The sequence below is a fragment of the Pleurodeles waltl genome, chromosome 9 (genome assembly GCF_031143425.1).
Source record: "Pleurodeles waltl isolate 20211129_DDA chromosome 9, aPleWal1.hap1.20221129, whole genome shotgun sequence".
NCBI lineage: Eukaryota > Metazoa > Chordata > Amphibia > Caudata > Salamandridae > Pleurodeles > Pleurodeles waltl.
The window spans coordinates 160,462,339-160,534,427 of record NC_090448.1 but is presented as its reverse complement, the minus strand read 5'-3'; positions in this window follow the sequence as shown (position 1 = coordinate 160,534,427).

Genomic DNA, 72,089 nt, shown 5'->3' with positions numbered 1-72,089 from the left:
AGGGACTATCCATATCTCTTTCATTCTCACCATATTTGCACAAAGTTGAATTACTATATATTTTAATACCCATAAAAACTTACCTTGCTAGCTTAGGAAATGACATTGAATGAAGCACGCTATGTCACTAACGTTTCCCAAAGTATTGAAGTCAACGTCGTTTAAACCATTTGAATAATTAAGGACAAAATTAGGGGCTTCAGATAAAGATTGTGCCTTATGCCAAGCATTGATGACTTCGCGAGGAAATGCAGATTAAACAAAATAAAACAACAGATGTTTACCAATTGCATTTCACTAGTGTTGAAAATGTAAGCAAAGTGATGTCACACTGATCCACATATTTTTAACTAGTCAAAAATGACTTCTTTTTGATTGAGGTGATAGAGAGACTTGAAGTGGCAGAAATAAAAGAGGTAATAATTGAATTGTTTGACTAGTCTAGGCTTCCCCATTGATTTCATTTAAATCTAAGAAAATGAAGTCTTCAGGTAAGTGTGATTCTGTACTTCTTTGAAGGTGAAGTAGCAAAATATTCACAGATACGTAGATTAAAGATTTTGGTTCATAGCAGCGTTTTTTAGAAAAAGAAGTCAGAATGGGGCATAATGTTTTGCTCAGTTTAACTGAATTTCATAGTAACCTTTAGTAATTTGACTAGATGTAGGTCTATCCCTCCACTGCCTTCTGTATCCTGTGTCTGCTTCCCTACGTGCTAATACAACAGTTTCAACATTTTGCAACAAGTATTTCCAATATTCTCGTATTCTGTTTTTAATGTTATGAATGTTATTACTACCAATGGTTCCCAATCAACAAGACTCATAAAAAGGTTGTTTTGTTACAGAATCTGTGATGAGTATAATTTAACATTCCTTAACATCAGTTTATTCCAAACATTAAAATTAAATAATTCTGTTGCCTTGATTTTTTCACCCACTCACCATAGATTTCTAAAAAGCCATTGGACTAAACTTTACATTTCTAGTGTGAAAATTGTTTGCTGAAGGACATATCCTATGTTTTCAAGGGTACCTCAACACTATTGTAAACTTGGAGATGTTTTTGGTAACTTCTGGGTTTATATTTGTTTACATGCATATTTGTTTCCTGATTCTCATTTGTGTTATTATACTGAGGGCATATTTACAAGCCCCATGCTGGTGTTGGGGGGGCGGGGTTCCATGGGCATTGCAGTGGGTTTTCCCACACAACACCCATGGGTTTTGAGGCATTGCTAGATGTACAAGGCTATTACCTGGGAATGCATCAAAACCTCGTGTGAGAAAGAGCCTCCTTTGACATGGTTAGCCACCCTCCTTTTTGCCTGGTATATGATATGGCTTCAAAGTTGTAAGTGCCCTGGGCCCCTGATAAACAGGTTTCCAGGGACAGATCTCTTTCCCAAAACTGTTGTGATGCATTGGCACAATTAGCAACACCTTTAGTGACCACCATTAGTCCCTAATAAATGGTACTTAGGTGCCCAGGGCATGGGGTACTAAGGGTAGGCCCCTTAAGGTAGCAGCACAGATTGTGCCACCCTCAGGGACATTGCACCCAAGTGCACTCAGCCCTACCATTGCAGGCTGAGTGTTTTGTTGCAATCCTAAAATGCAAACCTGACATGGCACACAACCTGTGTGACCTGCCCACTACACAATGCATGCAATATAGGTAAGCCGCCCTTCTGGCAGTCCTTACAGTTAAAGGCAGGGTGTACTATAATGCACCTGTTAGCTTAGGTGTATGACCAATTTGCCCTACTGTGTCCCTGCCACACCTGGGACATAGAAAGTGTAAATCCAGACTGGTCCCAGCATTGGATTTATTGCAAAATGTACCCAGGGGCTACCTTAGAAGGGATCCTGACAAAGCTAACAAGCCCTGGCATGGTTGCTGGCTGGTCCCAACCAGCCTTCCACTACCAGACAAGATTCTGGATCCCTGGGGTGAAGGCCTTTGCTCTCTGGGACTAGAAAACAAAGCCCTTCTTGGGCAGAGGTATTACAATTCCTCCTCCCAGGAATGTGCCCTGCCCTGCTAGATGAAAAAGGCTTAGTGCCCTTAAAACTCAACCCTCAGCCTGCTGCTAGCAGCAGATGGCCACCTCCTTTGCAAAGCCCCCCTTTTAGTGGCAGCAACTGCAGGAAAATGCACAAAAACTAGGAGTGGCTACCCTCTGACTACACCACCCCTCAGGTATAGCAGGGGAGGTGACCTCTCCATTTCATTCTTCCATCTTGTGCGGTAGGAAAATAGCTAATCAGGGTGAAGGATATGACCTCTCCCCACAGGTGTAGCCACCATAGCCACCGTAAGGTAGATGGCCTGTTGGCCACTACCAGGTACTGTCTAAACACCCCCTAAATGCAGTATTCAGTGGGTATCTCTAGACCTACAGATCAGATTTGACAGACACAGGAAGACCAGTGACAAAAAGACTCAAGGCTCGAGAACCGAAGTCCTGCTGCAAGAAGAAAAAGGCACCAAACCTTGCCTGCTGCACCCAGAACTTTGCAATCACCGCAGTGGGGTCGACTGGATAGTGGACAGACTCTAAGTAATCCCAGAAGACCTCCATCCTTCTATAAATTGACAAGAACCTCCCTCCAGAGTAAAGGCAACCAGCAAGCAAGATCCAGTAAAGTTCAGTTCACTGACCAGCCGCTGAGTAAGGAACGGGACACAGCAACCAGACCAAGTTTCCCCCAATGGACCCAGAGGACAAACCCTGCAAGTGTACCATGTTTATTGGCACTGCAACCTCCAGTGGCTAAACCGTGCAATAGCCATGGGTACTGGACCACCAACGTCGGACCCCCAGAAGAAAAGTCCACTCTGGACTCTCCAAGGACCAAAAGCAAGCACCAGTGGAGAGACTTCAGGACATCAAAGAACCACCCCTTAGAGTGGCCCAACTGACCTGTAATCCACCCTCCAAGTGACCTGCCCCCTGGTTCCAAAGGTTCCTTTTCGCACAACTCTTGGCTGACCTATCTGCTCCGCACCCGGCCTCCATGGGCCTTGCATGGAAGAAGCAGCTGTGCTCTAGGAGACCCCAACCTTTGAACTCCAAGGGAACCTACTGGACTCACCTTTCAACCAACCTGTGCAGAGCATTTCCAAGTGGTCCCCCTCGAGCATCCTGCACCAGCTCCAAAACTTTCAGCTACTGCTCCTGCTTCAACTGGGAACTGCCCAAACTTCTCCGGCTGGCCCACAGGACATCTCAATGACCTCGACCTAAAATCAGAAGGTGACATTTGTAAAAGCATTGCCCGGTGATATATGCATTTTTAAAGTTTTCTCCCATTGATTCCTATGGTGCGTAATTATGCACAAAAAGGCTATATTTGCTAAACATTGAAAAATCATAACTTAAAAAGTACTTAACTGATTTTGATGATCTTGGTCTTAAAAATGCGATACAAATCTGAAGTATTTTTGCAAATTGGTCTCACATTATTCTATTGAGTGTGTGTCCCAAATTATTTATACTTTGAGTACAACAAACTCCTAGCACTTCTCCAAGATTGGCCTAACTGTTCCACCAAGGTACCACAAAAATTAGAGCAGTGGGTGGTCTAGTTTTTATCTCTGTGAACCAATGTGGGGTTGCTCTGACTCTCTGCACAGTGCACATAGTTTGTGTAGAGTATTTAGAAAGCCACCCACCTACACCTGCCCAGGGAGGTGTAACAAGGAGAAATATGTTTATTTCGCCTCATTTATTCCTCTTTGTATGAGGAAAACACCTCCATGGATTGTTTTCATGCAGGAAGGTGTCCCTTCAAGCACAAAAACAATTCTCCATGCAACGCAGGCACCCTGGTGCCAGGGTACCTGCGTAGGCGCTAGTCAGTCAAAAGGCCACCAGTGCAGGGGGAGAGGACAGAAATGCATCGTATTTTGGAAATACAGTGCATTTCTGCCCTTCCCTGTGGTGCAGGGCAGCGCAGCAAGTTCACTTGTGCTGCCCTGCTTCACTTTCTTGTAAATATTCCCCTGAGTTTCTCAGTGGTATGCATACCTTGTGTGCATTTGTAAATGTATTGGTTAAGAGACATGCGATATAAGTCATAATCGTCTCTCAAACATAAAGTGCGATTTTCTGTATCATTTGGTGATTTCAGAATTAATTTTGAACATATCTGTTCATAATGTATGATTCTTGTTATCTTTTGCCGCTAGGTAGTAAAATTTCAATAATGAACGGTAGCATCTTCTAATTTTGTAAATAAGTTTAAGTGAAATTCTGCTGGCATCAACGTTTGATAAGTGCCATATTGCAATGTGGTGCTAATGTCAGCACAGCGCAAAGTACCTTCAAATTCAACTACAAATGTCTTTGGCAGACAGTTTCTCATTCAACTTCGTTAAATTCACATATCTGTAATCAGTGCTTAGATACTTCACGAACAGTGTGAAGTGATGTAACATTATAGTTCACCTGTAAAGTCCTTACAATATTAACTTGACATATTGAGTATTGTGACATTCAACCCATGCAATTGGGAAATTGCCCCTCAAATCCTTAGTGGAGTTCAAATGAGGAATTTACAATAGGAGGCCTGCGCTGAAGTAAAAATGGTCTTGTGACGGACAACTTCCTTTGAAGTGCTGCTAATTCTTAGAAAATGGAGAAGTGTGTTTACCCTACCTTTCTCTTACTGCATACTTAGTTTATTTTTCAGTTTTAACAAGTGTGACTCTGGAGGTGCAGGTGAAAGGAGAATGCCACAGCATTATGGAGATTTAGTAGCACACAGATAATAAAGATGAGGTAGCTTTACAAAGTAAATGTCAGACCTGGCTTGGCTCCCCAACTTGTTTTGCCTTCTGACTTCCTGTGTGCTGATTTCGTTTTTGCTGGCTTCAGGACTCTGGGCACTTTACCACTACTAACCAGTGCTAAAGGGCATGTGCTCTTTCCCTAAAACATGTTACCTTTGGCCTATCCACAATTGGCATATTTAATGTACTTGTAAGTCCCTTGTAAAATGTACCACATGTGCCCAGGGCCTGTAAATTAAATGCTACTAGAGGGCCTGAAGCAGTGATTGTGCCACCCACTTAAGTAGCCACTGCAGAGCCTGCGTGTGCAGTTTTAAACTGCGATGTCGACCTGGCAAGTTAACCCTCTTGGCAGGCCCAAACTCTCCTTTTTAATATGTCGCCTATAGGGTAATCCATGGACAGCCCCTAGGGCATGGTGCAGTGTTAGTAAAAAACTGGACAGGTGCTTTTAAGTTTTACATGTCCAGGTGGTGAAAAACTCTTAAATTCTTTTTTCACTTCTGCGAGGCCTATCTCTCCCATAGGTTGACATTTGGATCGCCTTATTACATTTGTTAAGTGTAATGCTTAATTGGGAAGAGATGGGACCCTTAAGTTTGGTGTCTCTGGAACCACAATTTAAAATCCCAGCTTATGGCGATGTCAGATTTTAAATTGTAATTCTGAAAATGCCACTTTTAGAAAGTTGCCATTTTTTTACTTTAAATCATCTAGGGCCAGATGTAGCAAGCATTTTGCATGGTGCAAATTGCAAAAATCGCAGTTTGCGCCATGCAAAATGCCGATTGCGATGCTCATTCACAATTTGCGAGTCGGTACCAACTCGCAAATTGTGAATGCGACTCGCAAATAGGAAGGGGTGTCCCAATACCAAGCCCTGCATGCAACACCAAAGCATGAATGCCCATCACCAAAGCATGTCCACTACAGATACCGACACAGACCCCAAACCAACTATCACACAAGGACCAAGCCCAGAATGCAAACACTGGAGTACAGGGTCACTCACCCATTGCACACAATGGCACACACAGATACAATAATCATGCCTTTACATCCCTACAGGACCCCTACCCAACGTCACCGGACAGGAGGCGCCAGACATAGCCAGTCCCCCCACAGAAGAGACCCACAGTGATGACAGCAGCTCTGCACAACTGGATCAAGATGACCAGCCCGGCCCATCATGGACCTCGGGACAGTTGGTTCCCCTGACACAGTCCCAAACCACCACTGAACCTCCCCCGCAGGAAACACCAGCACAGCACCCACCCAGTGGGCCCATCCCTCTGTCCCCAGGACACGTCAATCAGCAGTGTGTCCACCACTACAGGGAACCCAGGCAACCCCACTAACACAGGACGATCAGGGACCTGGGGGCAGGGGCAGTGGGCACACGGTTCAGGGGACAGAGGAACAGGGAAGCTGGGAGGACTGCTGTGCGACAGGGGGAGGACAGGCCCAGGGAACCCACTCTCCACGAGGCACTCTCCAACATCATGGGAGCTTACCATCATTCCCAGGAGACGATGGCAACGGTACTGGCCAAGTTTCAGGAGACCCAGCGGCTGCAGGAGGAACACTACCTTGGGATCAGGGAGGACTTGAAGTCCATTAACAACACCCTGGTCACCATTGCAGGGGTACTGGCAGATCTTGTCAACACCAGGAGGGACACAGTGGCACAACAAGGGGACCCTGACACTAGCCTGGATGATGAACAGCCCTCCACCTCCGCCGGCGCTAGTGGACAGGAGGCACCACCACAGGAACACAACACCAGCACCCCACCCCCTGCAGATGGAGAACCACCACGCAAACGGTCCCTGAGATCCAGGAAAAAGACAGAGAACATTGCCAAGACCGCCACCAGGAAATGAGACCCCCCTGAATGTCACCCTTCTGTCCCACTATGTCACCCTGTCCATCCTTCAGCTGCCATTGCTCCACTTCCTATGCCCCTTGGGACAATACACCTGTGAAACAAATAGACTGGACTCTGCCATGGACATTCCTCCACCATCACCCCAGACCATTTTACAACACCCTCCACTTATTAGCACAGAAATAAACACATTTCAATCACAAAACAATCTGGAGTCAGTCTGTGTTTTCACAAAGGTGTAATTGCAATAACCATGGAATATAGCATTGTAATTTACTTGTGCACATACCCATGTAACACAGCTGTAGGCCTGGAGGAACTATAGCAGAGGGCACAGAGTGGGACCCACATCTGTGAAATGGAAAGGCAAAGTGACAAGTCAGGGTCCATACACTGAGTGCAAATGACAGACCTATGCTAGCTCCAGAAATTGTATGAGATGTGGGAGGCAGGGACATCTTCTTACCTGTGTCTCACTGGAAGTATTGCATGATTATGTTGTTTCGGTTGTCGATATCCTCTTCTTCTGCCTCCTCTTCTTCACTGTCCACAGGCTCCACAGCTGCCACAAGACCTCAAGCTGGCCCATCCTCCTGCAGAAAAGGCACCTGCCATCGCAAAGCCAGGTTGTGCAGCATACAGCAGGCCACGATTATCTGGCACACCTTCTTTGGTGAGTAGTAGAGGGAACCACCTGTCATATGGAGGCACCGGAATCTGGCCTTCAGGAGGCCGAAGGTTCGTTAAATCAACCTCCTAGTGCGCCCATGTGCCTCATTGTAGCGTTCCTCTGCCCTTGTCCTGGGATTCCTCACTGGGGTCAGTAGCCATGACAGGTTGGGGTAACCAGAGTCACCAGCAAATATCGAGGGACAACTGTTAGACACACACTAACCCTTAGGGACAGCCCCATACCCAGACACATATTCACACTGTATTGGGTCCTTGGCCTCACCTATTAGACACACACAGTGCCTCTGGAGTTGACCCATCACATAAGGGATGCTGCTATTCCTCAAAATGTAGGCGTCATGCAGTGAGCCAGGAAACTTGGCATTCACATGGGAGATGTACTGGTCTGCCAAACACACCATCTGCATATTCATAGAATGGTAGCTCTTCCTGTTTCTGTACACCTGTTCACTCCTGCGGGGGGGTACCAATGCCACATGTATCCCATCAATGGCACCAATGATGTTGGGGATATGTCCCAGGGCATAGAAGTCACCTTTCACTGTAGGTAAATCCTCCACCTAAGGAAACACAATGTAGCTGCGCATGTGTTTCAGCAGGGCAGACAACACTCTGGACAACACGTTAGAGAACATTGGCTGGGACATCCCTGATGCAATGGCCACTGTTGTTTGAAAGGAACCACTTGCCAGGAAATGGAGTACTGACAGGACCTGCACTAGAGGGGAGTATCCCTGTGGGATGGCGGATAGCTGACATCAGGTCTGGCTCCAACTGGGCACACAGGTTCCTGGATTGTTCCACGATCAAGTCTGTATGTGACTATTATGTGTCTCTCTTCCATTGTCGACAGGTCCACCAGCGGTCTGCACACCGGAGGATGCCGCCATCTCATCACCTGCCCCAGCAGACATGCCCTATGGAGGAGAACAGCCAACACTGAGGTATCCCAAAATGTAATTTGCACAAATGTATTAATCCGCAATGTGCCTGTAACTGTGAGTATTCCAGGCCTACATAGGTGTGACGCAGTTATTATTAATGCCATGTGGCCCCCTGAAATTACGTCTGCCTGACCTGTAAGGTGGGACAAGGTGATATGAGGTAACTGCGCTGGCGTTGTACACCATCGCGGTGTGCGGTCGAAGACCGCGGTGCAATGCTGCATTGGTTAACATTGGGCCCTATGGGTCTGAGGAGCCAATGACGATGTATGCAGGTGGTGATGGTATGTATTGCCAAGGATGTCCGGACCCTGGGGGTCCACCACAAACAGAGGGAGGACCTGTGCCGCTGGAGCAGGAAGACGGCGGAGGCCCAGCTGGGGATGGCCTCCCAACGTGGGAGGGGTGCCCGTCGCACCATGACCCCCCTGATGTTCCCGATCCTGGTGGTGGCGTATCCGGAGTTGGATGGGCGCTTGAGGGCATCACAGAAGCCACAAGGGGTGAGTACACTCTCATTCAGCTGACTTTGCGCGCATTACGAGGTGTCTGAGTGGGGGAGGTGGGCAGTGGGTACCCCTAGGCCAGGGCGATCTTCGTAGGCAAGGTCCCTTGTGAGGCAGGCTATGTGGCACCCCAACCCCACTAGTGGTTCGAGCAATCTACACCTAGTCAGGCTCCTGTGACTTCCAGGTGTGCAGCAATTGGGCATTAAGTGCATTGCGTAGTGCAGAGGGCTGCTCACTGTCTGTTGTGTCTGCCAATGGTAGTGGTGTTGCATGCACTGAACATGTCTTTCTTCTGTATCCCCTCCCCCCTTTTTGTGGTCTCCCTGTTCTTGTGTGCAATAGCATCATCAGGCGGAGGAGCATTGGCACCGGAGCAGGAAGGAGCTGCATCCCACTTGGCCCTGGAGGGTGAAGCAATGGAGTCTGAAGCCACCAGTGGGACAGAGGGCGAGAGGAGCTTCACGGCGGGGACAGGAGCAGAGACCAGCGACAGCGACTCCTCCTCTGATTGGAGCTCCCTTGCGGTGGCGGGCCCCTCTGTGCCCACCGCATCTACAGGTACAGCCGCCACCCCCTACCAGCACCGCCCTCCCAGCAGCCCCTCAGCGTGTGTCCCGTGCCCGCTCAGCCAGGACGGTGGGCATCTCCTTCGCCCCAGGCACCTCAGGCCCTGCCCCAGTCAGCCCTGCTGCCCTCAGTGAGGAGGCTATTGACCTCCTGGGATCCCTGACTGTTGGGCAGTCTACCATTCTGTATGCCTTCCAGGGTGTTGAGAGGCATTTGCAACAAACAAATGCATACCTGGAGGGCATTCATTCTGGGCAGGCAGCCCAACAGAGAGCATTTCAGACTCTGGCCTCAGCACTGATGGCAGCCACTGTCCCTGTGTCCAGCCTCCCCCCTCCAACCTCCTCCACCCAGACCCAATCCCCTGTACCTCAGCCTATCCCAAGCACACCATCAGACCAGCATGCACACACATCAACACACAAGAGTGGCTCAGGCAAACATAAGCATCACACATCCCACAGGCACTCACACAAGCATCATACCCATGCACACATACCAACATCCACTTCCTCCACTGCGTCCCCCTCCTCCACGTCTCCCTCCTCCCTCCCAGTCTCGTCTCCACTCACACCTGCATGTACTACAACCTCAGCCACTAATTCCATCACCAGCACGGCCATCATCACACACCGCTCACGTGCACTCACCACCCCCACTACCATTCACACATCCTCAGTGTCCTCTTCCAGTGTGTCTGTGAGCCCTCCTCCCAAAGTACACAAACGCACCCACCAACAGCCATGCACCTTCACCCAAATTCAGCAGACGTACACCTCCCTCAACCACTGCCTCTTCCTCCACTCCCAAACCCCCTCCATCTACCCGTCCCAGTGTGTCTAAAAAACTTTTCCTGGCTAACATTGACCTCTTCCCTATGTCTCGCCCCCCCGTCCTTCCCCTAGGGCCACGCTTTCCAGGTCCAAGCCCAGCACCTCAGCCACCACATCCCCAGGCACAGTGGTGCCAGCAACTGCGGGGTCATGGAGTGCGCCAACCATCAGGCCTGCCAGTGTGCCACGGAGCGAGGGCAAGGACATTCCGCCACCTGCCAAGGTTAAAAAGGTGCCCACATCACAGAGGGAGAAGCCAAAAACACCTGCCACCAAGGGGTCAGCGAAAACGAAAGGGGATAGTGGCAAGACAACTGCGCCACCATCAAAGGGAGGAGCCTCCATGGCGTATCATGCTACCTGTACCTCGGCAATCTAGTGGCACACACACCCTGGTGAGGGAATTGTACCAGCCACACTGCACGTGGAGCACTCTGGGCACCAAGCCCCCTCCAGAACCAGTGGAGAAAGGCATCCACTACCTCAGTCCTTGGCAGGATGAAGCACTCTGGGCACCAAGCCCCCTCCAGAACCAGTGGAGAAAGGCATCCACTAGAGAGACTGTGGCTTTGCACTCCCCAGGACCCCAGGATAAAGCAATGGGCAACCCACCCACTTGAGAGACTTGAAAGACTGTGGCTTTGCACTCCCCAGGATAAAGCAGTGGGCAAACCACCCACTGGAGAGGCTTGAGAGACTGTGGCTTTGCACTCCCCAGGATAAAGCTGTGGGCAAACCCCCCACTGGAGAGACTTGAGAGACTGTGGCTTTGCACTCCCCAGGATAAAGCAGTGGGCAACCCACCCACTGGAGAGACTTGAGAGACTGTGGCTTTGCACTCCCCAGGATAAAGCAGTGGGCAAACCACCCACTGGAGAGACTTGAGAGACTGTGGCTTTGCACTCCCCAGGATAAAGCAGAGGGCAACCCACCCACTGGAGAGACTTGAGAGTCTGTGGCTTTGCACTCCCCAGGATACATCAATGGGCATGGAGCCCCCTCATGCAGCAGTGGCGTCGTGCGCTCATCTCGCTGAGGTGCCCTCCCTCCCCTCCCCCTGAGGTGCCTGTTTCATTTCGAGCTGATGCCCCTGCAGTGTTCTCTCCGTTTCCAGTCAGGTGTCATGCGTGGGCTTCGCCCATGCATTTTGGGCCCAGTGGTCCACAGACAATGATTGGTGCACTATCCGGACTTGTGTAGTTGGTGTACATAATTGCATTTACTGGATTTTGAACTTTGATAATGAGATTTCACATGATTACACTTGTTCAAATCAATTCCTTTTGTCCTTGCGTTCTTCCAGGGGGTGGGGGGTGTATGTGTACTGTTGCTGCATGTATTTGTGTGTATGGTGTTGTGGGTGGGGGTGGGGGTGTTGCGTGTTAAGTGTGTGTGTCACTCTCTTTTCCCTCCCCCTCCCCTGTGTTGTAGGTACAGTACTCACCGTGGTCGTCGCCGCCGTCATTGGTGCTCCTGATAGAAGAGATGGAAGACCAGCATCGGCAGTATCTGCAATTCGGGCTCCATGGTGTCCTGGTTCCTCGTAGGGTGTGGTAGTACCGCCGCTTTAACACCGACCACCAGGGTTGTAATGAGGGCCATTGTCTCCAAAGTTAAGCACGCCCGCTCTGTGCCTGTACCCCGACTAGGATTGTTTTCCTTACTTGAACAGGGTGCATACCTCTGCCAGCTGGAGACCCAATTTCTAACATTGGCGATCAGTGGTGAAGATAAGACTCGTGTTTGTATAGGGTCTTCCAGTAATTTGGTGTACAGTACCATCCACATAAAAGGCCAATTGTAATCAATTGTCTCTGATCCTTATTGGCATTTGTCCCCTACTCTCTCCAATTGGCATTTTTAATTTTTCTATTCTCTCTGATTGACATTTTTGTTTTTCTCTAAACCCATACCTCTAACTGGATGTCCTATATCTGCATCTGCAAAAATGCACTGTGAACTGGCCCTGCTGGAGAGTAACACTGTGGCCCAGCCCAAGGATTTTTGCAGGGGGTTCCGACTGTCTAGAAAAGGCTTCACCAGGAAGGAAGAGCTGCAAAAGACTCTGAGGGCCTAGTTAATAGCCTAGGATGCACTTGTGCTCACAGAGGAGGAGGATGACATGATGGAGGATGGTGTGAAGCTGGATCAGGATTCCCTTGAACTGCCTGTGGGGGCAGGAAACCAATGGAGTGGAGGTTCACCCCAGGGCAGGGGGCAGCATTTCATTTAGAGACCTGTCCCCAGGAGGGAGGAGAGAAAATTGAAATTGGAGCTGCTAAGCTCAAACTGAAAAGTGAGAAGGTGGAAAAAGCCTTAGAGGAGAGGAATCGCATGTTGGCTCATGAACTGAGTCTGAAGGAGCTGGACATTAAGGCTAGGCAGGCTGAGTCCAGAAGTGATGGTGGCAGCATTCTTCAGTGTCCTCTGACAGGAGGGTCCACATACCCAAGGGTCTGGTGTCTAATGTTGTGGTGGGAAGTGACATAGACAGATGGTTTGAGGCCTATGAGATTGCTTTACAGATGCACAAGCTCCATGAGGAGTATTATGGAGTCAACTGGGGAGACACATTCCTAGTAAGGGGAGAGACACTCTACTGGGCCTAGAAGGGAGTGATAGAATAAGGTATCCTGCTGTGAAGGAGGCTCTAAACAGGAAGTTTGGTCTGACCCCAGAAAAGGACAAGCAAACTTTCAGGGATAGTCAGCGGCTATCCCAACAGACCAGGATTGATTGTGTGGCTTCTTTTTGCAAGGCACTGGATAGTTGAGTGAAGGGCAGTGAGGTAAAGGACTACCAGACCTGTGGCAATACCTTGTTGGCAGTAATCTCTCTGACCCCAGGGAGCTTGCTAAGGAGGTGGACTGCTGCCTCAGCATCAGGGTCCACAAGCAGGTCTGAGGGGATCACCACAAGGGTGGGCAGGGACCTCACCAGATGAAGGAGGGGGTGGACAAAAATAAAAACAAAGAGTTCTCTAAAGGGCCACAAACTAGTACTGCGGGTCAGGGTTCCCACACCCCTACTGAGAAGTAAAATAAATGGTTCCCTAACAGTAAGTCTGCAGGAAAGGCACCCCCTAAGTGTTATGAGTGTCAGCAGGAAGGACACTAAAAAAGGGAATGCCAAGTGTCCCAAGCGTGGGAGAGCCTCCTACCAGCGGGCAGTCACTGGGGTTGGTGAGTGTAGCACTTGGGGAGGAGATTGTGCAGATAGTTTGGGCGACAGTGTAGAAGTTACCCTAGTGTCCCTGGGTCACAGACAGATGGTGCAGAGAAACTACATGTCTGACAATACTAGTAAATACAGTCAGTGGGTCACCATCAATGGGCAGAGGGTGTAGGCTCTGAGAGACACGGGAGCCAGTGTGACAACTGTCAGGTGTCATCTGGTCTCTTCAGAGCAGGTAGGCCCTAATGTGTTCCACCAAGTTGTTTCTGCTGACAACCACAAGGGCCACTACCCAGTGGCTGTTTTCCTTTTGAGTTTGGGGCGGGGGGTCTCAGGTTCTTTGAGGGTAACTATGAGTCCATCTATGCCTGTGCAATGTCTGCTTTTTAACAACCTGGATCATACCGCCTGGTAGGATGTGGAGCCTAGGTCACACTTGGGAATGGTGGGGTTGCTGGAATGGGCGTGCCTGATCACATGACCCATGGCAGCTCGAGAGGGGGATCAGAAGGACCTAGAGCCTGAAAGAACACTCCAGGGTCCTGCCAAGAAGGGGAAGGACATGGGGTGCCGGCGACCCTCCCTGCGACTCCCATGGTCCACGAGGAGGCTGAACCTGAGGGGGACAACCAGGTACCTACAGGATGTGATCAAACTGCGGAACCTGCCTAAGCTGTTCAACCGACAGCAGGAGTTGTATAGTGAGCATAAGGCTCCTGAGCCTTGTGCAACATGTGTGCTGGTAGTTTCCCAGTGCTACAGAACCATCCTATCAGGTCTTTCTCAAAATGTGCCACTGGCAGATCATTTGGGGCAAGACAAGACCTTTGACAGGCTTGTCACTCACTTTACTGGCCTCAATTGAGGAAGGCCTCGGATGCATTCTGTAGGTGCTGTCCTACCCGCCAGGAGATTGGTAAGACAGGAGGGAAGTGCAGTGCCCCCTACAACCTTGTCCTATCATTGGCACCCCCTGTGAGAGGGTGGTCATCCACATCATCGGGCCTCTGTACCCCAATACAGCCATGAGCAACAGATTTGTTCTGGTCTTGGTGGACTATGCCACCCGGTACCCAGAAGCTATCTACCTAAGAACTGTGACTGTGCCCCCGGTGGCCAAAGCACTGATGGGGATCTTTACCCATGTGGAGTTCCCAAGGAGATGGCATCTGACTGGGATACCAACTTCATGTCCAAATACATGAAGATCATGTGGAAGAAGTATGGGGTAACCTACAAATTCCCCACCCCTTGCCACCCCAAAACCAATGGGTTGGTTGAGAGGCTCAACCAAACCCTCAAAGGCATTACTGGTCTACCTGACTCCATGAGGAGTAAGTGGGGTGTCCTACTGCCATGCCTGTTGCTTGCATACAGAGAGGTAGTGCAGAAGAGGGTTGGCTTCAGCCCCTTTGAGTTCTGTTTGGGCACCCTGTGAAAGGGCCTCTCAGTTTGGTAATGGAAGGTTGGGAGGAAGCTCCCGGGAGAGCCCCCCATGATGTGGTCAGACACATGCTGGCCCTCACAACCAAACAATCCACTTCTGGAGACTCACCCAGGAGAATCTGGAAGCTAGCGAGGGGGAAGTGAAGCATTGGCATAACCAGAATGTCACTCTGGCTGTGCTACAGGACCTTCTTATAGGGTCTGGCTCATGATGTGCCATTGGCAGGTCATTTGAGGCAACACAAGACCTTTGACAGGCTTATCACCCACTTTTACTGGCCTCAAATGAGGAAAGCCTCAGATTTCTTACTGGGTCTGGCTCATGATGTGCCATTGGCAGGTCATTTGAGGCAACACAAGACCTTTGACAGGCTTATCACCCACTTTTACTGGCCTCAAATGAGGAAGGCCTCAGATGAGTTTTGCAAATCCTGTCCTACCTGCCTGGTGAGTGTTAAGACAAGGAGAAAAGCAAGACCCCCATACAACCTTTTACTTTCATTGGCACCTCCATGAGAGGGTGGGGAGCAACATCATTGGGCCTCTGGAGCCCAAGACAGCCGTTGGCAACAGATTTGTTCTGATCTTGATAGACCATACAACCAGGTACCAAGAAGCATTTCCCCTAAGGAATGTGACTGCGCCCACAGTGGCCAAGGCACTGATGGGGATCTTTACCAGTGTGGGGTTCCCCAAGGAAGTTATATTGACTGGGGTTCCAATTTCATGTCAAATTACATGAAGGCCATGTGGAAGGAGTGTGGGGCAACCTACAAGTTCTCCACTCCTTACCACCCCTAAACTACTGGGATGGTTCAGAGGTTCAACCAAACCATCAAAGTCATAATTATGGGTCTACCTGAACCCACAAGGCGAAAGTGGGACTCCTCCTGCCATGCCTGTTATTTGGATACAGTGAGGTACCGCAGTAGGGGGTTGGCTTAGGCCCCTTTGAGTTCTGTATGGGCACCCTGTGAGAGGGCCTCTAAGTTTGGTAAAGGATGGTTGATGGGCTAGCTCCCAGGAGAGTCCCTTAGGATCTGGTTAGCTACATGCTGACCCTTCGTAACGTAACAGCCTGCTTCTGGAAACTCGCCCAGGAGAATCTGGAAGAAAGCCACGAGGACATAAAGCACTGGTATGCCCAGGATGTCACTCTGGTTGAGTTTCAGCCTGGTCAAAAAGTGTGGGTGATGAAGCCTGTGGAGCCCCAAGCTCTGCAAGACCACTGGTCTGGGTCCTATGAGGTAAAGGAGCACAAGAGTAATGTAACCTAGCTGGTGGACCTCAAGACTCCTAGCAACCCTTTGAGGGTCCTGCATGTTAATCACCTCAAACCGCACTTTGAGAGGTCCGAGATTAGTCACAAATGATGGGGTCAAAGGGGAGAGCAAGCCTTTCCCAGACCTCCTCTCTTCCAAGGAGCAGGATGGGTCAGGGGAGAGTGTCAGCCTCTCCCCTGACTCTAAAACAACAGAGAGACTGCCACTGGTTGCTTGGGCAATTTGCCTCTTTGCTCTCCCTTACCCCAGGACACACAACATAGTGTACACATGACACTGACACTGGGGATAGCACAGCTATAAAGTATAAACTTTACAGGTTGTCTGATAAAGTAAGAACCAGCATTAAGGAGGAGGACTCTTTGCTTCTGGCATTAGGGTTAATTGAGCACTCTAAGGGCCCTTGGGCCAGCTCAGTGGTTTTGGTCCCCAAGGTTGCCCCCTCCAGGTGTCAATCCTGAACATTGGTTCTGTGTGGACTGCCATGCCCTAAATGCAGTCACCAAGACAGACGTGCACCCCATCCCCACAGCTGATAAGCTCATAGATGAGCTTAGATCTGCCAAGTTCCTCAGCATGGTTGACCTAACGTCTGGGTACTGACAGATTTCCTTGACCGAGTGGGCAAAAGAGAGGTCTGCGTTCTCTACACCAGAAGGGCACTTCTAGTTCAAGGTCATGCCCATTGGGTCAAAAAACACCCCTGACACTTTCCAGAGGTTGGCCAACCCGGTCCTAGCTGGACTGGAGAGCTTTCTAGATGACACTGTGGTCTTCAGTCTTAGCTGGAAGGACCACCTGCTCCACCTAAGGAAACTGATTCAGTCTCTGCAGAGGGCAGGACTGACTATCAAGGCCAGTACGTGCCAGATAAGGCTGGGTTCTGTGGTCTAATTGGGTCACCGAGTGCGAGGTGGCAAAGTGCAGCCCCTCTGGGTGAAGATTGAGACTATTGTGGCTTGGAAACTCCCCAAGACCCACACAGAAGTGAGTGCCTTCTTAGGCCTCTATGGTTACTACAGATTTGTTAAGGGGTATGGCACTATTGTTGCCCCTTGACAGAGCTAACGTCTAAGAAACAGCCATGTCAGGGGATTTGGACGAAGGCATGTCAGAAGCTTTTGACACTCTGAAGGAGGCCATGCGCACGGTGCTTGGGCTCAATGCCCCTGACTTCTCCCAAGAATTTAGCGTACAAACAGACTCTTCAGAGCATGGTGTAGGAGCTGTGCTCTCACAGCTAAATTAAGATGGTCTGGATCAACCTGTAGCTTTTATCAGTAGGAGGCTACTTCCCTGAGAACATAGGTGGAGCACAATAGAAAGGGAAGCCTTTGCTGTGGTATGTGCATTGAAGAAGCTAGGTCCATATCTGTTTGGCAATCACCTACGGGTTCAGACAGACCACAGGACCCTCAGATGGTTAATGCAGATAAGGGGTGAGAATCTTAAACTGTGGGGTGGTCCATCTCCCTACAGGGATAGGACTTTATGGTGAAACACTGTCCTGGAACAGACCATGCCAATGCTGATGGTCTCTCCAGGTTCTTCTACCTTTGGGAAGAGAATTCCCATGGGGTTCGGTAACTCTTTCCACCTTCAGCTGGGGGTGGAGGGGAGCACATGTTAGATCTGCCATCCTTGGTTTTGTGTAGTTTCCCCTAACTCTTTTTGCCTTCTGACCTCCTGTTTGTTGTATTCCTTTTTGCTGGCTTTAGGACTATGGGCACGTTGCCACTGCCCACCCGTGCTAAAATGCATGTGCTCTTTCCCTAAACCATGTGTCCACTGACTTATCCATAATTGAAATATTTAATGGACTTATAAGACCCTAGTAAAGTGCATTACATATGCCCAGGTCCTGTAAATTAAATGCTACTAGTAAGCCTGCAGCACTGATTGTGCCACCCACTTACGTAGCCCTTTAAACGGAGTCCAGCCTTCCATTGCAGAGCCTGTGAGTGCAGTTTTAAACTGCTATGTCAACCTGACAATGTAACCCTCTTGTCAGGCTGAAACCTTCCTTTTTGAAATATATATAGGTCCCCCTAAGGTTGGCCCTGAACAGCCCTAAGAGGAGGGTGCAGTGTATTTAAAAAGTTGGACATGTACTTTTAAGTTTTACATGTCAATGTAGTGAAAAACTCTTAAGTTCATTTTTTAATTACTGAAAGGCCTATCTCTCCCATAGGATAACACTGGTATTGCCTTATAATATTTTTAAGTGTAATTTCCAATTGAGAAGAGCTGAGACCCCTGTGTTTGGTGTTTCGTGAATCGCAATCTAAAATCCCAGCTTATGGTGAAGTTGGATTTTAAATTGTAATGCTGAAAATGCCACTTTCAGAAAGTTGGCGTTTTGTTACTTTAAATTATCTAGTGCCTTCTGCCTGTCTCTGAATACATGCTCATGTGGGTGACAGAATGCATCTTGTGTATTCTCTCCAGCGAGCCACACACAAAGGGAACTTAGGTGTGATTGAGTAGCCATCTGCATGTTTATGGCCCATCCTGGGCAGAATGGGCAGGAGGAGCTGACACGCCTTAATGGGCTGGGTCCGGAGCCCTCACAAAGGGCTGCATAACCCCCTGTAGTGTGTCTGGAGCCAGAGCGCAAAGGACAGGAACTTTGAGTGCTTCAAAGGCCTCTCTTTAAAGTCGCCCCCACTTCAAAGGCACTCCTGGGTATAAGAACTGTACGTGTGACCCTACCAAATCAGTTCACATCTGGACTAGAGGACATTCTGCCAGGAAGGAGTGCTGTGCTGCTGAAGGGACTGTCACTCTGCTGGACTTTTCTGGACTCCTGCATTGCTGTGCCTGCCTTGCTGCCCTCCTTGCCTGGGAGTGAGGACTGGACCTGAATCTGGACTGGACCCCAGGAACAAAGTGACTCCAAGAGCTTGCTGGCTTGCCTCTAGTTCTGAAGTCTCAGGGACATCAAAGACTTCACTCCACTCTGCAACAGCTTCTGGACTCTGCCAACTGTGAGACCCACCCTGCCAAGTGGTGCCAAGCCAGTCCTGGGCCCTTGTAAGTGGGTTCTTCAGCTGTTCTGTACGGACATCCATGCATCACGGTCACTGCACCGATTGGAGCCGCTGCATCTCTCCTCAATGCCAAAATATCAGTGATGCTGCTGAAGACAAAGACATTGCAGCACCAACAGCACAACTCAGAGCTGGTGCATCACCCTCAGCCCGATGCATCACCTTTGCATCGCTGGCTGCGCGGCCTGATGATGACGCATCACCTTCATCTCAGAAGGTTTCATGCCGCACCACTGCTCAAAGACATCATATCGATGACTGCATGGCTCAACGACCACGCATCCCTGACTGCGCAGATCAGAACTGGCACATCATCATGCATCAGATCTTCAACGTCAACACAACCCTCCACACAAGGTGCTGTTACAGCAGGATAAGGTTGGTCCCTGTAGCCAGCTCGTCCTTCTACGCAGTCGACCTGAACTTTTGGATGTACCCTGGGCTAGCGTGATCTGTTAGCCCCAGTTGGCATTTTAAGTTTCTAAGCCCTACATTTGCAGATAAAAATGTATATCTCCACTTCTACTTATTGGATTTTTGTTGTTTAGGTCATGTTTTGTTCATTAAATTAAGCTCTATTTTTCTAACCTGGATTGGACCAATTGTCTGTGCTGTTTTCACTGTTTTACTGTTTAAAGTGCAGCACAAATACTTTACACATTGGCTCCTGAGTTAAACTTGCCTGCTCTGTGCTAAGCTACCAGAGGATGAGCACAGGTTATTTTATGGTGTGTATCTGACTTATTCTGACTAGGACTGTGAGACCCAAAATCTTAAAGTACAAATATCTCAGTATATATGCACATCAGCAGAACGGACAAATCCAACAAGACACTTAGGCAAGAGATGCTGATGGCCAGCGTGACCAATATAAAATTGTTCTAGAACCAGCATAGTGGGTTAATACATCAGCGAAAGAGTATTCAGAGTGCTTGAATCCGTCGAAAATAATATCTGGTTTTAGAAGCAGCATTTACAGTGATATAAAATATAATTATAGTTTTATGCATCTATAATGGTTATCATTTAGATGAGATGCTTCACTATGAATTTCCGTATGACTAGCTATCATTCGGCTGAAACATTGTCATATGACACTTCATTGAACCTGATTATCCATTTGTCAGTGACTCCCACTACAGATCAATGAGCTTATACGAACGTGGGTAATGTTTGATTGATTGCCGGTGTCAACAGCTTTAGATGCCATTGGTCATCATTATTGAAATGTTGCATTTAGGCTTTCTCGTGGGGTTTTAGAAGAGGCAATGCCGTATATAACGTAAAAAGGCCAAAGTAGTGATGGCAAAAACGAAGGTACTCTCTGATGTTTATCATGTAGCTTGATAAAAAAAAGTGTCTGTTTTACTATACACATTTGAGATATATGTTAACTAAATCTATTAAGTATTATGCTATGTCGATATGATATCTTTGTGAACATAATATAGCAATTAATACATATTAAACGATCAGTGTTCGCTGTGTGGAAATCCTTTGGATTAAAGATAAAAGTAATTAGCCTGCCCTACAAGTGGGAAATGATTTATGGGAACAGATCTGCATTTTGTGGAGTCTAGTTTGTTTCGCGAGGCTTTAGTCTTCCAAATACATTCCTGGTCTATAAATCAGCCTCTGTCCCAGTAATGATGCGCTGCATACATCTTTAAATTATCTTCTGCAGAAGAGGAACAGCCTCGTGCGCGTTTCAGGCTCCATGTTAATCATTTGTGGTGGTCGAACAGTTTAATAACATCATAGCGTAATAATCTATTTATTTAGAAAGAACTGAAAACCTTTGCAAAATAGATGTACAGCTTCATTCCCAAATTAGACACAGCTGTCAACCACCGTGAAATGAAGAAGAGAAGACGGAATGGGTTAAGGTGATTAATAGAGATTGCGCTGAGCTGGCAAGAAGCAAGTCAGAAGCATGGCTTTATGCACAGCCCAGTACACTCCTTATGTATTCCTAAGATCTTCTTGGTGCACTCTCTAGGCCCCCTTTCACCTAAGATGATAAGCTCACACTTTGCTGTAAGGACACAGGTTTATCATGTCTCCTTCACACCGTGAAAGATGCATTTCTTGCTCTTAACACTGCTGGATCCAACATGCGAGGGACTCAAAGTCTTGTCATCTCTAGAGTATTAGACAAAACTTCCTTCCAGGCAGTGGACCCCTCGTTTTTCACAAGTAAAGCATTTGATCTGGAATCGAATTAATCCCTTTCCGATGGAACATTTTCTCGATGGCCTGTACAATCATGTAGAAATATGTTCCCATAAAACCTGGCGAGCTAGCAACTAAGCTAAAACCATGAAAATATGAGAAGGAAGAATAAATATTAGGCCAAAAACTACTCAAGCAAACACTACTTAAAAATGTCTTTGAGCAGTGCTTAATTTGTAAATGAAAAGGTGCCGGTGCCCAAAGCCCTCTTCTTAAACACAAGGCTGCTGCAATTAAATGTGTGAACACAGAATACTGAGGCGGCGTAATCCTGAAGCCATTGCGGGCCTCATTAATCCATATAAAGCCACTCCCTGCCCCTTCAGCTCACTCTTGCAGCTTTCTACTTTCTCCCTATGTGATGCTTTTTCGTTTTTCCCTTCCTCCGTCTTTCTCATAGGTGTCTTTTGCTCGCAGCAAATGCCTGATGGAGAAAAATAAGCCCCGGCCCTCAAAAATAAGTGCCGGTGCTCAGCACCGGAAACAACAAGCACTGTCTGTGAGATACAAAACAAGTGTGTGTGAAAGAATTATTCCAAAATTAATCGAAATCAGGAACCATATAGCTTTGTTTTCAGCTTTTCATTTATTTCATAAAAAATGTTCTTTGTTTATCTTTCCGTGATGCAATTGCAGATTGTACAACAACATTTAAAAATCACATCTATTGTACAAAGCATATTCAAATAAACACATGTAGACATCACAATACAAAAACATTCATAATTACAAAACCTCCACTTATGCTGACATATTAAAGTACACAAAAAGTGATGGATTAAATGCTCAAATTATTCTCAGCCACTGGTAATTACTCTGGGCCACATCCCAAGTCCATTGTTATTTTGCACACCATACCACCTCAGTTTGGACCCAGCTATTGGAAAATCAGTCTTGTCCCCACTCCAGTGGGAACAGAATGATGGTGATAAGGTCTCAATACCAAATTTGAAAATTAAGAATCATAACACTAACAATTAGCATGAGAAGGCATTGCTAGGCCTAAAATCTCTTGCTGCTTGAATGTTTAAAAGCATGCTCTGAACTCTGTCTAACCCTTGCTGCATGACTTGCGAAACTTGCAAGGGTGGCACTATATCTTTTTTAGAAATGCTTCTTCTATAACCTTTTCTTGACTTGTGAATTACACATCTTTATTTAAAGCAAGAGAACCAGTATTACACTCTAGGGCCTACCCACCTACTAAACCACTTTTTAGAAAATATTTTTTTGCCTTAGAACTGAAACATTAACATTATATGAATGATGTGAAACAAGTGGGTGTTATACTTATGCATATAAAATTGTTTTCACAGAAGTGAAAGCATATGGGAAAGGAAGCATATGTATCTTCGACATCTAGTAAGACAATGCATTGTCTACTGTTACAACATCTTAAAAGACTATTACATTGTTAACAATTGTATCAATTGAATTAATTATAAAAGGTGTCCTAATGCAAGAGTTGAGGACACACACACATCTGTTGGAGCACAAACATCATTAATAAAAGTGTGCTACTAAAAGGAAATTAAGTAACATGTTTAAAATGTGTAATGCTGAAAACGTGTTTTGGAAAAACGTGTGCTTAAGAAAACAGGAGCACTCTGGTGACAACCATAAATCTAGTTAGACAATAATATAAATAACTGTCTAATGAATTATATTTTGTGTGTGCATTATTAATATATACTAAAAGAATTATTGGTTTGAAAATTATGAAATGTTTTGCTGCATGTTTTAGAATTTGTTTTATAAAGGCTTCATGTTAGAAATGCAGCTGCAATGTTTAAATTGATAACATGAAATTCATTTTCTAAGCTCACTGTGGAAAGTTATGTTCCAGAGCTGTAGTTTTTAGTCTGGCTTCCTGAAGAAAATATGTACTCATGAAACAAAGACTTACTGACTTTATGACTAGGCTTGAGTGTAATCTGCAACATTTGTATTTTGCTGTGGAAACTGGAGACAGCATTGAAAAATGATGAACCAATGGTGAATGCAGAAAATGAAGAAAGTTACAGCTATGAAAACATGGAGAAGGGCTAATTGATTCTAACCTAAACCACCCCGTAGACTGACCAATAGAGTTTTAGCTAGTTGCTTTCTAGGAGTTTAATAAAACAGAATTAGGTGTTGTAAGTGCAGTCTCTTCTGATTCTGTGTGCTTTGCAGCTCTGAGCTGTTTACAGATCTCTTTATTTTGCCTGTGTAATAATGCGCTGTGTTTTAGATTTTTGCCATTGACTGTTCAGATGCATTAAAGCCAAACATTACTGAACTGTTCCCTACTATGTCACTGTCCAATGAAGATGACCGGAAGATGCTCCACTGATGAAGACATCGCTGCCTGCTGATCCATTCAGGAGAGGTACAAACAAAATCTGCATTTATTTTTCTTGCAGCATTTATTTTTCTTGCAGATTTTATGTGCTCTCCTTTAGAAACCCAACCGCTATTTTTGGTTAGCGCTATAGTCAGGTGTTTTCCAAATTATTTTTTGTCTTCTTTTCTTTTTGCATACAGCCCAAACATGCTTATTAAATTAGAGTAATAGCTAAGGATGCAACATTCTAAATTTGACTGTTCTATATAAATTGATAGTAAACATTTCATCTGCTAATAACTAATTGTATACTGTGTCAATCATTCATTTGTTATTGTTGTTATTCTGCATGGTGATTCAATGGTTTGGTCAGCCTATGTTATTCATGTATTTTTATCATTTGGTCTTGAGTTTGGTTCACCTGATCTTAGCATTGTTAACCTAAAGGGCAATACGTTTGAACTTTACTAAACTGGTGTGGTGATTTATGGCCACATTGGTCATGGTGCGTATAAATTACTGACTCCAATATGAAAAGTGATGTTTATTGATTTTATCTCATTGTTGTTGACCATCTCGCTCCTATCTGAGTCCAAAGATCTGTGTCGACCTCTAAGGGTAATTGATGGTTACCATATATGTGTCACCTTATAAATAAATCATCAAAAGAAATATAAGGCTGGACACACCCACACCTCTGAAGGCAGATGAAGACAGAAGAGATAACAGATCTTCTTCAGAGAGCTCAGTGACCGATCAAAAGAGAAATTGAGACAAGCACTGTAACATGCCCACTAATTCTTGCTACTGTTGGAGCTGAGAGTATAGGTAACTAGTGAGTGCTATCTAAATGCTATAGAGGGTATGAGATGAGATGTTAGAGAGACCATGCTGAGTTTACTAATTCAAGGAAATAGGATCAAGTTTAGAAAGATTCGTGAGAACTGTCTTTTTGTCGAGCTGCTATATACAATAGAGTTCATCATTCTGCTGAAGAGATTGTAATAGGTCTTAGAGAGAGTTGATAAACTGTTTCATAATAGTATGATAGCTTTAAGTACATGAGACAGATAACCGTGAGAATCTTGGGTAATGTAACAGACTGAACATTCCTTTCTGACTTTCCCTAAGAGACAGTATCATTCAGAAGTACTGCATTTGTGAGACGAATAGAGTAGAGACTGATTCAGGATGCTCTTCATGTATGTTTCTGTAACTTTAGATTTTAATTAATAAAACTAAATGAATTCTTTTAATAAATATTTTGAAAACTATTAGAACTCTCCTCATAGACTCTAAAAGAACTAAATTGTTTTTTAAATTAGTGCTATTGTGGCTTAAGAATTATTTCAGCCACTCTAAGATAAAGATCTATGCTGATGGCCCAGTTAAAGTAAGTAAGAGGGATGTTGAACTCAGCAATGGGTATGCCCAGAAATGAGTCATGTGCTCACTGTGCCACTGGAATCAAGCTATCCCAGGCTGATGAACCGATACTAAAGTGAAACCAGTCCTGGGTTGCTTGTATTCTGGTCCCGGGAGGACCTGGCCTGTCAGTTCGGGCTGAACTGTTCCCGTAAGGAGCAGGGTCAATGCTGATTTGCATATGTCTAGCTCCAAACTGAGGTGGCGTGCTGGATGAAAAATGATGGAACGGGATGCGGGCCGGAGTGATCACCAGTGGCTAAGATTAATTCAAGCATTCCTTCCATCATTTTATTTTTTGATTACCTACTGGAATCTGAACGCCACCCTGTGACTATCATCAGATGACATACCAGAAGTCATGAAAATTGTAAAGAGCTTACTATTTGTTTTAAATGTGGTGGTTATGTAGAAGCTATAAAAAACAACAGTGTGCTGTGTCATTCTATCAGGTACGAAGCAATAATGGCAAAATGCTTGGAAGGAGGAAAGGAATGCCCCATTTTACAATGTATTGTTTGAAATATGGGGGCCATTGCTCTTGTTAAATATTTGCATATATAGTTTCAAGCATATATTAATACAGTAACTGCATTAGTATTGTTGCTGTTCTCATTTTACTGAGTGTTCCCGGGTTCATGTCAATTGAATGATTTGGAACTTCATATGTTGTTTAAATCACACATATTCTGGACTTTATAATTCTAAAAAACTTCAATAAAAATGACTTACAATAGATTTATATTTTGTTTAGAGCCTGAAGATGTGTTTTGTCATTGTACTGTGTTCATTTATGTTTTTATTTTATATTCAGATTTGTGTGTTTTCTATAATTTGACCTTTGTCATTACTGTTAAGAAACCTATTCAGTATATTTTGAGATATTTACTAGGCATCGTGTTTTACAAAAACTCAAAACTTTGACTGGACATTGACATCTTTTTTTGCAACTATAATAACTATGTTGTCCTCTAGGAAGACTCATCCCTACATCATCTCCTTTGAGCTAGGCATTCATTGCTCATCAACCAGAAGAGTCAATACGATTTATGAGGCCAGGTTGCCTTAACAGCACGAGTACTGTGTGTGTTGGTTAGTTGTGAACACCGGGCCTCTGACCACTGATAATGCTTGTTTGCCCTGAGATTGAAAGGATATTGGGAAAAGCCTGCCAAGCGATTAATAAATGTCTTTCTGTAATATTTCCAAACTATGATTTGATCAGAATTGCTGTGAATAAAAGCATGACAACTGAAATTTAACTTTATACTGTTAGTTAAAATAATGTGACTCAGAACATCAGATCTTGTGCTTAACTTTGTAAAATCAAGTTGTTTCTAGTTATCAACTCTTAACAAAGTCCTATAGCACTCCTTACTCTACATTTTCTGGTTGTATTCTTTTTGTCTGCCCTTATTTGGAGAACCTTGTTTGTAGGGTGAGCAAGCATATTACAGACATGTAGCTGTGAGTGAAAATACTTAATTGATAGGAGCTTTTTGTCCATTGAAAAATACGTTATATTTGAGGTGGAAACAACTTCTATATGTCTGCCGTGGACACTTGTGATCTTGGAATACACTGCTTCCAATAACTACTATAACCACTCATTATACTTGCAGAGCACCCATCAAATGTCACAAATATCATTACAACAACAAAAGAATGTTGATTCCTTTGCGTGCAATAAAACTTTCATGAGGGGGGTTCAAGTAATATACTTTAAAGAATTAAAACGTAAAGGCATTACTTTGTGGGTTTTAATGACTAGTTGCATCTTTTAGTGGGCCCTACGGTTCAATACAAATATTAAAATGCAGTGTGTGAAGAAAACCAGGTCTGCAAATGAACGCACATATATATTCAGAATCAGCCAATGTAAGTTCATTTTCACATAAAATGCAATCTATACTTTAATCAACAGCATAAAGTGGAATAATTTAAATCAGTGTAATTAATCATTTGCAGGTGAAATGTGAAACACTGCCTGCATCAAATTGTTGATGCATATCTCTTAATTCTTTATTGATTTTGTACTCCATCTGCAATTTGATGTTTCTAGTAGAACTGTATCTCTAGCACTTACTTCTCTGGCCTTTTTTTGTAACACATTTTTCAGTAAACAGGTTTTTACCCATGAAACAAAATGTCATATTTACAACTTCCTGCTTTCATATCTGTTATCAGTTACATTACATGTATCTACCGATCTACCCCTAACTACTGATTTCCTTTCTGTCAAGACTGGTTTTCTAAGCAGGAGACCGTAATTCTTCTCAGTGAAGTAAGAACATCTTTATGCCTGGTGTTATCTTATAAATGAACCTGTAATAAACTGGAGTATAGGTTGGGGGGGGATCAACCTCAATTATTAATCACAGTCCGTGTCAGGATACAGCACTAAATTCACTAAATTAACCTGAGCTCAACTTCCAGGTAGCTATGGCACATAGCAGACAGGCGCAGCTTAGATGCAACTTGTGAATCATTTATGCAGCACTCAAACAGTAATACAATGAAAACACAACATAAGAAAACTTAGACAGAACAAGATTATTTAAATAAATAAAACAACACCAAAACAACAGAAATCCAATCAGTAGAACTGCAGTTTTTTTGTTTTTTTAGTAGGATGTCCTCAGCATGACAAGACTGCAGGCTGTAGCTGAAGAGTGCTTGTCATCATCAGACTCAGCTCGACGGTGACCCCGCTGAAATGGATTTGCTGCTGTGGAGAAGAACATAGCGGAAGATGAGGCGAACCCCATTCCCAGTGGCATTGCGCCCTTAGCAGATCAGCTCAGCAGGTTGGTCCCAGTAAAACGTTGGTGTTGGAAAATGGGTTATTGGTAAGGGCAGTTAGGTACCTACACTTAGCAATAGGCTACTAACCTCCACTTAGGTCCAGTTAGGTCTCAGTAAATTAAACCCAGCTCAACCCTTGGTAGCTTGGCAACGAGCGACAAGGCTTAACTTAGGAGACAGAGTGTAAAGCATTCAAATATCACAAAACAGTAATTAAATAAAACACAGGAAACAGTTTAAAATTCCAAAACCAATTTATAAAAATAGATTATATTTTTATCTCTAAAATGACACAAAAACAAATTGAATCAGATAAGGGGAACCGGAGATATGAATTTAAAAAGAATAATTGTTTTTTTAGCGCCTAGAAACAAAAAGCGCCAATCAGGTCATCTGGTTGCACCTCGACTGGGGCAAAGTCAAAGTTTCAGGGCGACCGCGATTGAGCCCAGCTCGGCTACAGGCCGCGGGAGGCCTCGGTCAAAAGTTAACCTTCACACTTAGTCATTTTTCTGAAGATTTTCTTCAGCGGGACGAACTTGACAGTTTAATCCGACCTCCTGGAGCCCTTCTCCAGATACGCATCGCGGGAATCCTCGGTGTAGATTTTTACCTTCAGACTTAGTCGTTTTTTCGAGGTGAAAATCCTTGGAACGGGGTAAACCTGGATCTTAATCGGACATCCCTGGAGCCCTCCTCGGATACGCTGGCTGGGAGGTCCCGGTCAACTTTTTACCTTCAGACTTAGGGGCATATTTATACTCCGTTTGCGCCGAATTTGCGTCGTTTTTTTCGACGCAAATTTGACGCAAAACTAACTCCATATTTATACTTTGGCGTTAGACGCGTCTAGCGCCAAAGTTCATGGAGTTAGCGTCATTTTTTGGCGTGAACACCTTCCTTGCGTTAATGAGATGCAAGGTAGGCGTTCCCGTCTTAAAAAATGACTCCCAGGCATGTGCGTGGTATTTATACTCCCGGGCAAAAATGACGCCCGGGAGTGGGCGGGGCAAAAAACCCTGCATTTGCGCCTCTTTTCAACGCCTGGGTCAGGGCAGGCGTTAAGGGACCTGTGGGCTCAGAATGAGCCCAGAGGTGCCCTCCCCTACCCCCAGGGACACCCCCTGCCACCCTTGCCCACCCCAGGAGGACACCCAAGGATGGAGGGACCCATCCCAGGCAAGAAAAGGTAAGTTGTGGTAAGTATTTTTTTTTAAAAAAAATTGTGGCATAGGGGGGCCTGATTTGTGCCCCCCTACATGCCACTATGCCCAATGACCATGCCCAGGGGACAGAAGTCACCTGGGCATGGCCATTGGGCAAGGGGGCATGACTCCTGTCTTTGCTAAGACAGGAGTCATGTTAATGGCGTCTGGGCGCCCCAAAAAAATGGCGCAAATCGGGTTAAGACGATTTTTTTGCCTCCGCCTGACTTGCCCCATTTTGGGATGCCCAAACGCCATTTTTCCCTACGCCGGCGCTGCCTGGTGTACGTCGTTTTTTTTCACGCACACCTGGCAGCGCCGGTCGGCTAACGCCGGCTAACGCCATTCAATAAATACGGCGCCCGCATGGCGCTTCAGAATGGCGTTAGCCGGCGCTAATTCTTTTGGCGCAAAACTGCGTTAGCGCCGTTTTGCGTCAAAAAGTATAAATCTGGCCCTTAGTCTCTTTTTTGGAGATTTTCTTTACCGGGACGAAGCTGCAAATCAGGCCGGTTCACGGTTGAGGCAAGCCGGCTAGAGTTGCCGTGCCGGGTTGGCCCCTCTATGGAGCTTTTTTTCAAAAGTTCTCCAAACTTCTGGGGCTTCTCCCAGATGTTCTTTTAAGGTTCTTTTGGGGTCTACAGCTCACCCTAAGGGTCCAGAAGCTCTGAGATGATCCTTGGGGGTGCGGACTACAGCTCCCAGAATGCACCTGGCGCAAACTCCTTTTTGGCCACTGGACAGTGGCCAGCTGGTTGATTTCTTCAGGAGTTGGTGCAGGGGACTCTGGTTAGCAGTTTTTCCCCTGTAGCAAACAGGGAGTCCCTCCTTGAACCAGTTGAAGCCAGGCAAAGTCCTTCTTGTGGTGATGCCCAAGTGTGCAGCTGGTGCAGTCCTTCTGAGTGCAGGTTCCAGATGCAGGCCAGGGGTCCAGCAGGGCAGTCCTTCTTCTCCTTTGGTTCTTCCTGGTTGGAATCTGATGGGGATCTGAGGTGTGGGTGCAGGTCTGCCAGTTTTATCTTTAGTCCTGGGTGAAAAACAGGAAGGGTCCTGATTCTCCAATCAGGTGCAGGGTCCTTCCCCCTGTGATGACCACTTCCTGGGAAGTGTGGCAAAAATCAATCCCAGGAGGCAACATTCTTCAAAAATCCATCATGGCTGAATCTGATTTTTGGAGGTTACATCTGGCTGAGCCCACCCACTGGTGTGGCTAAAAATCATAAACACACCCCTCTCCTGCCCTCTCCTAATCTAATCAAGGGGGCACCCAGTTGTCTGGGGTTGCAGGATGCGGGGGTGTTGCTGGGTTGTTCCAGATGTCCTTCTCTGCCTTTGAAGACCAGTTTGGCAGCCCTCCCCCTTCCTGCCTCGCCATCTGCTGAGGGGAAATTCCCTCCCACAGGCACATCTCTTTGTTTGAAGCCAGGCCACTCCACACCTCATCAAGGCAGCCTGGCCAGGCTGCCAGAGGCTGGCCAATCAGAGCACAGCAGCAAAAACAATGCAGGGCTGAAATTGGCAACTTTTCAGGTAAAGTTTAAAACTCTTTACCTGAACAAGTTATATTAAATCCAACAACTGGAAGTTGTGGGACTTATTATAACAATTAATTTGATACCAAACTCTTGGTATCCATTACTTAAGGGGACTTTAAAAATTTAAATAAAGTCTCCCCATTCTAGCCTATGAAGGCCATTCACTACAATGAGGGAAAAATGAATTTGGCTGTTTTTACCTCACCAGGGCTTAAAAAACTCCTTTTATAAGGTCCCTGCTTATAGTTACATGGCACCCAGCCCTAGGGGCACATAGGGCACACCTTAGGGGTGACCTATGTGTAAGAATAAGGCAGTTTAAGACTTTGGAACTACTTTTAATTCCAAAGTCGAATTTGCATATAACTTTAATTTAAAAGTAGCCAGCAAGGCAGGCCTGTCTTTAAAATGACACTGGGCACCTCAGCAGTGCACCTATGGGTGCACTACCAATGCTGTGGTTCCTAAACCTTCATGCCCTACCATATACCAGGGACTTATAGGTAGGTTAACTTGGCCAATTATGATTAGCCTAATTTGCATATCCACTTTACACAGAGCACTGGCCCTGGGACTGGTAAGCAGTACCCAGGGCACAGCCAAGAGTCAGTAACCACCAGTACCTGTCCAAAAAGTGTGGGGATGACCAGTTTAAAAAGGAGGACTTTCCTACAGTTGGAAAAAAGTTTCTAAGTCACAGGTTTTAGGCCGAGGCAAAAGGAGTACACTTTGCCCACAGCCAAGGGCCCCGAACATTGTGAACATCACTTGGAGGCTCAAGATTAACTCCAGCAGAGTCCAGCAGCAGGGCCCAGGGCAGGCCCATTTGCAATTGGTCAGCTGGGATTGCATGAAAAAGGCCTTTGGACTTTTTTGGGTCCCTGTAGGTAAAACAAAAGGTCAGCCAACTAACCATTGGAGACACATATGGGGTCCTGGGTTCAGGGTAAGCAGGTTCTTCAGGTTCTCCAGACAGCAGGGCAATCCTTCTTCTGATTCTTTTCAAGTCCTGAAGTGTACTAAGGAGGGTACTGTTGGTAAAACATTTAGACCTAGTGCCAACCTGTGGGTGGAGGCAGTCCTTGGCCACTACTTAGACAATGGTATTCCCGATTGGCTAAGAAGCAGCCAGGGGTCCCCCTACCCACTTTTGCAGCACTTCCTTGGTGTTTTACTGTAACCTTTCCCACAGTGCCCCAGTCTCTCTAAATCAAGTATGACAGAACTTATCTTCTGCTGGTCACAGCTTCCTATGCTCACCCAGAGGTGGGATTATAGTAGTGGCCAACCGTTCCTGTGGACACTCTGAACAAGTTCTGAGGCATCTCCCCATTCCCACTGGTTTTGCAGCCAATGCGGATGGAGGGACAAAGGAATGAGGCAGGAGTGATTTCAGGTTCATCTGCTTGTAACAGGGTAGGCCTCTTTGAAGCGCAACTAGTCATTGGGTACAGGCTCTGGCCTTCCTATCAAGGGAAGGCCAGCATATACCCACCACAACCCCCTTTATCCTCTGTATGAGTGCAATGCACATCTCAATACTGGGGAGCCAGCAGTAGTCAGATGGCAGATGAATACAGGCAAACTGTTGTAAAGGTTTTAGGCAGAGAAAAGGTAATTTTTCTAAAACCACTTATTTTTAATAGTTAGATAAAATGTTACTTTACAATTTATTTGGATTTTGTCTAACTATTAACCCCTTCGCTGCCAGGCCTTTTCCCCCTCCTGTGCCGAGCCTTTTTTTGGCTATTTGGAGCAGTTCGCGCTTAGGCCCTCATAACTTTTTGTTCACGTAAGCTACCCACGCCAAATTTGCGCCCTTTTTTTCCAACATCCTAGGGATTCTAGAGGTACCCAGACTTTGTGGGTTCCCCAGAAGGAGGCCAAGAAATTAGCCAAAAAACAGTGAAAATTTCGTTTTTTTTTTAAAAAATGGGAAAAATGGGCTGCAGAAGAAGGCTTGTGGTTTTTTCCCTGAAAAGGGCATCAACAAAGGGTTTGCGGTGATAAAATCACCAGCTTCCCAGCTTTCAGGAACAGGCAGACTGGAATCAGAAAACCCAATTTTTCAACACAATTTTGGCATTTTACTGGGACATACCCCATTTTTACGATTTTTTGTGCTTTCAGCCTCCTTCCAGTCAGTGACAGAAATGGGCATGAAACCAACGCTGGATCCCAGAAACCGCAACATTTCTGAAAAGTAGACAAAATTCTGAATTCAGCAAGGGGTAATTTGTGTAGATCCTACAAGGGTTTCCTACAGAAAATAACAACTGAAAAAGAAAAATATTGAAATTGAGGTGAAAAAAACATCAATTTTTCTCTAAGTTTTACTCTGTAACTTTTTCCTGCAATGTCAGATTTTCAAAAGCAATATACCGTTACGTCTGTTGGACACTTCTGGTTGCGGGGATATATAGGGCTTGTAGGTTCATCAAGAACTCTAGGTACCCAGAGCCAATAAATGACCTGCACCCTGCAGTGGGTTTTCATTCTATGCCGGGTATACAGCAATTAATTTGCTGAAATATAAAGAGTAAAAAATAGCTATCAAGAAAACCTTTGCATTTCCAAAATGGGCACAAGATAAGGTGTTGAGAAGCAGTGGTTATTTGCACATCTCTGAATTCCGGGGTGCCCATACTAGCATGTGAATTACAGGGCATTTCTCAAATAGACGTCTTTTTTACACACTGTCTTACATTTGGAAGGGAAAAATGTAGAGAAAGACAAGGGGCAATAACACTTGTTTTGCTATTCTATGTTCCCCCAAGTCTCCCGATAAAAATGATACCTCACTTGTGTGGGTAGGCCTAGCACCCGCGACAGGATATGCCCCAAAACACAACGTGGACACATCACAGAAAACAGAGCTGTTTTTAGCAAAGTGCCTACCTGTAGATTTTGGCCTCTAGCTCAGCCGCCACCTAGGGAAACCTACCAAACCTGTGCATTTCTGAAAACTAGAGACCCAGGGAAATCCAAGATGGGGTGACTTGTGTGGCTGGGACCAGGTTCTGTTACCCAGAATCCTTTGCAAACCTCAAAATTTGGCTGAAAAAACACATGTTCCACACAGTTCTGGAATCTGAGAGGAGCCACAAATTTCCTTCCACCCAGCGTTCCCCCACGTCTCCCGATAAAAATGATACCTCACTTGTGTGGGTAGGCCTAGCGCCCGTGACAGGAAACGCTCCAAAGCGCAACGTGGACACAGCCAAATTTTTGAAGGAAAACAGAGGTGTTTTTTGCAAAGTGCCTACCTGTAGATTTTGGCCTGTAGCTCAGCCGCCACCTAGGGAAACCTACCAAACCTGTGCATTTCTGAAAACTAGATACCTAGGGGAATCCAAGATGGGGTGACTTGTGTGGCTCGGACCAGGTTCTGTTACCCAGAATCCTTTGCAAACCTCAAAATTTGGCTAAAAAAACACATGTTCCTCACATTTCTGTGGCAGAAAGTTCTGGAATCTGAGAGGAGCCACAAATTTCCTTCCACCCAGCGTTCCCCCACGTCTTCCGATAAAAATGATACCTCACTTGTGTGGGTAGGCCTAGCGCCCGCGACAGGAAACGCCCCAAAGCGCAACGTGGACACAGCCAAATTTTTGAAGGAAAACAGAGGTGTTTTTTGCAAAGTGCCTACCTGTAGATTTTGGCCTGTAGCTCAGCCGCCACCTAGGGAAACCTACCAAACCTGTGCATTTCTGAAAACTAGAGACCTAGGGGAATCCAAGATGGGGTGACTTGTGTGGCTCGGACCAGGTTCTGTTACCCAGAATCCTTTGCAAACCTCAAAATTTGGCTAAAAAAACACATGTTCCTCACATTTCTGTGGCAGAGAGTTCTGGAATCTGAGAGGAGCCACAAATTTCCTTCCACCCAGCGTTCCCCCACGTCTCCCGATAAAAATGATACCTCACTTGTGTGGGTAGGCCTAGCGCCCGCGACAGGAAACGCCCCAAAGCGCAACGTGGACACATCCAAATTTTTGAAGGAAAACAGAGGTGTTTTTTGCAAAGTGCCTACCTGTAGATTTTGGCCTGTAGCTCAGCCGCCACCTAGGGAAACCTACCAAACCTGTGCATTTCTGAAAACTAGAGACCTAGGGGAATCCAAGATGGGGTGACTTGTGTGGCTCGGACCAGGTTCTGTTACCCAGAATCCTTTGCAAACCTCAAAATTTGGCTAAAAAAACACATGTTCCTCACATTTCTGTGGCAGAAAGTTCTGGAATCTGAGAGGAGCCACAAATTTCCTTCCACCCAGCGTTCCCCCACGTCTCCCGATAAAAATGATACCTCACTTGTGTGGGTAGGCCTAGCGCCCGCGACAGGAAACGCCCCAAAGCGCAACGTGGACACAGCCAAATTTTTGAAGGAAAACAGAGGTGTTTTTTGCAAAGTGCCTACCTGTAGATTTTGGCCTGTAGCTCAGCCGCCACCTAGGGACACCTACCAAACCTGTGCATTTCTGAAAACTAGAGACCTAGGGGAATCCAAGATGGGGTGACTTGTGTGGCTCGGACCAGGTTCTGTTACCCAGAATCCTTTGCAAACCTCAAAATTTGGCTAAAAAAACACATGTTCCTCACATTTCTGTGGCAGAAAGTTCTGGAATCTCAGAGGAGCCACAAATTTCCTTCCACCCAGCGTTCCCCCACATCTCCTGATAAAAATGATACCTCACTTGTGTGGGTAGGCCTAGCGCCCGCGACAGGAAAAGCCCCAAAGCGCAACGTGGACACAGCCAAATTTTTGAAGGAAAACAGAGGTGTTTTTTGCAAAGTGCCTACCTGTAGATTTTGGCCTGTAGCTCAGCCGCCACCTAGGGAAACCTACCAAACCTGTGCATTTCTGAAAACTAGAGACCTAGGGGAATCCAAGATGGGGTGACTTGTGTGGCTCGGACCAGGTTCTGTTACCCAGAATCCTTTGCAAACCTCAAAATTTGGCTAAAAAAACACATGTTCCTCACATTTCTGTGGCAGAGAGTTCTGGAATCTGAGAGGAGCCACAAATTTCCTTCCACCCAGCGTTCCCCCACGTCTCCCGATAAAAATGATACCTCACTTGTGTGGGTAGGCCTAGCGCCCGCGACAGGAAACGCCCCAAAGCGCAACGTGGACACATCCAAATTTTTGAAGGAAAACAGAGGTGTTTTTTGCAAAGTGCCTACCTGTAGATTTTGGCCTGTAGCTCAGCCGCCACCTAGGGAAACCTACCAAACCTGTGCATTTCTGAAAACTAGAGACCTAGGGGAATCCAAGATGGGGTGACTTGTGTGGCTCGGACCAGGTTCTGTTACCCAGAATCCTTTGCAAACCTCAAAATTTGGCTAAAAAAACACATGTTCCTCACATTTCTGTGGCAGAAAGTTCTGGAATCTGAGAGGAGCCACAAATTTCCTTCCACCCAGCGTTCCCCCACGTCTCCCGATAAAAATGATACCTCACTTGTGTGGGTAGGCCTAGCGCCCGCGACAGGAAACGCCCCAAAGCGCAACGTGGACACAGCCAAATTTTTGAAGGAAAACAGAGGTGTTTTTTGCAAAGTGCCTACCTGTAGATTGTGGCCTGTAGCTCAGCCGCCACCTAGGGAAACCTACCAAACCTGTGCATTTCTGAAAACTAGAGACCCAGGGGAATCCAAGATGGGGTGACTTGTGTGGCTCGGACCAGGTTCTGTTACCCAGAATCCTTTGCAAACCTCAAAATTTGGCTAAAAAAACACATGTTCCTCACATTTCTGTGGCAGAAAGTTCTGGAATCTGGGAGGAGCCACAAATTTCCTTCCACCCAGCGTTCCCCCACGTCTCCCGATAAAAATGATACCTCACTTGTGTGGGTAGGCCTAGCGCCCGCGACAGGAAACGCCCCAAAGCGCAACGTGGACACATCCAAATTTTTGAAGGAAAACAGAGGTGTTTTTTGCAAAGTGCGTACCTGTAGATTTTGGCCTGTAGCTCAGCCGCCACCTAGGGAAACCTACCAAACCTGTGCATTTCTGAAAACTAGAGACCTAGGGGAATCCAAGATGGGGTGACTTGTGTGGCTCGGACCAGGTTCTGTTACCCAGAATCCTTTGCAAACCTCAAAATTTGGCTAAAAAAACACATGTTCCTCACATTTCTGTGGCAGAAAGTTCTGGAATCTGAGAGGAGCCACAAATTTCCTTCCACCCAGCGTTCCCCCACGTCTCCCGATAAAAATGATACCTCACTTGTGTGGGTAGGCCTAGCGCCCGCGACAGGAAACGCCACAAAGCGCAACGTGGACACAGCCAAATTTTTGAAGGAAAACAGAGGTGTTTTTTGCAAAGTGCCTACCTGTAGATTTTGGCCTGTAGCTCAGCCGCCACCTAGGGAAACCTACCAAACCTGTGCATTTCTGAAAACTAGAGACCTAAGGGAATCCAAGATGGGGTGACTTGTGTGGCTCGGACCAGGTTCTGTTACCCAGAATCCTTTGCAAACCTCAAAATTTGGCTAAAAAAACACATGTTCCTCACATTTCTGTGGCAGAAAGTTCTGGAATCTGAGAGGAGCCACAAATTTCCTTCCACCCAGCGTTCCCCCACGTCTCCCGATAAAAATGATACTTCACTTGTGTGGGTAGGCCTAGCGCCCGCGACAGGAAACGCCCCAAAGCGCAACGTGGACACAGCCAAATTTTTGAAGGAAAACAGAGGTGTTTTTTGCAAAGTGCCTACCTGTAGATTTTGGCCTGTAGCTCAGCCGCCACCTAGGGAAACCTACCAAACCTGTGCATTTCTGAAAACTAGAGACCTAGGGGAATCCAAGATGGGGTGACTTGTGTGGCTCGGACCCGGTTCTGTTACCCAGAATCCTTTGCAAACCTCAAAATTTGGCTAAAAAAACACATGTTCCTCACATTTCTGTGGCAGAAAGTTCTGGAATCTGAGAGGAGCCACAAATTTCCTTCCACCCAGCGTTCCCCCACGTCTCCCGATAAAAATGATACCTCACTTGTGTGGGTAGGCCTAGCGCCCGCGACAGGAAACGCCCCAAAGCACTACGTGGACACAGCCAAATTTTTGAAGGAAAACAGAGGTGTTTTTTGCAAAGTGCCTACCTGTAGATTTTGGCCTGTAGCTCAGCCGCCACCTAGGGAAACGTACCAAACCTGTGCATTTCTGAAAACTAGAGACCTAGGGGAATCCAAGATAGGGTGACTTGTGTGGCTCGGACCAGGTTCTGTTACCCAGAATCCTTTGCAAACCTCAAAATTTGGCTAAAAAAACACACGTTCCTCACATTTCTGTGGCAGAAAGTTCTGGAATCTGAGAGGAGCCACAAATTTCCTTACACCCACCCCCCCAAACCCCCCCTGCCCAGGAGCGACCCTTGCCTACGGGGTCACTCCCCCTGCGTGACATTGGCGCCAAAAAACAAATCCCCGGTGCCTAGTGGTTTCTGCCCCCTTGGGGCAGATTGACCTAAAATCGACCAATCTGCCCCCAAGGGGGGCAGAAATGGTCTAAATACAGTTTGCCCCCCAGGGGAGCGACCCTTGCCTGAAAAAAACAAACATACAAAAAAAAAAAACACAAAAAAAATTTGCCCTGGCGCCTAGAGGTTTCTGCCCCCCCCCTGGTGGCAGATCGGCCTAATAATAGGCCGATCTGCCCCCAGGGGGGGCAGAAATGGCCTAAAATAAATTTGCATCCCCAACCCCCACCCCCCCACCAGGAGCGACCCTTGCCTACGGGGTCGCTCCCCCTGCGTGACATTGGCGCCAAAAAACAAATCCCCGGTGCCTAGTGGTTTCTGCCCCCTTGGGGCAGATTGACCTAAAATCGACCAATCTGCCCCCAAGGGGGGCAGAAATGGTCTAAATACAGTTTGCCCCCCAGGGGAGCGACCCTTGCCTGATGGGTCGCTCCCCATCTCTAAAAAAACAAACATACAAAAAAAAAACACACAAAAAAAATTTGCCCTGGCGCCTAGAGGTTTCTGTTCCCCCCTGGTGGCAGATCGGCCTAATAATAGGCCGATCTGCCCCCAGGGGGGGCAGAAATGGCCTAAAATAAATTTGCATCCCCAACCCCCGCCCCCCCACCAGGAGCGACCCTTGCCTACGGGGTCACTCCCCCTGCGTGACATTGGCGCCAAAAAACAAATCCCCGGTGCCTAGTGGTTTCTGCACCCTTGGGGGCAGATTGACCGAAATGGTCTAAACACAGTTTGCCCCCCAGGGGAGCGACCCTTGTCTGATGGGTCGCTCCCCATCTCTAAAAAAACAAACAAACAAAAAAAATACATTTCCTTCCCTTTGAAGCCTCTCGGGTCCTCCCCCATGGGATTGAAAGAGAAATGCAAAAGCATTTCTCTTTCAATCGCGCTGGAAGCTCTGCTTCCAGCGCGATGGGGGAGACCCTGTGACTAATCAGCGCACGCTCGCGCGCTGACGTCACAGGGGGGGTTGGGGGGGTCGGGGGTGGGAGGGGAAGGGCTTCCCCTTCCGTCCCTGACTTTGGGGGTGTGGGGGGAAGCACACAGAGGGAGCGAGAGCGCTCCCTCTGGGCTGTGTGCCGAGGACGTAGTGGTTACGTCCTCGGCACAGCAGCACTGTGCCGCAGGACGTAACCACTACGTCCGCGGCACAGAAGGGGTTAAAAAGAGTACTTGAAATATTGTGCTATCTGTTATGAATGTGAAATTAGCATTAAAAGGTGATAATGTAATCCAGTGTTTCCTTATTGAAGCAGCCAGCCTTACTGCAGTGAAAATAGCCTATAGCCTTTAGGCTTTTTCACAGTCAGGACATGTGAAACATTACATTTTTAAATGTCTTGCTTGTAAATGCACCCTGCATTTATGTGCGCCTAGGCCTACCTTAGCGGTGACCTACTAGTGTTAAAAAGAAAGATTTAGGCCTGTCAAAAGGGTTTATTTTGACACGTCGTATTGGAAGTTTTAAAATTACTCTCCCAAGCTACAGTAGTCAGCCTGGAGTCAGGTTTGTTACATCATTGCAGTGGATGGCACAATATGTGCTGCAGCCCACGGGTGAAATTTAACTTTCAGGCCCTGTTTACCCTTGGTACCAAATATTCAGGACTTCTGGGTACATTACATGTGCCAATCAGGTGTATATCAATTTCATCATGTTAAAAGGAGTAGCACAAGCACTTTACCACTGGTTAGTAAATGTAGAGCTGTATGGGCAGCAAACCAGGTCAGGCAAACATCTAGGGGAGTTCCATGCAAAAGATGGTCCATTCCAACAGTATGTACTCTCCCTGTACCATATAGTTAATTTAGAGGAGGAGTGCAGGGTATACATAAGTCTAGACATATGAACCTAACACTATACCTGCATTAAGACCCTCCAGGATGAAGCCTAGGGGGATATTTAAGAAGTAAACTGTTACCAGTAGCATATTATGTGGTCTTGGGACCCTAAACGTTCACTTTGGCTGCCCCTCTCTTAGATATGATATAGGCCTGGGATAGGAGGGGACCTATAAAGGGTTGGCATCATTCTGGAATGCATTATCTGCATGTATTTAAGGTATGCTTCTGCATGTCACCAGAAGCTCTGAAATGGGCCCACCTAAGAAGAACCTACACATAGTAAGGAAGGGATTTCTTAGCACTTCCCATTTCACAGACTAACAAAGGTCATGCATTCAGTTTCTAGAACCTCTCCTAGTGATTAGATGAGGACCTGTAAAGCCTCTCTAATGAATATTACAGACATTAGGAGATGAAAGCCTTGCTTACAGAGAAATTAGCATATCAGGGTTATAAACTTTTTAACTATTTGGGGTAATGGGCAGTGCTTAATTTGTAAAAGCATGAGTGCCGATGCCCAAAGCTCTGAGGAGAAGCCTGTGGCTGGTGCTGTTAAATGAACAATGAATATCAATGCTCACTAGTCTTGAATCCACCTCACGCCTCTTTAATGCACTATAAGACTCTTCCTCTCCTTTTATCTCACAATTGCAGGTCCCTGCTTTCTCCCTTTGTGATGGTTTCTCCATGTTCCTCTTCCTCCTTCCTTCCCCTTTGTGCATTGTTCCACTCTTATTTTCAGGAAATGTCTGATGTGGAAAGAAATGGTGCTGATCCCCAAAACTGATTACTGGTTACCCCCACTGGCAACCACGGGCTCAAATTAAGCACTAGCTGAGGGCCAGTTTGGGTACTAGAATGGTTCTGAATTTTGACCACAGAGAAGCTTTCTTCTTCTTGAAGCTTCCTGTTCCACTGGAAAAAGTTGCAACTTGTCTGTGAAAGTGTATCTGACAAAAGGTATATTTACCCTTGATGAAAACAATTTTGAGTTTCCTAATTTAACCTCCATAGGTTTAGGGGCATAACTAGGTAGTTCAGTTCCCTAAAGTACCGACACAATCTTGACTTCCACAGACTCCGATGCTCTATAAACAAAGGCTAAGAACAATTAAACTTATAATCACCAAAAATGTTGACCATTGATTTTTCCAGGCAGATATAGCTCCAAATTCCACAGTAATCACACAATGAAAATGAAAATCATTTTTATAAATTAAGGAAGGTGTGTCAATTTCATAGTCTTCACCAACTCAAATGGGAGTCTATGTCCCATGAAGATAAACATGCTTGACAATGCTCATCAAATAAAGAAAAGACTGCAATTAGGCACCCACAGATGCAAGAAAAACACAATCCCCCTTCTTCAAAGGAATACATTTTAATTCACACAGACACTGAAAAAAGTGAAGAAAACATATATTGTCAGGAGTGCCCACATAAAGAGAATTGAATGGCATAAATTAATTTTGCAAACAAGGGGATGTGCAAATCAAGTGAGAAGGACACCGATAAATGTCCCTACCCCCAACATGACAACCACTGTTATCTAAGCCAAAGTCTTATGAACTCCTGCATGCACACATTTGTAGACTGTGTAAAAGTACACTCACCAGAATCATCAAACCCCATCCAAATTCTCCTGTGATGGGGTAATGGTATGAACTAGTCAATGGAAACATGTGAGAAGAGCTCTAGCTCACTGTCATGCAACTCCAGTTGACACATGTTCATTTGAGGCAATCACACTAGAACAAATGTTTACACTCTGTAACTACAACCACCAATTATGGCAACAGAATGTCAAACACACTTAGGACATCATCTGTAACCTGGTACATCTGGTCATGTCCCTTTTCAGCCCCTGAAGAACATGCTGCATTCCTGGCTAGTAGAGCTCTGCACACTATCATTCTACACCAGTAACGTGATATTCAGAAGGTTAAGTAGTGCTGCTTCTTAGGCTTTCATTTCTTTTGGTGGAGGGTGTTTATAGAGCTGGCAAGGGACCTTTAGCATTGATCTGCTGTGGTTTTCTGTTCATCAGAAGCTTCCCTTTACTTCATACCTCAAAACATTCTTTCATCAGCATACTTTTACCAAGTCTGTGTTCTTACAATGTCTAAGAATTCTAGTTTATGAAATCGATTGGCCATTGGTTGAGTCTTTTTCAAGTTAGGTGAGTGTAATTATTAAGAGAGCCTTTCAATTATGCCTCAGCTACAGGATCACTTGAAAACAGGCTGAATTGGCAACCTAGGCGTTTTACGAAAATCTTTCACCTGTACCTAATAGTTTAGCTTTTTTAACCTCTTTTTGACTTTATTTACAAGAGAGAGTTTTGTCTAAGTCGCTGCTATGGGAGAAACAACAGGGGTGGCCCAGTTCTAATCTTATTTGTTCTGGCAGGACATGTGGCAATGTGGCTAGGTCATTCATTCCTTCCTCAATTTTGGGGCTATCCTAGTCTGTGGATCTGTGAAGTTAGTTGTAAGAACAGAAAAGGGTACAAATTTTTCTCATCTAGTAATCCTAAATTTCCCATCCACTGTTTATGTAAATTCTTTATCATCTTTAAGGAGACAGGAATGTGTCATTAGGCAATTCGATGTTTGTTGTATTCAAAAATACATTGTTAACTTTTATCCACAAATTCATCAGCTTTGCAGCCCCTGTGTATCTTTAATCTTTATATATTATTTATGTGCTAACCTCTCCCTATCATGCAAGTTCGCACTTCCCATCTTTAAATGTCGTTCTTCATATCACATGTTACTGACCAACAGTTGCTCTCGACACCCTCTGAACTCTGCCATCAAAAGTACCATAGTTAGCTCTGTTCCAGCCAGTGGGTTTCTCTGGCTTTAATTCCTCAGGCTCCATTGTTGTTGGTGGCCTCTTGGTCTTGAACAATGATGTAGACCTTGGCTGCTGGTCTGAGTATGATGGGACACAGCTAGGATGCCACAATACTATGCCTAAGGCAATGGTGACCAAACATGTGTGGTGGAATATGGTTCAAGCTCCAAGGTGAATCACTGTTGAAATAATAAATATGGCTCCTAGAACATGATGAAACCCAGGGACATAGCAATTTGTTTGGGTCAATGCTAACTATACTGCATAAATATGCCCATGTCTTGCTAAGAAGTACAAAAAAAGAAAAGATGTTTGCTTTTAGGTCATCATTGTAGTATTTGCTGACATAACTCTGTTTGATTTCAATAATGATTATTAACCAGATTAGTAATACTAATAGAAAATGTATTATTATTATCATTATCATTATTATTATTAGTAGTAGTAGTAGTATTAGTAGTAGTATTAGTAGTAGTAGTATTAGTATTACCGATATTGTTAGTGGTGGTCAATAATGTTCGTGTCTCCTTAAATTTACTCACAACCTCACAATAAATACTTATCATCACTGGATAATAACATACTTGTCTGGGGGGAGTTGCTAGCGGGTAACATTGCAACCACATATTTCGGAGATCCCCCACCGGCCCTCTAAGTTCCTGCCTAATCCGATGCTGTGTCCCTCCACAGGAGTGGAGATGCCGGCGTTGGCTCTAGTCTCCTCCCAAGGGGTTACATATGGCTTAATTTTGAGGATTGACAACAGCCGGCTGTGCACTATGCTGAGGAAGAGGTGCCCGACTGGGTCACAAGCCATGCCAGAGAAAGCAGACAAGGTGCATAGCAACTGGTAGAGGCCCCAGGGAGAGCTTGAGCCTGTGGTGGCCTTAGTTTAGCCTGACAGGTGCCACGGGTCTGGTTCCTGCATGCCTTGTGGTGGTGAGTGACGCCCCTCCCAGGAGCATCCCCTGAGGGAACAACTGAGGTGTCCGCATGCCTGGGGTAGTTACTGTGGCCAGGGTGGCCACTGTGGAATGGGAGCCAGTGGAGGGCCCTGGAGCCCTCGGGCCTACATCTAGTCGGCCTCAACAATGAACTGAGAGGCTGGCCGCAAAGGAGACAGTGAGGAACCTGACATTGTGTGGTGCTTGCCGGGGCCTGTCCTGAATTGGGCTTTTGGAGCTGGGCAGAACTGGGGCCCAGTAGACGATGCTGCCTTGAGCCGGGTCCCGGAGGAGGAGCAGGCAATGAAATTACCGATTGATGCGACCTGGTAGCAATACTGAGGTAATCTGGAGTTGAGAAGATTGGACTGTGGAGGCCCCTGTTGCTTTGTGAGTGGGGAGTGAGATCACCTGTGCTCCCGAAGATCAGGTCAGCCTGGTGGCAGCGCTGGAGATCCCTGGCCTGGTGCCTTCCTGAGTGAGCAGGTGGTTGCCTGGAGTGGACTCTGCTACCAGGGCCCAGTGGTTACACACAGTTGAACTAGGTATGGTGGCAAAGATCAATGGGCAAGGACAAAGCTGTGGCCCCTGTCTAGGGGAAGATTGATAAATTTAACAAGCCCACTATGGACAGGAGGGAAGATGGAGGAAAGGGCCCTCCCCCAAATGCGACACAGTCAGAAACTACATCTTCAACACTCCAAGCTGTGCATGACTCCTGCTCTTCCCTGAAGAGTAAGAAAGGGGAACTCAGTGTGAACCTATCCCTGCTCCTCCAAGATGTCTGCAATACTGTAGAGAGGGACACAGAGGTGGAGCAGCGACTAACCGAAGTTGAGGACACTGCCAGGTCTTTCCAGGCCAAATTAACAACCCTCCCGCAGCGTGTGGGCCTCCTGGAAACCAGAGTGGAGGATGCCAAGGGAAGGTCTCGAAGGAACAATTTCCACAAAGTGGGGCTCCCAGAGGGAATGGAGGGGCCTCAGCCCACTGCTTTCATTACCAAATGGCCCCAGTCGTGGGTTCCACATGATTTACTGTCAGTTTGTTTCATGGTGGAGCGGGCGCACACATCCCTGGCTGCGAAGCCACCGCCAGGGGCTCTCCTCATCCGATTATTCCCTTCTCCTTAACTTTGTAGACAGAAATGCCATACTTTGACAGGCCTGAAAGCAGGGCGAACTGCTCTGCGGGTGCAATCAAGGTAATGCACTTCCTCAATTATACCCTGAAGGTACAGCAGCAGAGGAGTGCCTTTCAAGCAGTCAAGGAGAAGTTCCAAGCGATGCAGATCACGTATATGCTACAGTTTCCAGCATGCCTAAACGTTATTTACAATGACCGTGAACTGTTCTTTCATATGCCAGAGAGTGCCTAGGCATGGGTGAAAGAGTGCCCGGTTCTCTGCCGAGGGATCGCGAAAGGTCTCCCACTCCTTGTAAATTTTCAGCGGCTGCTGCTTGGAAACTGCTGCCCCAGTGCCTCGGGAAAAATGGAGAATGACATAGGTTGGAGGACATTACACCATATCACCCATGACAGCTGCGGTCCGCTTCAGCAGAGGGGTCTCCGGGGCCTAGAATAGAGGGTGAGTGTTGTTCACTCTGGGGAAGTAACAGACCCTCAACAGGGTCACTTGGTGGTCACAGCATACCAAATATTTGCCACTGAATGGGGGCTGTAGGAAGTCTGCCCCTCTGGTAATTTGTATTTTGTTGGGGAGTTTGTGTTTTCTAATTTTCAGGATGACAAATGCTTTAAGGGGGTAAGTTTAGTTAGGCAGGTGGGTTGGGTGATTGGCAGCCACTAATTGTGGCATCTTCAGAAGCTGGTTGGTTCTTTTACTTATTTATTGTTCTTTTTTACAAGCTCAGTCTTCACACAAGCATTCTCTGCAGACTTTCACACATATAGTTTAGCACATGAGGTCCGTAGGCAGTGGCAGGTCACATAGGGGAATATAAGACAGTCACCTTGAAGTTAAATGGCCTCAACAACAAAATTAAAGGGGGGGCAACCTTGGCCAATGCCAAGAGACAATGCCCTATGGTCATTTTGCTACATGAGATGCACTTCCTCAGGACCAAGCTTTTTTTCTGGGGAGATTTTGGTGCAGGGGGGCATATTGCTGAAATTAACATTCTCACTGGTGGTCCAGGAGGTACATAATGAGCAGCAGAGATGATTCATAGTGCTGCACAGGACACTGAATGGTATCGCTGGGATGCTGGAGAGTGTGTATGCACCACCTCATCTTTGGGTAGGGACCCTAAAGGCGGTGGCTAAACATTTAACAGCAGCTGCACCTGGGTTCACGTTAATGGGAGGAGATTTCAAATCAGTCATGGACCCAGGAATGCTCACAACCTCCACTCTAGGTGTGGTTTTTACTACACCACTTAGATCCTGGGTGGATTCATTGGGATTAGTGGATGCTTGGCGGTTGTAAGACCATGCCAAGAGAAAATACACCTACTTCTCCTCCCCCACACAACACTTCTTCCCATCTAGATTACTTCTTCCTCCCCTCCTCAGATAGTGGGTTTGTTATGCAGTCCTATGTCCTTTTCTGAGCCCTCTCAGACCACTCCCCCTTGTTGGCGGTGGAGGGAGGCCACCGAGATGAGAGAATCTATGGTTGTTTAATACATGGTGATTACTGGTTGGAGACTTTGCAGAGGAAATCAGGGGCACCATTATGGAACAGTTTGATTTCAATAAGGGTTCAACTGCCTCTTCGGTGTCCCTTTGGGAGGCATTCAAGACGGCCCTTCTTGTTCATAGGTGGTCACACAAGGTGTAGGGAGGAGGAGCTGCTATATCTGGAGGCCACAATCTGGACTTGAAACTCTTGTCCAGGACCTCCTTAACAGAGGCTGTGAAGTGCTACCTTGCCCTGGCACACATGGACCTCCACATAGGCTGTGCAGTGTCATCTGGCCAGGACAGACATGGGCCTTCGCCACAAGCTCTTAGACACAGCAAAATTTACCTGGCTCCACTCCCAAGGCTGGGTATATGAAATGGAGGACAACGCAGGTAAGTTGATCTACTGGCTAGCAACGGCCAACCACCCTTGTCCGAACTGTGGATGGTGGAAGGCAAGATTCTGAAGGGTGCATAGTGTGACGAGGGGCTTTGATTCCCATTTTTGGGACCTATTCACTGCTCGGGAGCCCCCTTCCAGGGAGCAGGAGAGGCCCATAATCCTAGATCTGCCAGTATGGAAACTATTGGCTCTGGAGAGTGGAGACCTTGAAAAGTCTCTCACAGCAGAAGAGATCCAACAGGCGATATCAGCAATGGATTCGGGTAAAGCCCAGGCCCTAATGGGCTTTTGCTGGAAATGTAGAAACTACACAGTCCCCTGTTTATTCCCCTATCTGCTGGTGCTATATAAAATGATATTCACTAGTGGGAGACTCCTGCAAGACTTTAGAGGTGCAACTTTCATGGTTATCCTGAAGTCAAACAAGCCCCCAGAGCAATGTAGTTCATATCGACCTATTTCTCTAATCAATCTGGAGTTGGAACTATTGTGGCTGTCTTGGACTCTGTATCATTAGACCAACTATTATAACAAGAACAGAAACCTCCCTTTTCAAATTTGGTGTGTTTCACTTGGAATGCACATTTTCACTACCTTGGTTTGCTCACCAATTAAACTTTTGTTGCTGCTTGGTAATGATGAATAAAAGTACCTGTTGGATATACATGACAAGTCATGGTACTGGTTGCATTTCAGATTATGGATTTATGCCTGACAGATTGTAAACTGTCTTAATGTTAATACTCTTTTATCCGATTAATTCAATGCAGAACTCCCTGCTCAATTATGTGTTCATGTTAAATGAGTTTCAAATGAATTTCTCTTCCTCCAGAGGCCTCAAAACACCATTCTGAGGTTTATGGCTATCTTAGAGATTTAAAGGGAGGCCTTGGGACTTAAAGTCAATTGGAATAAATCAACCCTGGTTCCCATCAGGGGAGAGTTAGATAGGCAACTGAGTAGATCCTTGACTACAGACTAGTATGGCAGTAGCCTTCTCTAACTTGAGGTACTGGGACCTAAACATAATCCTGCTGGTGGCTAGAGAGAGGAGAGACACTGAAGAGTGGTCCAGGCTACCACTTTTGATTCCAGGCCGTGAGTCACTTTTCAAGATGGTGTCTCTCCCTCACTTCTTAAATTTATTGCAGCACTCTCCCTATATATTACTGCCTACCTTCTTTACCGAACTGCAGGTGCACAGCTCTACTTTCTGTGGGTTGGAAGACTGAGCCCCCTAGAGTGTCCTTCGAAAAGTGCTGTTTCTCTCGGATCAATGCAGGCTTAGAGTGGGCTGACAGTCGGTTATGTTATTGGGCCTCAAAACTGATTAATATTGATTACTGGTTCTGGGTGTACAGGGGAGGACAGGGGAGACCAGGCTTACAGAATAGAACTAACTTTACTCCATCCATGTGGACTGTTTTCTTTACTTTACAGTGGGGCACCCCGCACTCCCTGAGGTCAATTACATAGGTCCTAAACTGCTGTTGGTACGCCGTACTCTGCCATATGAAATGGTAAGGCACCCTGACAGGGGCAACAACTCTATGGCATGGGACGTGGCTGGTGGAAACAGCAGGCCTGGTGGAATTTCGGTTGCAGGATTTGAGTGTCAACTGTACACTGGGAAATATGTGGAGAGATGAGCATGTGCGATCTTTCCAAGACCTAGCGGTGGAGTTCAACCTGCACTCCTCCAAGTTATTTTGATACCTTTAATTGTGTCACTCTTTGGAGCACTATAGGGGTAGGCTGGAGAGTCTCACTGAATTCAATCTGATGGAATGAAAATTGGTCACTAACGAGTTGGGTGGAAGGGGGATGTCTAGACTGTATAAATCTCTGGTCATCAATACACCGACCCCCTGGAGACATTGATGGCAAGGTTGAAGGAGAATGTAGGGACCCTTGAGGACAAAGAGTGGATTGAGGCAAAAATTGCCTTGAGGACACTTGCTAGATCCATGGGCCTCTGCCGGATTTAGTTCAGGTACTTTAATTGTATTTACTATTCTCCCAAATTTCTCTGGTGCATGGGAGGTACTCAAGACCCTGCATGTCTGTGATGTCGTTTTTCTCCAGGCTCCCTTACCACATACTTTGGAACTGCCCAGGGGGTGCAAGAGTAATAGACAGCTATTAACAGTTGAATAGGGTGGGTGGTGGGAATATAATTGGAATATAATTGGCCCTCAATCTCAAGATTATCTTTCTGGGGATTATGGGCTTGGTGGGAGATTCCAGATCCATGTGTTCCTTAATTGCCAAGGCATACATGGTGGACAAGAGAGACTTGGCCAGACATTGGAGAGATATTCAGGTGCCGCCTAACCTCTTCTTGATTGTTCAAGGGCACCCAGTTGAAGAAGTCTTCGTTGAATTATTTTGAAATTTACATTTTTGTTTCTTCTGAGTAATAAAAAGGAGAAAGGTATGTACACATTGTCTTCCTCTAACGCTTCCTATTTTACGTACTCCGAAATTAAATGTATTATTTGGCTTTGTATATCACTTCACTCTGACTCATGAACATACCATTTTGTTAGTGGGCAGACCTTTTGGTGGTAAACCGGGACCATTTGCTGGATCCTATTTTATTTTCTGGTGATTTTACTTAAATTGACACTATCTGTATCAGACCATTTATTCATTTCTTTAAAGGTCATTGATCCTTTTCATCTAATTTCCCGCCTATTAACCTTTTCGAAGTTGGAAAAAGCTGAAGTAGGAGGAGCAATTCAAGCATATACTACTCTCAAATTCCAGAAATCTAGCTATAACAACTCACTAGTACCACTTCCAGATTACTTTTATTCAATGAAATCGTTAGTAAAGTTTTAGATGCCTTGACATTGTCTGCAATGTGTAAGGTCGCAGTTTCTGTGCTGCAGCATAAGTTGAAGCCAGACTGGTAGTCGCACAAGAGATTGCTAAAATTGATGTAATCTTAGAGTTGAACATAGATGGATTTTCAATTATGCTGCCGATGAGTGCTAGGTGAGTGATGGGGTGGTAGTTGGTGAGGTCATCAGGGTCTAGTCTAGGTTTTATAGGAGTGGAAGGATCTGGTCTTTCTTGAGGGCTTCTGGGAAAGTGCTATGAGTGAGGAGGGCATGACATTGGTAAACTGGGGTGAGAGAGCCTCTACAGAGAGAGCTTTGATGCAGTACGAGGATAGGTCAATTATTTTGCGGATGAATGCTAGGTGAGTGATGGGGTGGTAGTTGGTGAGGTCATCAGGGTCTAGTGTAGGTTTTATAGGAGTGGAAGGATCTGATCTTTCTTGATGGGTTCTAGGAAGATGTCTGGAGTGAGAAAGACAAGACATTAGTAAGCAGTGGTGAAAGAGCTTCTACAGAGAAAGCTTTGATGAAGTACGAGGGTAGGTCATTATCTTCATATTAAGTGCATTTGAGGGAGGTAAATAAATTGGTGAGATCTAAAAGAGATAGAACTTTAAAGGCTGATCATTGCAGATTCTGTGGGAATGGATGGGCGTATGAGATGAAGCACACTTAGGGGGTTATTCTAACTTTGGAGGAGGTGTTAATCCGTCCCAAAAGTGACGGATTTACCACCAGCCGTATTATGAGTCCATTATATCCTATGGAACTCGTAATACGGCTGGTGGTATATCCGTCACTTTACCGTCACTTTTGGGACGGATTAACACTCCTCCAAAGTTAGAATAACCCCCTTAGTGCTGTCATAGTGAAATCAAGTCTTCTGTTTTTTGTTTCATTTAAGCCGGGGATTATGGCAATGCATTTTTCAGTGGAATGAGAAATAGGTGGGTCTGGCATTGGATTGATGCAGTGCTTGATTGTATTAACAGCGTTCTGCTGCTGTTAGTTGCTTACTAGATTTTGTTGGTGGGTTCCACAGCACAGAGCAGCTTGACTTTCAGAAAGGACTAATAACTCATCTATTTAGATTCTATCTTGAATGTCATAGCCCATCATCTCCCCAAATAACTCTGGCATGGCTCTTCTCCCACCTATTATAAGAACCATCATAATATTTAATTTGACGTAGGAAATGTTCTAAAGGTGATTAAGTCACATATGTAGGCCTATATTCAAACTCCCCTTGTGTTTATGGTACTTAACAGCATTTTTCACCTCCCTGATTTCTACCCCAGATCTCCCCCTACACCAATAATGCCTGGTAGCGACATATGACCTATTGCACTATTATTACCTGTTGCACTATAACACTCATAAGAGTATCTTTCTTTGTTCTTTTTCTAAAGCCCTAATGTCATTCTAGTAGAAAAAAAGTGCTATATGAAATTATTGAATAAATGAATAGATAAATAAACTAAGACAATAGGTACCTGATATTTAATGGAAGACTGGCCTCCCATGCCTATTTACTTACCTATGTAGCTTGGTTGATCAGTTCAGGAACAGCTTACAGTAGACAGTATGAAGGATGGGAATAGATACAGCATACCACATTTAACAAGCTTGCAACAACTATAGACCAATAAGCAGAGTTTTTAAATTTGTATAAAAAAGGACACTTTAACATCTTAAATATACAGATATATGCACAGGAAAACACTAGTCAAACAAACAAAATCAAACAATTCAAAGAAGCAAAACATTTCACTCATGAAACATTAATAGTAGTAGTGGCCACCTACTTTTCACTTAATGGATAATATTTGTGATCACTAGCTGATGCTGTGCTATTTCTAATTACATGAGAACAATGCGGATTGTGATCCTCCCTCTGAAAAAAGTGCTGTTTTGTACAATGTTTTCGATCAGCAGCTGACAGCGTCCTTGGGAAATTTACATCACTCTTTAAAATTAACGGTACTTTCCTGGAACAGAAACAGTATTCTAGCACATTGCAAACAGGAATAAGTTATTTTGTCATGCTGCCGGCCGTGCCTTTTGGTTTAGGGTATAATGTCGTAGAGTCATGTAAAATTGGAGAATAAAAAAAAGCTTAGCAACACAGAGTCAACGGTTCCATGTCCAGGGGGTAGATATCCTGTTACTGAAGTCCAGGGGGTAGATATCCTGTTACTGAAGTAGGGTTGGTAGTAGTCTGGCCCCTGAGGAAAATTAGGATTTAGGTCCTGAGGCACAAGGGGTTCATGCAGGACCTGTTTGAGCATCAGGTTCAGGATCCAGGTACCACACAAGCCACCAGGATGCTGCAGCTCTGCATAGTAAGGTGTGACACCCTATTATTTCCCTAGCCTCCAAGCAGTCCATGAAATTGAAACGTTTCCGGCCATTCTGAATGGCTATTTAGCAGGCATTCACAATGGATTGAACATATAGGTTAGTTCTGATTGGTTAAAATGTAGCCATGCAGAATTATTTGACATTATTAGATGTTTTGGCTAATTTGATTGATGTCTCGTCTACCAAACAGAATTTAGGATTTTGCCCATTTCAGAGTCCAGCAAGCGTTTTGTCAGTAGGAAAATCTGTAAATCTTACACTAATCAAATTCTACAGGTACTGAGAACAAGTATAGAAAAGGATAGACTACATATGTCAAGAACTACTTTTAAATTTGCTTTTCTGTTCTTTTATTGCATCTGAGAACTAAATGCAACCTACAAGTGGTGGTCAATGAGTTAAGGCATGGGAAAAGTAAATGAGTGCTTATGCAATTGCATGGAGTTTATACATTATTTCAATTTGCTAATTTCTAAAGGTGTTAGTTTTTCTAACCTAAACTATACTTTAAATAAGTTTTGATCTTTAATATAAAAACTGTTCAGTATATTCGAAAGAGGAGCACTTTTTAAGGAAGTACCCATGTAGCCAAAAGTGTCGAACACCTTTGTGTTCAAGTAGGAATCAATACTCCTGTAAAGGATTCAGAGTACTTCAGCAGGTCTGTAAAGACATTACTTCTGAGGAATTCTATATGGGAGTACACTAATACAAAATTGTGCTAGACTTGTGGTTGTGCTTGAATACAGTAGAAGCCCACCACAGCTTATAACGAAATGTGAAATGCTTAGTCAAATGCTAATTACCCTCTGATTATAAAAGTAAAATACATTTAGGTTTGAACAAACCAAACGTGACCATTGATGATTTTGAATGATCAGGTAAGGCCATCAATAATCACATTTGAGGCCACATATTCAATAAACAGTTACATTTTCTTAAAGAAAAGTAAAGGGCTGGGTGAGGTCTACCTTTAATGACATATCTATTGATTAACATCAGGCAAGAAGAGATATTCCAGCCTTTTAGCTTAGGGTTTGATTTAGAGTTTGGCAGATTGGGTTATTCCATCACAAACATGACGGATATCCTGTCTGGCGTATTACGATTCCATTTTGGCGTATGGGCATCGTAATATAGGGTATGGAGCAACCCATCAGGCCATTAGATAACAATCACTAAAATAATATAATTTGTTTCTACACCTGTGTGTAATGTTGATGTGCAAAAAGGTTTATCTGCATATGTAAATCTAGTGGCAGCCGATGAACTTTGAAAGTGTTGACGCATGCCTTTCTGACTATTTTATTCACTCTGGGACTCGTTTCAGGCCAATTAATCTTTTGACCCTGATTGAAGACACCTTAGGACGGGATAACTGATCAACATGTCAATCAATATGTCAATTACGTCATCAATAAGACTTAAGAACCACCATGACCTTGCAGTCATGAATAACCACACCAGTTTAGTACAATTATATGAAATGTATTCCCGATTGATTACAATTCTACTAGCAAGTTTATTAGTCTCAAAATCAAGAAACACATTTGCATAGTCATAATATGGCAACTCGAATAAGATTTCAATAAGGCGAGAATCACAAACATTAAAACATAGCACGACGTCAACATAGGTTAACCTTAGCAGAGTATCATAAGTGCGTTATTCAACAAAACATTGAACCAGTCATTTGTCTGTTGCGTCCATTTAGTGAACCCCTTAACTAACCTTGAATTAGCATTGGCATGTTGGGCTTCATGCAAAACAATTTGGAAACACAAATTTGGAAAACATCTAACTATGGTCCTTGTCAAAAGAAGCAGTTGGTACCTAGAAAGGAAAGGCAATCAGTCAATCACAATTACATCATCATATAGTTACCCTCCGTAATGGGTCGGCATACAGATTCTGTCTTCGTCCTCAGGACATCAGTTGATTCGCCATCAGTCAGGGAAACACAGCAAGACGGGTAAGAGGGACACTTCCCTCATAAGGAGGAAAAGTATATATCGGGCAAGGCAAGGCAAGGATGGTATGAAGAACCAAACAGCAAAGTCTCTATGCAGAGTGACAAAGTGTCTGGGTCAAAAAAGTTTGCAATGGCATCTCTCCTAATGGTTCCTCGTGTCAAAGGGTTTTATCCCTTTTCTGTTGTACAGTCCCCTAATTCTTCATTGGTCAGGGTTGGCACCCCATTATCTCCATCCAATAGGTTTGCAATGATTTTATCAAAATTGTCACCCCATAACAGTTCTCACGTAGTTATTGGTTATTGTTCTTATGATTGACGTCTCCAGGGGGCAGAATGTCCGGTATGATTTCCTAATCTCGTGGTCCTCTCTCATCTTCAGTCAGTAGGTCCATTGTCTGTACCGGTTCAGGCGACCTTCTACCCAATACTAGTCTACAGTGTTGCATTTAGCAAAAATGTTTCTCCTAGCTAGTCGAATTTCATGAGAACGGATCTAATACAGTTACATTCATCCTTTAGCTTTGGAAAAATACGAGTACATGTCCTTCAGCAAGTCAGCACACTGCACGTTAGAAAAACACATTTAATATGAAAAACCGGGCAGCTAGGCCTCGACTAAAGCCTAATGATTTATTAGCGAAACCTTAACATTTAATTTTTAATATTAGTGTAAAATCATACATTAAACATCTCATTTTCATTATTACTAGTCAGTTTCATTAGTCATTGTATACATTGGTGGCCACTCCCCATGGACACATTTCAAGCGCACGTTTAGCAAAAGTACATTAATACACTTTCTATGCAGCATTATTATGCATTAGTTCATAAACATTTTATGTTAATATTGAATATAAATGCTACGCTCTCTCAAAAGTATTGCACTGTCAGTACCTGCTTGAATCTAGACCTTAGATGATATTTGGTTTCTCCCAAGAAGTTAAAAAAACTGGGGTGTAGTGGAGGAAAAAAGGTGATGCTCCCACCCAAAGCGATTTGAAATCAAATTAGACAAAAATTGTGCATTTTACAGCAGAAATTCCTCATGAATTAGATAATAATTGGACAATAATGAAGAGGTTCAAGAGTTTCTGAAAGGGCACTATTGAAATATTCTAGTACATTCAGAATGTAGCAGGTTAGCCTGAACTTCACCAAGAAAGTTTTGTAAAATGATATCAAAATAAAGTATTGTTCAGAACAATCTCCCAGAATTTGCTAATTGTAATACAGGCAGTTCAGAAAACCAACACCTGCAATTTTGCATGAAACTAAATTACATGGAACTTATTTGCAACAATTAACTATTTTTGTGCACAAACCACTGATCCAATATGACACTGTGCTATCTAATAACAGTGTTTATTGTGTTGTTTGCACTACAAATATACTGTGTATTGATTATGCACTACCTCACTTTCTCTGCTGGATATGGTTTTCATACGCTTGAGGTCACTACCCACTTTGACTGATTGAGATTATACTGTGATTTTTTCGTGCAATAAATCTTCTTTGCTTTATAACTGAAATTCTACAGGTATATATTTTGTGGCTATTGTGTGACATTTGACGTTGACAGTGATTTAGCTGTACTATTGTTTTTCGTTACAAATGAGTTCCATGTAAATTAGTCTATGTGTTTGGTCTGAATAATCAAGTTATTATGGACATTGGGGTTTCTCTTGTTTCATAGAGATAGATATGCAATTTCACATGGCTTAAAAATTTTCAATGTGTAGCGCATATTTTTTTACATCTCCACTATTCTTCCTTTCATGTTTCTATCTTGCCCCTTGTTGGTAAATTCTGTTGTGTCATGGCTGAGAATTTACTTGGAAGCCATAAGTGGCTAAAATAAATCAAAAGTTAATCAAATCTCACAATCACAGATCTTAGATGGCAACACTAGTCAAATGTTATAGGTGTTACTACTTGATTTATCATGACCTTTCAGAATGGAAGAGTAGATAGGTTACACCAACCTTGAATGCTAAAACCTTAGACAATAATAATGACAATATAATTGAAAGCTTATGAAAACAGATAATAAAATCAAACCACTCTGCCTTCTGTTACCAAAGAACCGCAATCAACACTACACCTCTCACACACAATGTGGATTATTTTTCAAACATCAGCTTCAAAACTTTTTGAGAAACCAATGCTGTTGTCCCCAAACATCAGCCTACCACTTTATCATCACATATAAAATGGCTTTTCCCCACATTATGTTTTCGATATTCAGAATTATGGGCCTCATTACTAGTCTGGCAGTTCGAAACCCGGACCACTAGACCTGTGGGGAGGAGACCGCTGTGAGGCTGGCATCCCTACCCCAGCCCTTTTACAAGTTTTCCACTGGGCTGACTGCCCAAAACCTCTGAAATCTTAGGTTTCCGCCAGTCAGTCTAGTGGAAACCGTACAGCGGCATTGGGCGCGCTCCTCATGGAGCCGAGGCCAATGCCGCCAGGAGTGCAGCAATTGGACCACCACCATGAGTCTGGCAGTCGTAAGACCACCAGCCTGGTAATGAGGCCCTAAGTCAAGAATACCCACACTACTAAGAAATGATACACTTTTGCCAAAGCCATCATTATGTCTATGCCATGGAGAGTCACAATTATGTCACAAACACCCACAATGTGTCAAGTATGGACAGCATTTTGTTAGGACCACAGGTAATCACAATTAGTTCTGGAATTATCACAGTATATCATAGATGGGAACCTACATGCCAGAGCCACTGTTATAATCTGAAAAGCCCACAGTATGGTAGACATGGGCAGTATCATGCCAGAACCATTATTTTGCAACCACACCTATGTCCTGAAAGCCCAACACATGAAAACAATGGGTACCTGTATGAAATGATTAGGGCAGTTATTACTACAATATGTCAAGGGTGTGCAGGTCTATGGCTGGGCCACCATTATGCCATGGATAGCCACTCCTATATGAAGAAAACCAACACTATGTTAAGGATAGGCACTGTAGGGCCATGCCTACCATTTTGCCAGGGATCACCAAATGCTTTTCAAAGGTGGCACAGTTATGCCAGCCATGCCCCAAATATTTAAAGACTGCTCAGACTGTAGTAAGCATGGGACCCCTAGCAGCAGAAATATTATTATGATTATGACAATAATACCCACATTATCTTAAGAATGGACACAATTATCCTGAGATACCATTATGTCATTTATGTCTTGGGGGTCGAGTGAAAACTTATGTGACAGTCCCAATTCTGCCAGGCTTCAGGTTCCAGGATCCATATAACATCTTCACCCCCAAAAAATACATCCACACTTCTATGTTACTTTTCTGAAAACACACATTGACACTTGCATACACTCACAGATATTCTCACAGCCCCTTAAGCAGTAGTGGCTCCCGGGCTCGGAAAGGGCAGGGGGGATCGGGAGGAAATAAATATCACATTTAAAAAAAACACTTACCTTCTCTGACGCCACGCTCAGCTGCTTCCTCACTGGCACTGAAGGCACAGTCTCCCAGCCTGCCCTGCGTCAATCCTGATGCTGCTCAGAGCAGAGTCAGGATTCGCTGGGAGCACCCAGGGTGGACGCTCCCAGGCAGACTGGGAGCCTGTGCAGGCTCTCTCCAGCCCAGCAACCGGGTTGCTGGGCTAGGGAGAGCCCACTGCGCTTGTGTGTTTTGCCAGCCTGAGATGGCCGGCCAAGCACACATGCGCTCACTCCCCCTCAGTGCAGTTCACCCCCATGGCCCGCCACTTTACCAGAAAAACATCATAAACTGAGTTTCTGGTGTTTTTCTGGTAAAGGTTTTGCAGCTGCTGCTGCTGGCGAGGGGTAGGCAACACTTCTCCACACAAACGGAGGAGCCGTCACTGCCCTTAAGTAAGATGGTGTGAAGCGCACTACTTTAGACCCTCAGACTAACAATAGGAAAACTATACAGACTGGGCATGTCTGCTTGGTTGGTTGTACCTTCCCCGGCCAGCATACATACATAGTGTATATTTTAAAGCGCTCTGATGCATCACAATCCATTAAAAAGGTCAGACTAAAATTGCACCCTGCAGGTCTCATGTCGAGTATTGTGCGTCAGTGCTCAGAACCACAGACATAGGTGGATTCATGCTAACAGTATAACTGACAACACAATGCTCAATCACTTCATGCGCTCTCAATCATGCTGTATGTGTATTGCAGAGCCTCCTGTGCCATAGAGCTGGGATGAAGGGTGATAGACATAGCAGGACTCATGACAAAGTCAAGTATAGCAGGATAAGCATTTAAAACATATCTTGAATGCTACTACTGTCTCTGTGAGTGTTTGCGAGTGTGTCTGCAGGTATGTGTGCACATGTGTATGTGTTAATATGTATATCTGTGATGTCCTCCCTGTTTCTCTGTTTTCAATAATGGTGGAAATTGTCGGCATATTGAGGGTATCCCCCATGGTAAAACGCTGGACCTGGCATAATGGTGGTAATTCTTGAAATATTATGTGCAATTTTGTCACAATAGTGCTTATGTCTGGTAAATTTCTGGCCTTGAAATAATGGTAATACCTTGACATATTGAGAGCATTCTAGGCATGATAGTTTACACCCCAGTAGAATTTTGGCCTTAGCGTAATTGAGGCAATTCCTGGCAGTGCACACCCCTGGTATGATAATGACTACCACCATTCTAAATCTGGCCCTGCCATTATGATAGTAATTCTTCGCACGTTCTGGATATGCATGGTATGATGATGCCCATTCCAGGAATAAAGCTGATAGTGATGTACTCAAGGTAAATTTGGTCATATGGTTGGCTATCATGGCATCATGATGCCAACCATTGGTAAAATGCTAGCGTTGGCATAACGGTTGTAATTCCTGCAATGCAGTGGGAATACATGGCAATGTGGTGTCCACCCCTGGCCTAATGCAGGCCCTTGAATAATTGTGATAATTCCTGGCTTCTTGTGTGCATTAATAGCCTCATATTGTGCCACCTAAAGGTAAAACTTTGAGTCTTGCATAAGGTGGTATATTCTGTTTGTATATTGTAGGAAAGCGCCTCTTTTGACATGGTTACCCCCCACTTTTTGCTTGGTATTTGATGTGGTTTCAAAGTTGTTAGTGCTCAGGGCCTCTGCTAACGAGGTTCCCTGGGCCAGATCTCTTTCCCAAAACTGTGGTGATTCACTGGCACAATTGGAAATATATTTTGTTGCCACTATAAGTCCCTAGTTAATGGTACTAAGTTACCCGGGGCATGAGGTACCAGGGGGAAGCTCCCTGAGGGCAGCAACATAGGCTCAGCCTCCCTCAAGGACCCCCATCCAAGTACACCCAGCATTGCCAATGCAGGCCGAGTGTCCTAATGCAATCCTAAATGGTAAAACTCACATGGCACACAGCCTGTGTGCCCTCTGCTGTCCACTACACACTGCATGCAATATAGATAAGTCACCCCTCTTGCAGGCTTCTCAGCCCTAAGGCAGGGTGCAGTATACTGCATGTGTGGATATAGGTGCATGAGCAATATGCCCCTACTGTGTCCCTTCCAAACCTGGGGAATAGTAAGTGAACATAGCAGCCATTTTACATGCATGTGCTGGATACTGGTCAGTATGAGTTTTGCAGCTATGTGATGGCCACTCTGCACACTGGTTTGTTTGGTATCAAACAACTTAGAATAATAAATTCAAACTGGTACCAGTATTGGATGTATTGCAAAATGTACCCGGAGTCACATTAGAGGTGCCCCCGGCAAAAGCTAACTACCCTGGCATGGTTTCTGACTGGTCAAAATCAGCCTGCCACCATCAGACAGGTTTCTGGAACCCTGGGTCGAAAGCCCATGCTTTCTGGGATCAGGGAATAAAGCCCTCCCTGGGTAGAGGTGTTGCACCCCGTCCCCAGGAATGTGCACAGCCCTGCCTAGGAGCTTCAAATGGCATCCCGTCCTTGAAACTCGACCCCAGCCCTGCTGCAAGCAGCAGATGCCCCCCACCAATTGCAAACCCACAATTATAGAGGGAGCAACAGTGGGAAACTGCACAAAGGAGAGGAGGAGTGGCCGCCCCCAGCTTGCACCACCCCTAAGGTGCTGCATGCAAAATTACTTCTCCATTTAATTTTCCTACATCTTGCATGGTAGGAAAATAGCTTATCAGCGATGGGGAAGTGACCTCTGCCCACAGGAAGTGGTCAGACAGTGGGTGTAGCCACCCTAAGGTAGATGACCCATTGGTCACTACTAGGTACTCCCCTAAATGCCCACAAAATTCGGTATCTTGTGGGCACCCTTAGAACTACAGATCAGATTCCAAGGACCCAAGAAGACCTGCATCAAAGACAACCCAAGGCTCGAGAACTGCATTCCTGCTGCACAAAGAAAAAAGCACCAATCCCTGCCTGCTGCACCCAGAACTTGACAATCACCACTGAAGGGTTGTTCAGACATGAGATAGACTTTAAAAATCTCCAGAGGACCTCCACTCTTCTAAATATCACCAAAGATCTCCCTCCAGAGTGAAGGCATCAATCTTTTGCAACAAAGACCAGTGAAGTCCAGTTCACTGACCAGCTGCTTACCAAGGAACCAGATGCTGCAGCCAGACCAAATTTCACCCAACAGACCATGACAACAAATCCTGCAAGTGTGCCAAGCTTGGTTGCATGGCGACCTCCAGTGGCTGAACCGTGCAATTGCCTGTGGCACTGGTCAATTAACATTGTACACCAAGAAGAAAATTCCTCTTGGAACTCCAAAAGGACCAGGAGGAAGCCATATTCAAGGGACTTTAGGAACCACCAGACCCACCCACCAGAGTGGCCCTGCTTACCTGCAAGCAACCCTCAAAATGACCTACGTCCTGCTTCCAAGGGCACCTTTGAGCAGTGCTCTTGGCTCATCTATCTGCTGTGCACCCGGTATCTCTGGGCCCTGCACCAGAGAACCAGCTGTGCTATAAGGGTCCCCCACCCCTTACAACCTCTACACTCCAAGGGAATCCACTGAACTCACCTTGAAATCACCCTGTGCATTGCTTTTCCAAGTGGTCCCCCGCAGTGGTCCTGCACCAACTCCAAGGACTTTTCAGCAGCTCTTTCGGTCAAAACCGGGATCCACCCAAACTCCTCCCACTGGCACACAGGACATCTTGAGGACCTCTAACTATATGCAAAAGTAGACATTGGTAAACGCACCACCATATTTTTATGTATTTTTAAAGTCTTCTCCCATTGATTCCTATGGTGCGTAATTACACACAAAAACAAGACATTTTCTAAACTTTGAGAAATCATTACTTAAAAAATACTTACCTAATTTTGATGATCTTGGTCCCAAAAATTTTATAAAAATCTGAGGTATTTTTGTAAATTGGTCTCGAGTTATTCCTTTGAGTGTGTGTTTTGCTTTATTGATAACGCGAGTACAACAAATGCTTTGCACTTCTCCAAGAATGGCTGAACTCCTCAACCAAGCTACCATAAAAATTAAAGCATTAGGTGGTCTAGTTTTTACCTCTGTAAACAAACATGTGGTTGCCCAGACTCTCTGCACAGGGCGCCTGGTTTTGCACACTAGATAGAGAGCCAGCCTTCTGCATATATCTTTTGTGTATATCCATGAAATGACGATGCCCATCATTTGTATAATCCTGGTTCTAGCACAATGGTAGTCATTCCTGGTGTATTGTGTCAAGTTTGACATGAGACACTGATGCTCGGGCATGCATGGCAGAACGTTGCAAGATGTGGTAGTACTACGACTGCTTGATGGCAGTTATGAATGGTTGTTTGGGCACCAATTGTAAAAAAAAGTCTTATTTCAGAACAATTTGGCATGTAAATGTTACGCTTTTGTTTGACGGAAAAGGGTTCATTGTTCCAAAATGAAAAGCTTGTATTTGACAGCAAAACATACATATTTTTATAAATTAAAAGGTTGAGGGTTTAAGACACAATGATTACATTTTCGAATATATATTTGAAGCTGATATTTGAGTAATAATCATTAATGCTACCTGAGACCTTGATCTATAAGAATGATGTCAGCTGTCTACCATTCTAACCTGTAAGATCTCCATACCCTGAGTGAAAACACTGTTGCGTGAGTCTGTAAAATCTGCTTAGCTCTTTTGTGTGCTACATGATATTGCAACATTTGAGAAATGGGTCCTTTTTGAATTTTTTAAATGCCACTTCTCAGGAGATTATAAAATATAAAAACAATTTAGGCAGAAGGTGCTGGGCAGATTAATAAATGGAAATGAAACTTTGGAAGTATAGCTAGGTCCTATGAGAATTGTTAGGCTACGTGACACTAGATTTTCGGAACTACTTGTATCACATTTGTTTTGAGACATTTGTCAGGGAAATTGTGCTGAAAAATGCACTATTTTGCAATATTGTCTAAAACACTTCTTGGGGAAGCTGAGTTTCCAGCACTCTTAAGGAGGGTCAGTTTTCCTTAACACAACATGAAAATAATGAAATATGTCATGATTGCCCTTTCAGAACATATGACCTTTTAGCAAATGTATGTGAATATGGTCCTATGAAGTGCACCATTCTGACCCATTTTATCAACATATTCTGGGTTGAGAAGCCCATGGGGACCCTGTAGTATGGTAAGCTCCCCTTGCTCATTCAGTTGCTGCATTTCAGGTATTTCTAATCCACCACTTTCAAAGACCACTAGCCGTCACAGTAGAAACATGTAGACAGACATGCATGCTGGTCACACTTCATCCCTTATGCAACTTAAATGCAGCTGCAGGTCTTTCTCCAGCTCTCTTCTGAAGAGTCATTGGGCTTCATTTCCTACTGTCCTGTGGTTCACTACTGTCCTGGAATACCAAGAATAGTGCAGCAGTAGGGGCAAGAGGGAAGAGCATATGCTGTCATAAATTAAACGTTATATTACTTCCACCTAGGTCTAGCTTCCTCTGCTCATGGCTGATACTGGTAGGCATTTTCCGCCAGTCAGAACCGGAAAGGGGGGATCTGGTTTAGATCCTGTGTGAGAGTTGGTGCTTAGACAGGTCTTCTTGCAGGTAGTGTTGTACGTATTTTATTTATTGTGTCCAGTGCCTATGTGGAACAAGGGCTACGGCTGAGCCGCCCCTTAGCCACTAGCAATGCTCATTTCAGAGGCAGTCATTGTAGCTGTGCTGAAACATTTTTCAGGGTGAGAGTGCTGCCATCAATGTTTCAACACTGAAGTCATAGGGATTGTGAAAAATCCAAGAGTCACTAAAAACAGGTAAAGCAAATGAACCATGCCCAATCAGCAAGAGAGGGGTAAGGGTGTGTATTTAATCAGTAGTGCATTTTGAAACACACTGGCACACATATATTACTAAAGCATAATGTGGTAGGACAAAGTCATTCACAGACATTTTCCATTAAAGTTTACACAGGCATGCAGTTTAACTGATGAAACTATGTAGCACATAAACCATATTGCGTGGAAACTGAGTTTTATTAATATTTATCATTTACATATCACCGAGTAAGTTGCCTTGATTTTTTCAATCAAATTAAAATCTTTTGGCCTTATGTTCAAAGCGTATTTGTGGTCTGTAGCTGCCCGATTGGGCCCTTTTTGACCCCGAAAATGCATTTACATATGTTCAAAGCCCAAGTAGTGATTCAGTAACAGGTTACCGAATCTCAATTTGTGTTTGTGATTCAGAATTTGTAAGAGGCATGTTTTGGGCGTACCTTCCAAATGCTGAATTTAAATGTGCTGCACTAATGTTTTTGGACCGAATTCAAGTCACAAAACATTATGGGCTGATGAGGAGTCTGGCAGACGGAAACACCCATCCACCAAACTCCTGATGGGGTGGTCGCAGCCATGCTGGCAACCTCCCCACAGGCCCCATTACAACTTTCCCACAGCCAGCACAGTGGGGAAGGTGCGGCAGCACTGTTGCCAGCTCATAATAGAGCCTGAGGCAATGCTGCCGCATGCAGGGGGCGCAAACACCCTCAATATGCACACTGTCTTCACAGCAGACAGTGTGCATTTTGAAGGCGCTGGGCAGGGGGATCCCTGCACTGCTCATGGAATGGGCAGTGCAGGGTCCTCCGGTGGCCTCCTGCACTAATTCTCTGCCATCCTTTTCATGGTGGTTGAACTGCCATGAAAAAGACTGGCAAAGAACAAGGTTGTATTCAGCAGGGCAACGCAAATTCAGCACTGCCCTGGCTAATTATAACCTGCACCATCGTCAGCCTGTCAGTATTTGAGATCCGGGAGGGGACGACGGTAGGTTGGTGGGTCTGTCTGCCAACCTCAGAATGTGGGGTCGGCCCGCCACAGCTGCGGCGGTCCAACAGCCACCGCGAGGCTGGCAGTCTTCGGAACACCAGTCTCGTAATCAGGCCCTAATACTTTACTGACTCCTTGAAGGATGTGGTAACATTCTCAAATGGAAAGTGGTCCCAGTTGGGCCCCTTCCCCTTTGAGAATTGAAAAAATATTTACAGCAGGGACCGCTGCCTTCTCTTAAAAAAATTGAACTTTAATTTTCTTTTTTAAATGCATCTTCTTTTTTTCTCTCATGGGCTACACTAAAAAATAAATTTATTTTGCTTTATTAAAAAGCAATCACAGACATGGTGGTCTGCTGACCCCAGCAAGCCACCATCCCTGTGATGTCTATCATTCCTATTGGCCGCAAACTGCGACCTTCCTCATTAATACTCACGAGATAGGTTGATTTGTGACCCAATAGGAATCACTATTTGAAAAGTGTACGTTTTCTTACATCACGAATTGCAATTTCTTAATTGAGATTCAATAAGACTCACAATGAGGAAATCTCAATTCTAGATTTTTGTGCATGTGGCGCTTTGTTTCTATCAGACCTCAGAATTCGAAAAAACATTTTCTTTATATGTACATGAGCTGGTATATTGTGAAAAATGTGTACAGTTTGTTTGCAGTCATTTACATTTTGTTGTATGTTGTGTGTTGCAGGTAGAGAAACAAAAGTAAACACCAATCTCCAGGTTAAAACAATAAGCAACAATTTGACAGAATGTGTAGTCTGCCATTTGGCCTGTGTGTACTGAACACACAGTAAATGTGGGAGGAGAAAAGCACAGGGCCTGATTCACAAAGGTAAATGTACATGTTTGTGTAAGTTTACACTTTTTTCAGTATTCACAACACTGCATTTTAATAAAAAGTTTATAAGTGCGGAGACTCTGTAGTCGGTGCTTTAGAATTGCATGCATAAAAAGATTTGACAGGCCTATCTTTTTTGTGCAGAGTTCTCCGTCCACTCTGCAGAGTCTTTGTTATTGCTCATTCACCATCTAAACATCAACATGATTACTTTGGGCATGCTGCAGCACCCTCCACACCCATACTTCCAGAGCCTACAGCGGTGGCTGCTAGTGATTATAAGTGGGGAGGGTGTAGCGTGGGGAGATGTGCGGGGTAAATAACAAAATAAAATTGCACTTACCTGCCTGCCACCAACAGTCTTCTGCTCCGGTCCCGATTCCCCAAAGAATGGAACTGCGCAGACTCCCAGACTCCAATCAAGCTCTCATGCTGGCAATACAGTTTACCAGCATGAGAAAAGTGCTGTGATTAGCCTGAGCAGCCTCATTTAGCACTCGCTCAGGGCCTGAGAGCCTGTGTTTCTTCTCCACCCGTCTGTTGCAGCACAGCCTGGTGGCGAGATCTAACTGCGCATGTCAGTTTGGTTAAACCGACATGCGCTCTTACTCTGCGCACAACTCCTCCTCCCCCTGCTACCATCATGCCCCGCCCTGCCCTAGACTCAGTGGGCTCTAGTGCCCTACAAAAAATAAAATGATAATAACATGGATTTATTATCATTTTATTTTTCCCGTTTCCCTCTGCTGGCTCTCAGCAGGTGGGGCAATGCTCTTCCGCCATAACGGAGGAGACGCCACTGAAAGCCCGTGGAAATTACCTAGGCTGAAGGCATTCGTTCAAGCCTCCAGTGTAACTAATGTGGGCATCATTGCAGCTACAGAAGTAATAGGTATTTGCTCACCATGCCATGATTGTCTAATCACCTCTTTTAACTGACTGACACTGATTCTTAGAATCATGGTAAACAAACAATGTCAGTGGCAGATGGAACTTGCAATTGCGGAAAATCCTGAAGGAAGCTAGAATTTCAGAAGTCATCCATTTAGAAAAGGAGTGGGATCATGGTTGTGGCATTATTCGGAAATGTTGTCCACACCCAGAGAGTTTGAAACGTGTGGTGTTAATGAAGATTCCCAGTCCCATCAAAAAGACACATGTAAGCTTGCTGCAAAAATGCTTTGAGAAAGATTGCCAAAACTTCTTCATATTTTCAGGAGTTACAGAAGAACGATTTTTTTTCCGCTGGAAACATGGTGTCCATTCAAGGAAGGAATAGAGTACAGGCACATTTCTCGTTGACCCTGAATCTGTAGACAACATGCAACCATGGATTTAGGAGGATACCATTTGCCTTGATGCGCCCAGTTGTATTCCTGGATATTTTTGGTAATCTCCGAAAACATTAAATCTAAAAAAATCGTAGAACTAAGTTGCGCCCAAGTTTTTTAAAATAATTATTATGAAAGTAGTAAGAGTGATTTCAGGTTGCAGCTTTACGGCAGCTCTTCAGCACTACGGAAACAAAAACCCGTGAGCCACAGTTCTTAGGAAGAATTATTTCGAAGCATACGTGGGGCTAGGTTGAGTGCGTTCTGCAAGTCAACAGAAACGTGTAGTTGGGAAATGTCTCCATCTGTTGCCAAAAAATGAAGATATCCAAGGAACATGAGATCATTGGCAGTAAATCAAATATAATGCTGTTAGGAGAATGAGCACCCAATAAATTCCGAGGTTAGATGATTAAACAAAGACATTCTAGGGAAATTTATTTCACATAAAATAGGTCTCTCCAGTCCTACAAAAAATCTATTGCACAGCGGCGTGGAAAAAGAAACTGCATTGGCAATGGAAAATGAATATACACATATATATATATATATATATACGTTTGACTAACTGTAGAACTGGACTGGCATCATACAATTGACTGGGAACTTAAAATCTACCGATTTCTGAGCGACCCTGCAAATCCAGATGAGAATCTACCAGTGGAATAGAGGAAAAGAATTGGGTGGATTCCACAGTGGAGTTAGCACTTCCTCCAGAATTTGGAGGATCTTCTGTTACCACTCAAATGTACATCTTACCATTCAAAAAGTTCAAATATGTGCAAAGCGCCCTAGCTAATGAATATTCATTAAGTCCACTAGAGTTTGCGACCACCTGTAAGTGGGAGTCTGCAAGAGACAGAAGATCTCGATTCCTCTTTCTGCATTCCTAAATGGGAATGTTTTTTTAAAGTAGCTGATGTCCAATAAAGGCACTGATATTGGTTCCGCCCATGCCATTGGCAACTCTCCCAAAGGTGAAGATAGCCTCAACTATGAGAAACAGATAGCTCTAACTTTGAGGTTTTGGTATCTCACCAAATGTTTGCAATCACAAAACATTGATACATTGGTTTCTAAACTGCGGACAGGAGCCTCTTTCATGATCCCCACATTTGCAATTCACACAAGATTGCAAAACCTCTCATGTGACAGAAAGATTTTTCTGACTCATAAAAGGAATTTTGTAAATAGTAAAAAGGTATTTTACAGTTGGAACCTCTGAGACTTTGTGCCATTCAGGCTTTGCAACCAGAAAATACGTTTCATGTCAAGTCTGCTGTGCTTTATAGTAATTCTAAGGTTCGAAATTTCTGCAGTTTTCTGAGTTTTTAACTCGGGAAAAGGAATTTCCATACAATGGGTGTTAATGCTCCAATTCTTGATTTTTGTTCTCCTATTTGGGGCCTTTTCCAAGTGTATATTTCACCAGAAATTCCTAGGCAAAACTTTAATGTTCGATTTTGTTTCCTCTCGTCCCAGACCAACACCCCCCAACTCCCCTCCCACCCATATTAGGAGAAGCAGCTTCTAAGTAAAGCCAATAGAAATTTTATGCAGGGAACTAATGGCATGAGCTGACTGCATTCTATCTGTAGCTGCTAGGAGAACTGTTGTGAAAACATATTATCACCTTAACATTATCAGTTACATGTCATCATTAAACCTGCATAGAGACAGAACACAGAAACGGAACCACCACTGATAATCCATTTTTTCTCTGTGTTTGGTTCAGATGAAATCGGAACAATGAGTGCTCTTACACATGGCATTTTCGCAGGCACAACAAAAAAGTGAGTGACGGCTACACAGCATTGACAACGAAAACAGTGGTAATAAGTGACTGATTCCTTTCTGTTTGCTAAACATACTGTTGTGAAAACAAATATTCAGCTTAATAATACTATGATTGCACCATCAAACCCCTGACAAAAACAGAGCAAGCTGTTGCACAGCTGAGGAGTGTGTGTCTGATGGAGTCTCCGCTGCTGAATTACTGGGGGCGGGTAGGTCACCAAGACTGCCTCTTACAGGGCTGTGGCAAATGACTTCTACAAGTAGTAAATGTGTGATCTACTTGATACACGAAGGAACTAACAAAATGCCACTTCACCTATGGCTGCAAACATGTTTGCTCTGAACCACATCAATTCTGTGTGTTTTTCTTTGGGTGATTGAGATGAGCACAGGTGATTAACAATAGGTGAACAACCAGATGTTCTAATGTTTACCATTAATGTTTGAAAAATATTGCACAATGTTTTCAAGTATTTGAGTTTGTTCGAATATTACCTCTATCGAGGTCTCTGCCACAGGACGCTTTAGTTGCCTGTTGGCCAGATCTATTATTCACAGTTACCTGCAGTGGGGGGTTGGCATCAGCTCCTTGCTCATGATTGGACTGTTTTGTTGCCTATCTCACTTTCGTCCTCCTATTTCAATTGCTTGCCTCCCTATTCTTCTGTTTGACCTGTCCATGAGCATTTCACTTTCACAGTGCTCTGAGTGACTGAGTAGTATAGTATCCTTGCACTACATAACTTAGCTGGTTCTTTTTTTATTTAACATTTAGCTGCCCACTGAAGTACATACGCTTCGTGGGTTATTTCAACGACCTCCCTCTGCTTTCTCTATTTTCAAGCTGCCTCCCTCCCCTGTTTCTGAAGGCAGACTGTCCCCCTATTCAGCATGCTCCCATCCAATAACTTTTTATAAAACTGTCCCCTGCGTCATGGCATTCTTTATGATGAGCACGTACATATTTGTCATGGCCCATGCATTCGTGCTCACCTTAGAATGTGTTTTCTTTAATATATAATCCATTCCAAGACTGCCAACCATGTGTGTGCGTGCTTATTGTTCCATACACACGCATGCAGTTGGAAAAATGCTTAGGCAAAACCAATAGCTCAGCCTTTTGGAACAGAGACCTACTGGCTTTGACAGTAGTTTTTTAAAGGGAAGTCTCACTATAATCTCCGCCTTCCTTAACCTCACACATGGTCTTGTCCTCTCTTTTTTTTAACCTTAAACCTTCCCTTGCGCTCTTATGTCTTGATGCCTGTTTCCTTCCTGTTTTGTGTACAGTTTTATTGGGCTCCCTTTTTCATTTTATTTATTTTGTCTGCCTAGGGTTTTCCAAAAAATAGGCATGCTTCCCCCTCAGATCAGCACTGTGATAAGATCTAAGAGGCAGTGCGGGTACTCAAAGGCAGGACTAAGGTGGAATGATATACACATGCACTCAGAAGGATTACAGTTCGAGAGGTCAAGGACATTTTTGTTCCAATCTTAAAACGTGGGTATTCGGGGGAATGAAATAGATGCATTAGTTAGCAATGTCATAATTCTGTATTGACTTCCTGCCCTATTTTAGAGAGTTCTAGTTCTTGTAATTGACAATCTGGCTACGTCCCAGGGTTTCCAGCTATCCTAACCTGTGTGGTTTCAAGCTAATTTAACCTATCTTGTGCTCACTTTCGTTCGAGTTGTTCTGTTGTAAACAACACTTTATTTAATTGTATCTAACGAATCCACAACATCAGCAGTTTCATGGACCTTGTTTCTGGATGAGAAAACAGTCTAAAGGCATTTAAATCGCTTATTTCATGTTGAATGCCCTACCTTTGTCATACTGTTACAGTATGTTTCACTACGGGGTCCATAATTAAGAATCTACCTTTAGTTGCGCTGAACTACCCATAATTACATGATCTCCTGAGTTTCACAAGTCCCCAAACTTGGGTTATTTGCTAATGACTATTACAACATGTCAGAGTTTTAGTAAACAATAACTTGAAACCAATAAACAGGAAGCAAATGTGAGAGTTATCTGAAAGTTTAAACTAATTGCTGCAAAATGTGAGGATGAATTTAGGAGAGTGAGAAGAAATGTAACTTTATTTTCAACAGGGATAAGCCAGTCCTTTATTTAGGTCCCGCCCATTAGCACCCACCTCAGTGCAACAGGGTAAACGTTTGAATCTTAATGGTCGAACTGAGTTGCTTATTTGTTTATTCGCATTTGCACAGCTGCTAACCTTGCTCACCTAAATGGGATTCTTTTTATTGACTTTCGATGATTGAGGGACCAAGTAGTCACGCTGGATGTGAATCTCTGCCCCACACCTTTGCAACAGATATCTGCAGTAAGTTAATTACCACTCTAAGCGATCCTTATGAGATGCGACTTGTGAACTCCTGGGACTGCAGTACAAACAGTGATCCTGGCATCCAGCAGGGGTGTGCGCTTATTTTCTGCATCCTGGGGTATTACAGAAGCACCTGCGTTCCCTTTCAATATTACTAATAGCGCCAGCACGCATACGGCATCAGATTTATTTTAAATGGTCATTCCTTCATTTGCGTAGGTCATGGCCCCATACTAATGAAGGAGACCCTTGGCTTCTGGGCCCGCATGGTATAATTGGACTCAGAGGCAAAAAGGCCATCAGAGGGATCACTGACTGTGTACTACAAAAAGGCAGAACACAGTCAGTGAACTCCCGATGGGCAGCCCTCTACGAGGAGGAAAGGGGGTCCCATGAGCCAAGAAAGCCACCTGCAGGCAGGTGCAACCACTCACTACACTCACCAGCAAGAGGATCTCTCTCACCCTTTTGAAATGCAAGTGGGTGCCGCATGCACAGTGAAAGATGGACCAATAAGCTGGTCCATCTTTCACTAGAATGCTGCCTCAAGGACAAGAATGCATTCACAGCTGTCCAGGGGGCAGCACAGTGATGGTAATAGGGGTGCACTGCACTGGTCTGTACCAGGTTCACATTCTTAGAAGTGCAAAGTAGAGCAGACCGATACATTGTGGTCATACCATAATATGGCCCCTGGAAGTGCTCTTGTTTGCGTGCGCTCACATACACACACACACGCCCCCAATCACCCTATTTGGCAGTGTTTGGAAAAATATCTGAAAAAATATTGGCCTACCAAATTATTGTGTCAAGAATATCAGGTCTTCATAAATATCATAGACAGGAAAATCGAAGGTACACATATAGTTTTTTTATATTATTGTGTTAAATATCAATGTAGAAAATATTGCTATGTATATATATAGTCGTTTTAGTGTTGATTAGTATGCAATGCAATGTAGTTTTTTTATTCTATGTGTTTATTCATTTTTCACTCGTGCTTTTCGTATGAAATTGTTTAAAATTGTTTTTTAATTGTGTTAATGTTTATAATTTATTATTGTTCTTTTTTAGCAGTGGAATGCTGGGGTTTTGTGGGAGTCAGGTGTTTTAAATTTGAATGGTAAGTTAATCATTTTGAATTGTAAAATATATTAATTATATTAACTGTTTTCATATTTTTTATTACATTTTTATCAAGATATATTTTAATTAAATTATTATTTTTAATTAAAAATTAATTATACAATTTTGAAATGATTTCAAACAATCATAATAAAGTAATATATTTTGAATTATTTTTAGGTCAAAATTAAAAATATGACATTACTTATAGGAAATATTTTAATTATATAATGCAATGAAAAACATATTTAATTTAAAATTAAATTTTAGAAAAAAAATTTAAATATAATA